General features: G+C 34.9%; 3 protein-coding genes across 3 annotated transcripts; all 3 read left to right on the top strand.

Annotated features, from left to right (window-relative positions):
• Positions 1–11354: 11354 nt before the first annotated feature.
• On the top strand, positions 11355–12365 carry LOC140038531 (polygalacturonase non-catalytic subunit AroGP3-like). The gene is made up of 2 exons (XM_072083914.1): positions 11355–12003; positions 12169–12365. Exons 1-2 carry the CDS (start codon positions 11355–11357, stop codon positions 12363–12365), a joined length of 846 nt encoding a protein of 281 aa, XP_071940015.1.
• Positions 12366–48509: 36144 nt separating this feature from the next.
• LOC140038530 (uncharacterized) lies at positions 48510–50462 on the top strand. Its single transcript, XM_072083913.1, has 2 exons — positions 48510–49733; positions 50082–50462. The coding sequence occupies exons 1-2, from the start codon at positions 48510–48512 to the stop codon at positions 50460–50462; spliced, it is 1605 nt and encodes a 534-aa protein (XP_071940014.1).
• Positions 50463–67014: 16552 nt separating this feature from the next.
• Positions 67015–68025, top strand: LOC113737670 (BURP domain-containing protein 16-like). Its single transcript, XM_027264864.1, has one exon. The coding sequence runs from the start codon at positions 67015–67017 to the stop codon at positions 68023–68025; it is 1011 nt and encodes a 336-aa protein (XP_027120665.1).
• The last annotated feature ends 4064 nt before the right edge of the window (positions 68026–72089 follow it).

The raw sequence follows: 72089 nt of genomic DNA, 5'->3' as shown, positions 1-72089 counted from the left end.
AAACAATATCAAAATCACGATATGACCAAGAGATAGATACAAATATAAAACTCCTAAATATTAAGAAATGGGCCATCTTTTAACTGTTGTATATGTTGCATGTTATTTGGTATAGAATTTTCCTTTGTTAAATTCCCACATTTACCCCTACGTTTGTAACAGTTGAAATTTTTGTGCTAAAATTCCCTTTGCTACCAATACAAGCAATTGACCACATTTGGAATCCTTTTTTCACAAATCTATTTTAAAATCTATTTTCTCTGTCTCATTCTATCTTAGCTGTAGCAATTGATATCTCTTAAACTTTCTATTTCCCTTTTGTTAATGAAAAAGTTTCAATCCAAGTCTTTAAAGAAGATAAATTCTTTTTTCATGTCTCAAATTTCAGCAGCATCTCTTTCTCTCACTTAAGTTGTTCCTTTTCAAATAAAAAAAGTGTGGTGCAAATGCAATAGAATAGTACCCATATGCTACACGTGGACATTTGAAAATGTCTAAATGGAATTTCTGTGTTGTCATACTATGAAATATGTATTGTTGGTATGGCAATGTTTATCTTTTTGACTATATGAACCTATCTTTTCGTTTTCAACAGACTTTTATAGCATGTGGCCCTTTTGATTTTCATTTTGTTTTTTTTCCAATCATATTTAGAAGGAGCGATAAGTGCCTAATTTGTACTATATTTTGTGACTGTTTAAGGATTTTTAAGTTTTTTTTACTTGAAATCAAGAAGAGAAATGTTTGCTTATTATTAAAAGTTGATGTTTGACTATTGTTGATTAAGGATGAAACTTTTGTTCCTTTTTACTTATTTAATTTGGTTGTTTTTATAAGAAAAAGGGCAAAAGATTTGAAAGAACTTAGTCGCCAAATCAAGTGATGAAGCCAAAAAATTGTGACAAAACAGGACAATGTAAGCTTAGTAACCCATGGAGGTAGGACCCATTAACGGACCAGTTATAAGGCAGAAAATTTGTCATGAAATTCACAAGAGGAACCAGCCCTGCAACCCATGCAGATTTGAGCAAGTTCCAAAGCTGATTATGTAGCTGAAGTTTTGACCAACTTACACAACTTGTTGATTCTGTTTGAAGTCATTCTTTCTTGCTTTGCTTTGGAGCATTGACAAGACACTTTGATGACTAGAAGCAAAACTCAAACATCAACTAGAACCACTTTACGTCATTTCAAAACTTCTTGATTTCATGGAAGTCACAAATATTGACTTATTGGAGTTATGTTCACATTGAAGATATAAGAAGAAGGTTTGAAGTTTTTTCTATAAATAGGAACTTGTGTCTTCTCATTTAAAGCTAAGCTTTAGGGGTGGAGGTGAAGATATTTCTTCATTTCAAGATGTAGTTCTTATATTTCTTAGTTTAGGTAGTGTAGAATTGCTTAGGTTAGTTAGTTTATCTTTTCTTGTATATAAGATAGATGAAGATGAAATTAGAGGATAAAGAAGGCAAGAAGAGAGATCATATGACAAAGGTTACTCTATCTTTCTAACTTTTTATCTTTTGTGATTGATTCTAAATTTAGTTAATATACAAATTTGGATTTTATTTTCATTATGTTTTTCGAAAGTTTCATGTCTAGAGGTATGGACGAACTGGCTATATCTTTTTGTGATATTTACTTGGTTAATTGATGCTATTATTTTGAACACGTTATTTGGCACTTTCACTTTTATAACGATGATTAACTGGTCATTAATTGCAATAATTTTAAAGTGTTAAGTTTGTAATGAAAATTGGGATTTTACACAAGTTTAAAGAAGTGCTAAACCTGAGTACACTTCACGAAAGCAGAGGTGCACCTTTGTAGCTTTGGTGGCTTGTTGCATGTAATTTTTTTTGAAAAATAAACTTATAATTAGTTTCATAACCACGAGAGTAGGTATGATTTAGTTACAAGTATAGTTGACTCACAATAAGAATAGGTTTCTCACGTATTAAGAAATTACGCCATAACTAGTTAAGATGGTAATATTTAATTAACTAGTAATTTCATTTGCAAAAGTAATGAGGAATTCCATAACCTTAAGAGCTTTTTATTATTATTTTTACTACTTTTGTTTTATGTGTGTAGTGTAGGTTAAATTTTTTGCAGTTGTGGTAATCTAAATAGTAAAGGAGTTCTAAAATCATCGATAATTGACAATCTTTTTTGTTGGATCAACACCTAATACCCCCTATGCTCGATAATGATCTGTATATTTGCAGAAAACAGAGTATTTAGACTTAGAAAATTTAGTGCATAATAGAGACTCATCAAGTTTTTGACACCGTTGTTGGAAATGATTTGATTCAATCTGTGCTAAGAATAATTTTATTAATTTAGATGTTTTACTTTTTTCTTGTGTTTGTTGTGTCTAAATTTCTTATGTATTTGTCAAGTCTTATGTGTTTAGTGTTTGTTTTTGTGTATGTGCTAAGTCATCTATTCTTCTTAACTAAGTTTTCTTTTGAAAGTATTTTAGGCATTGAGAAGGATAGCTCAATTGGGCAATCAATGCTTGAGGGGAGAAAGGTTGGAAATGAATCCTCCATACTTTCAAAGCTTCAACATTAGAAGAAACCAAGGAACTACTGCAGGTATGTCTTTTGATGACGGCAATAGAGCGTTAAATGCTAAATTGGAAAATGTAATATATGCATGTAATTGAGCAAAATAGGATGGCTAATGTTTGTAATTCTAATCTTGTAAATCGTGTTTTGCCTAGTAGATACTATGCAAATTATCAATGTGTGCAAGTATGAAATATAGATCATTTTGGTGAATTTCAGTATTGCAATCCGTCTTTTGATTAATATGACCCTAGTTGGAGTAACTATTATGCTTGTGGTTGGGGGAATCAATGTACTTATAGTGAATTCAATCATTTTTCTGATTTCCAACTCCAACATGTCCAACATCAATTCAAGCCATCATAGGAGTTAGTTATAGAAAGACTAATAGGCAATTCTAATCCAGTCATAAAAAAATTAGCTTATATATCTAAACCACCTTGGGAGAAAGCTATACAAAGATTTGCTAATAAAGTGAATTTAGATATAGAAAGGTTAGCTAATGCAAGTTCCAATTGTTTTGATAGGGTAGAGGAAAGAATAGATGAATTAGCTTTGCATTTTGAAAGAATACAAGATCAATTGCATGTTTTTGTGTAAAGTTATTTCTTTTAAGGGCAAAAAACCACGGTGGTTCTCAAACTTTCAACTTTGCACACTTTTAGTCCTCCAACTAATAAGTGCATAAATGTAGTCCTTTAATTAATAAAAATGTGTAGTCATAGTCCTTCCGTCTAATTTGACTGTTAAGATGGACAGGAAGATACAAAAATGATACAAAAAATAAAGGGATAATTTCAAAAACCTCCCTTGAGGTTTTTAACAATTTCATTTAGCTCCCTTGATGTTTTAAAAATTATACATACCTCTCTTATCGTTTAAAATGACAATACTACCCTTGAATATTTAATGAAATTTCCTTGTTTGGTATGTTTATATTTAGAATGACTTTTAAAATTACTTTTTATTCTTTTTCCTTCTTATTCCTTTTTTTAAAATTTTGCCAATAAAACTGTAAAACTATCACTATTATCTCTAGTTTCTATTGTAATCAAATGTCCAATTAGTGATTTTTTTGACGAGTTAACTTTATATGCAATCCAATGTTTTTGCTGATCTTTATTTTCTACTTTTTGGTATTAAAATTAACAATAAATCAAAAGAAAATAGTCCAAAATCACTATTAAATTTGATAATCCAACTATTCGAAAAATTCATTAACACTAAATGAATTATTTCAACATTTCCTTTTCTATCTTATAAATTTAAATCCATAATAAAATACCATCAAAAGTATCCTATCATAATGATAAAATAATTATTATTGCCATTTATCAATAGTAGGTACGAATATAAAAAATTTGGCACATTTTTATTATAATTATACTAGATAATCTTATAATTGTATAGTGAAGCAAATTAAAACTCATTGCACAAGGGTATTTTTGGAAATTCATTTAAAAATTTGACCAAATCAATATTATTTTAAGATTTTGTTATTAAAACTATCAAATCAAGGGAGGTAGGTGTAATTTTCCAAACATCAAGGGAGCTGAGTGAAATTTTTAGAAACCTCTAGGGAGTTTTTTGTAATTATCCCAAAAATAAATGTCATATGAGCAATGTGTGATGTGTTTCCCGTCTGTCTTAACAGTCAAATTGGACGGAAGGACTACAACTACACATTTTTATTAATTAGAGGACTACATTTACGTACTTATTAGTTGGAGGACTAAAAGTGCGCAAAGTAGAAAGTTTGAGGATCACCGCGGTTTTTTGCCCTTCTTTTAATGATATGCAAATTGATCCTATTATAAATTGTGGGAATGTTGCATATGAAAGTGGATATCTTTTTGATGAAAATGATGACAGTTTTGTTTTAACGAGAAAATGTCTATTTCACATGATAATGTCTCTGGAATGAATTGTGAATCTCAAGAGGAAACCATGAACGATTCATATATAACACTTTTTGAGAATTGATCCTATTATGAATAGTGGGAATGTTGCATGTGAAAGTGGATATCTTTTTGACGAAAATGATGACCTTACTTCTTGTTTTAATGAAAAAATGTCCATTTCACATGATAACATCTTTGGAATGAATTGTGAACCTCAAGAGGAAGCCATGAACGATTCATATATAACCCTTCTTGAGAAATATATTGAAAGTGTAGGTTTCAAAGTCATAATCTTCCAAGAAAGTCATGCAGATGTTTCTTTAATAAGTTCTCAAGTTTTATAAATGCAAGGTAATATTTATAAAGCACTTGAGATAGGTAAGCTACTTTTGAATCTCAAATCATTTGGAGATAAGGCTTATGAGATGGAGCAGCCTTTTGTTGATCCACCATGGGTTAAAATGGTAGATTGTTCATTAACAAAACCTCCTTGAAAAATGAGGTGAAATAGTCAAACCAATGACTATAAAGAAGCGTTTGCTGGGAGGCCACCCAACATTTTTTTGCATTTGATATTATTCTAACTTTTTTTGGTTGATTTTTGTAAGGTAAGTTCATGAAATATGGAGAAGGTTATGAATAAGCTTGAAACTTGCATTAGAGTAGGAGAAAAGGGAAGTTTATGCTCATTTTATGCATTCTCTAATTTCTCATGTTTACTTGAATGAACATGAATTCTTTGTAAACAAATATGTTTTTAAGTATGTAAAAGAGTTTTGAGGAGATTTTTATCGTTTGTTTCACATTTGGAATATAGCATGGTGTGCAAAATGAACCTAATGTAGAAACAGGGGAGAGAAACTGGCTTAAGAACCGGTTCACTCATAACCAATTACAGAGCCAGTTCTATTGTGAAAATTTGTTAAAATTGCTAAAGAAAGCCTCTAACCAGCAATTGATTCTGGAATGGGTCTTGTTAGAGTCGGTTATATAGCCGATTAGATGTGATGAAAGCTTTAAAAGCATTTGTTCCATTTATAAATTCATTTTGCACCATTTTTCTCCTACACTTTTCTCTTCTTCTTCTTCGTCCAAACTGAATCACTACCAACCCTTTTAGCAAATTTCTCAAATCTTCATTTGAGCTTATTTTCCTTACCAGATCTTGCTCTTAAATCACTCTAGGAGCATCATAGATCTTTTCTAACCTAACAACAAGAATAAAAAACACTTCAAATTTTCATTTTAAGCTCAAGATCCCTTGTTCTTCAATTTTCAATCCGCACAACTTGGGCTTGTTTTCGGGTGAAATTTTTGGGCGGTTTCAATTCATTTGCATCTCTAATCCATCTAACACAAGTTTGAGGTATGACTTCTTCACCAACTTCTTTTTGTTCTAAGTGGGTTTTCTTGAGTTTTCTTAATTTTGAATTTTATGAAAAATTCTTGCATGGGTTTTACTTCTAAATTATTTTAGTAACTAGTTGAGCTTGTAGTGATGCTTAAAGTAGGGGCTTGATGAATATTTGATAAATTTGAGAATTTTTGGGTGTTTTATTGAATTATTTTCATTATGAATTTGAAGAATGTCTCTTGATGCAAATGATGGTACATGAATGATTTGATGAGTTGGATTGTTTCATTTAAGCATGCCAAAGTTCAGAGTTTAGGAAAATATGGAGAATTTGCAGTGTTAACTTGCTAATATCTCAATCTTAACTAATTTGGATTATGAGTTTTGTTGAGTTGTTAATATATTTGAACTTCGTTGTTAGCTTCATATGATATAGTTATCATGTTTTAATGTTTTTGTGACACATATGGAGTGGACTTTGAATGAATTTACACCTTAACTAATTATTTTAGTTTAACTTGGGAAAATGATAATTTAGTGAATTTTTTGGAGAGATGGATAACAAGTATTTGGTGGTAAGGTTTTTCTTGTGTGCTTAATAAGTGATAGAGTTGTGGTGATTCATTTGTTGAATAGAGTCATATAAATGCATAAAGGACTATATATTGCATATAGGGCTCTAATTTAATTTTCTTCTTTTGTTCTTGTTCATTTGGGAAACAATATAAAGAATTCCTTTTACCCTTATTTCTTACCACTTTCTAGGAGATGGTGCAATGTAAGCAAGTCAATGGCAAGAGAAAGGGTGAAGTTTCTTCCTATTGAGCGTCTAAATGACTTGTGGTTGAAGAATCATCAAGTGAAAAGGAAATGCAACAACAAGAACAAGAACAAGAGCAAGAAGAGCCACCATCACTAGCATCACCACCACCGCCACCACTAATCTTTCTTATCTTTCTCCACACTTTATTGTTCACTAGCTTTATGTACTATTAGTTTTGTATTTAGTGAAGTATTAAGTGTGTTCGTCTTCATTTTGATGTGAACAGCAATACAATTGACTTTGATGAGGATAGAGGATCAGTTTCCACAGAGTTGCTTTGCCGCTATCACAAAAGGAAGTTTTTTCCCTAACTTTCTTTTCTTTTCTGTAGCATTGAGGACAATGTGATACTTAAGTATGGAGGAGGGGAATTGATATGTTGGGATACTTTAAATGTGATATGTGCATTTATATTGACATGAAAATGGGTTGTGATGTGAAAATTTGTATATTTGGACTTGTGCTGATAAGATATTGTACAAATTTTGGGTTGTTGACAGGGAGATTGGTCCTTTTATAAGGGAAAATTCTGTCAAAAGTTTTTCAAAATTCTCCAATAGTTTTCAAAATTATGTCCAAATATGTGAAATTTGATTGTTACGAAGTCAACTACTTGGATTATCTCCCCAATTTTGGTGAATTGCACATTTACGTTGAAAAAAATCATGATTTTAATGATGGGAAATGCCTTTGATATGTGTATGATTGTGTTAAGTTAGGAAATTATATCTTGTTAAGCGGAGGAGATTGTGCCTAAAAGTGCATGTTTGATAATTTTCTTCATCTTCGTTTGGAAATGTGAGTTGTTAGATAAATATAACTTATATGTAAGCAATTTATCCTTTAATTATTTTCCTTGGTTCTTGTTAGTTTTGTGGTAAGAGAGGATTTTATCGTCGCTTTGTTGAAAAAATGAGAAAAATAAAAAAAGGAAAAAAGGAAAAAAAAGAAGAAAAAAATTAAAAATAAGAGAGTGAATAAATGTGACTTTCTAGCTTCCAGAACTCTTCTACTAAGTAACCGAGAGGTCTTCGCTAGAAATGTTGACCTTCGCATCTAAAGGTACTTTTGTTTGTCAATCGATAACATCTACTCTACTCTTAATATCTGCTCTACTCTTACTGCTCCTTAGTCTATTCTGGGAGAGGGGAAGGGAGGGGAAGCCCAACTAAATCAATTGGCCAAAATTGACAAGGGCTGAACTGCCATCAGATCAAACAAGTGCACCACGCACCTATATGAATTTGGAGAAGGCACATAGAGTGGCAAAGTGATGGAAAGCAAAGTTTGAACCCTTGACCTCCTATCCCACAAAAACCTAAGTCTTTTGTGGTGGCGAACAACCCAAGAGGTTGTTGGTTGTGTCAAAAAGTATTTGAGTTAGGCAATTGTTGAGTAATCGATAGTTTTCATCTAAAAATGTTAGTTGCCACATCAAAAGACAATTTTCCAAAGGAGTTGTGAGTCTATATATATAGTTAGAAACCCCTCTACTAGTACTATTTACTATTATGATAGTGAGAGCATGGAGAATGACTTTAGGGAAGTTGTATTATGCATATGTTACACGGGTCGGGTCGCATGCTTAGTCAAGTTGGAGATAAAGAATTGAGTCGATTGTGTTATCTTTAACGCATGATAATAATGACAAGTTTTATTATAAGCACTTGTGATAATAATGACAATTTTATTTGGGCCTTACTTCTTATTAAAAGAGTGAATTTCAATGAGTAAATGTGTTTATTTCAAATTGTTTGAACCTTTGTTTGTGATGATTGTTTTGATTTGCTCGAAGACAAGTAAAGGTTCAAGTGTGGGGGAGTTGATAAGTGCCTAATTTGTATTATATTTTGTTGGTATTTTAAGGATTCTTAAGCTCTTGTTACTTGAAATCAAGAAGGGAAGTGTTTGTATATTATTAAAAGTTGATGTTTGACTATTGTTGATTAAGGATAAAATCATTGTCCCTTTTTACTTGTTTAATTTGGTTGTTTTTATAGGGAGAAGGACAAAAGGGCTTAAAAGAACTTAGTTGCTAAGTCAAGTGAAGAAGCGAGAAGGTAGTTGTGAAATAGGGTAACGTAACTGGAGGTAGGATCGGTATTTTTTTTTGTCGGATATGATAGATTCTATTCTACATCTACTCCTCCTCTATACGAGAGGGAATAGGGATTTAAAGAAGTCAAGGGAGAACCCGGCGGGCACTGAAGCACCAATGACTCTGACGGGTACCTACGCAGCTGCTAGCAGAACATTCTGAAGAATCTTGGATTTTTAGAATGTAGGCCAAGTGATTTGATCCCTTAACCTACACCCAAGTAAAGTCTTAAGATTCTCTTGGTAGCCAACCACTCTAGGAGTAGTTGATTTGGAGATAGGACCAGTTACTAAACCAATTATAGGGTAGGAAGTTTGTCACGAAATTCATAAGAGGAACCGGCCTTGTAAACCATAGAGACTTGAGCCGGTTCCAAGGCTAGTTATGCAACAGAGATTTTGAGCAAATTGTACAACTTGTGCAAGTTTAGTCTTTTTGAAGTCATTCTTTCTTGCTTTTGTTTAGAGCATTGAGAAGACATTTTGGTGGTTAGAAGCAAAGCTCAAACATCATCTAGAACCACTTTTTGTCACTTCAAATCTTCTTGATTCCATGGAAGCCACAAATATTGACTTATTAGAGTTATGGTCATATTGAAGATACAAGAAGAAGGTTTGAAGATTTCTCTATAAATAGGAGCTAGTATCTTCTCATTTAAAGCTAAGCTTGGGAGGAAGGGGTGGTTGAATACACTTCTTCACTTTAAGATGTAGTTCTTATATTTCTTAGTTTAGGTAGTACATGATGGTTTAGATTAGTTAGTTTATCCTTTCTTGTGTATTAACTAGATGAAAATGAGGTTGAAGAAGGTAAAGAAGGAGGCCATGTGACAAGGGTTATTCTATCTTCCCAACTCTTTTTCTTTTGTAATTGATTTTAAATTTAGTTAATATACAAGTTTGGATTTTATTTTCATTATGTTTTTCTAAAATTTCATACCTAGAGTGAGGAATTTCATTACCCTGGGAGATTTCTATTATTATTTTTGTTACTTTTATTTCATACATGTAGTGTAGATTTAATTTCTTGTATTTGTGGTAGTCTAAATAATAAAGAAATTCAAAAATCACTAGTAATTGATAATCTTCTTTGTAGGATAGACACCTGATATCATCTATATTCAATAAACGATTTATATACTTGTAGAAAATTGGATATATAGGTTTTTAAAATTTAGTGTGTGGTAGAATCTTGTCGAGGAGCATGCATTTTTTACCCAACTTTCTAGGGCTTTATTGGAAAAAAAAAAGTTTGAACCCACAGCCGAGATGCTTTAGTCTAATTCAAGGGTATTAATGTCTTTTGACTAAGATGTCTCGGTCAATTTGAACTATTAACATCGACTGCCATTGTATAGACTAAACGTGAATACTGCAAGGCCCGCTACATGTGAGAGACTACATTGTCAATCACACTCGAGATTACAAGTGACTTTTTAACTATCAAATATCTCAGGTGTTATGACCGCTAGTTGAGAGATTTAAGTGGGGCTCAACTAATGTTCTGGACTATGTTGCCAAATTCTGTGGATGTTTGGTATACTTAACCCATTCAAATGCAGACGTGAAACAAGTTGCAAAATGTCAATTCATATAAATTTATTTTTCAATTTTCTCTTTTTTTTTTGGATTATTGAACATATACGTGCATTTGGAGTTTTTTGAATTAATTGAACATTATGCAGAGGCGGAGCAAGAAAGGAAATTCAGTGGAGGCAATGTTCATATATGAAATTTTACTAATTATAATATGAAAAAATTGTTTAACTCACAATCTACGTCAAAAGTTATTATGTGCATAATTAATCTACAATTTAGTCAACATAACAAAATCTCTCAAATCACAAATTCCTAATAAAGGATTCATCCACTTCTCCTCTCACAATCCTAATAATTTTTTTTTTAGATTTTTGTTATGATGAAATAAAAAATGAGAAATGTTTGTGAGTTCCAATTTGTAGTGCAAAAAGTTTTTTTTTCGAAAAAAAAAAGCTTTTCAAATAGGTTTGTGTACTAAAAGAACATTAGACTAGATGAATAGATGAAAAAGAAGAATTAATGCAAATTGAGTCTCTTTCTTTGTTTAGATAAGGTAGTGTCATTAATTTTAAATGTTTTAAATTATTTGGATATAGATACATACAAACAAAGTGTGCACTACTACTTTAGATGTTGTAGTATAATTTCATTTAATTGTACGCGCAAAATTATAATTTTATATATAGATATGGAGTTTTGGTAGGATCATGGGGCAATTGCCCCGCTACCCCCACTCTATCTCTGACCCTGACATTATGTACATTCAGAGATTATAGTGTGAGCAAACTCAAGGCTAGAGGGGGATGGGGGCTCACAAGTTCCATTTCGGACCAATTTAGCCTAGGGTGCAAATAAGTTGGAGTCTGATGTAAATAAATTTAGATAAAAATATAAACAAAGCAAAGTATGGTGTAAAAAAATTTACAATAACCATTTTATCCTGAAATGGACCGGTGAGGCGAGTGTCCAGGCTCGAGAACTAGTATAAATTTGAAGCCCCACTATCAAAGTCCTCACCACTTCATCCACTGAAGCAAATTAGTACAATACTAGTTTCGGTGAAACCAATGGCCTCTTCAGGGTATGCTAGAGTTCTCTTTTTCATTGCCCTCACGTTTCCTACGTCCCTTTTTGGTGCACACACTCCACCTTCCTCTTTTACTGCATTGAATCAGCTCAAATATTGGTCAGAAAATGTCCAAGGCACCATGCCTGGAAATCTTCTGTCGAAATTATCTCCATTGAATAAGGAACAAGCTGAACGTTTGACTTCATTAGTGTCCAAGAAAAATCTTCCTTTGGATTCAAATTATTGTTCTGTTGCAAACCTAGCTTGTTCACCCAGATCACTCGTTGTAAATATGCGGGCTTTTGGTGCTTACGGCTATGGCAGAATTAGCCCATCGCTGGTTCAACATGTTGATCCTTCTTCTTTCTTCGAAATCTCACTTCTCAAACAAGGAAGCATGATGCATCTCTCAAACTTGGAAAACCAATTACCTCAACATTCATTTCTTCCTTCTCAAATTGCATCAAAGTTCTCTGTTGTGGAAAATGACCTACAAAAGTTATTTCCTCAATCCTTTAAAAACCCACGAACAAAAGATGCCATTCGATCCACTCTTATTTATTGCAATACTCCTCCTCTTAAGGAAGAGATTCAGAGCTGTTTAAAATCCCTTGAAGATATGGTTGAATTTGCAAAGACTGCGATAGGTACAAACCATGTGGTCCCATTGACTACAAAAAATACACAGGGCTCTGGAAAAGAATTTATAGTTGGAAATGTGGAAAAGCTTAAATTCAAAAAAATTGTCTCATGTCATGAATTTTTTCTTCCTTTTGCGACGTATTTCTGCCATTTGCTGTCCAAAACTGAAGCCTACGCAGTAGATGTTCTTGAACCTAAGACAAAACTTCCAATCAACACAGTCATGGTGATATGTCACATGGATACTTCAAACTGGTCCCCTAATCATGTGGCCTTTAAGTTGCTGAAATCCTCTCCTGGGAAAGTTGTAGCATGCCATTGGGTGTTTCAGAATGATCTCCTTTTCGTTTCTGCAGAAGAGGATTAGCCAGACTATCAAGCACTTATGCACGGATATGCAGTAGTCGTTACTCTGTACTTAATTAGAGTGTTGATAAATTTGTATTTAGTTTTGCGAGCGCTTTGCCAATTAAGATGGTGGGAATAAAAGTGTGACTTATAGTTAAGTTTTGAGTGTGAGTGGCTTTGTCAACCAAGATGTGTAATTTATGAAATACTCTGTGATTATTATAATACTATTGAATCAGGATTAAGTTTGGATTCGTTTCTTTTGCTTCTTTTGTTTCTTATTTCGGTTCTACGCATCATCGAGAATCAACAATAATTAAAGGGTTAATTGCTGAAACCTCCCCTGCAGTTTTGACAATTTCGTTGAGCTTTCTTGAGGTTTCAAAAATTACACGTACCTTTCCTAATTTTACACTTTCAGCAACCAAATCTTAAAGTAATATTGGCTTGGTCAAAAATTTAAATGAATACGCTAAAGTGTGCTCATTGAGTAAAGTTTAATCTACTTTTCTAAACAATTTGTAAAATAATTTAGCACAATTATACGAAACGGAAATCAAAACTCCTCAAAAACTTACGTTTTTGTTTGATAGCAACTACAACAAAAAATTGTTTATTATGATACAATAGTTTTGATGGGACTTTACCAGAGATTTAAATTTATCTTAAGAAAGAGAAGAAAGTGTTGCCAGGATCTTTTAGAGTTTGTGGATTTTTGCAGTGTTAGAACTACCATAAGTTGGTAGTGGTTCTAGGCCAGTTTTTTTGTGAACTATTGTTGTTTTTGATACCAAAGAAAAAAAAAGATAAGCTAAAAAGTTGGATCACATTCACAGTTATCGAAAAATATCACTAATTTGACATTGATTAAGATAGAGACTAAAAAAATATTGATAGTTCTGTAGTTTTTCTAACAAAATGTATGAGAGGTGTTAGTTCCAGAACCCCACAGGAAGAAACAACTATTTGTGAGGTGTCTTAGTCCAATAACTTCTACACAGAATACAAATGAAACAGATGATGCTCTATCCTTAGAGCCACTTGAATATAAGGCAATTAGTGCCAATTGCCAACTTCACGTGCCAATGTTTTCTTTTCATTAAAAAATAGCAGGAACTGTGCCAATTTTGAAGCAGAAAGGGAAAAAAGAGCACAAGCAAAATTGAAATCAAAGGAGGTTGAGTTTCACAATGAAAAGAAGCAAAATGATTTTTTTTTTTAGTGTAAGTGGGAGGAAAATGAAAATATATAAAATGAGAAATGGCCTCTCTCTGTCTGATAAATTTACGCCCTTTTTTTGTAGTAAAGAAGTATCGCAATTTTTACTTGCATTGGCTGGCAATATTGGTGAGGAGAATGAGGGGCAAATTGGACAACAACGTAATTTTGTAGGGTTTACTAACATATTTGATCTGCTTGCACACAAATTTGTGTTTGGCTCGATTGGCAAACAAATTCAATCTTGTTTTTGAATTTCATTTGTTTTTTCGATGATCAATTATATATTTTTTTGTTTTTCATATTCAAATGAGTTGAACATGAGCAATAGAATTGCTGTTGCTAATTCTTCATTTTTTTAATTTACTAGACATGAATATACTTAGCTCAGTTTTTCCAGAAAAAATAACATAAATCTGTAGGTGAAAAACTTGTTGAAGCAAAGAGAAAAGTGAAAGACCGAAATGCATTAATTTAGATAGATTTGAAACAATTTGTTGTGTCCACTGTGAGATTGAAAAGAATGGAGAAAATGGAAAAAAGTACTTCATTTTCCTAAAGTTAAAAAAAATGATAAATCTCTTATGCATTGACAGTATATGCATTAGCAGATTTAGATGCGTGTTACATATATAAAATTTGGTATTCATATTCAAATCAGGTTAATGTGGCAATCATCGAAACCCAGCGATGATGTATACATTGACAGTGTAAGAAAGATTATTCTTAGAAGAAAAAAAAATGGAGCTGAAGAGTGGAACAGATACTTTACTTCAAAAGAAGAATGTGGTTATGCTGTATTGGAACTGTCAAAAGAGTTGCGATTTTTTTTTAAAATTTTAAAAAACAGGGTACGAGGTCATTGTTTAGATAAAAGGGTTGTGGAGATCTTTTTAATAAATTTGCAGACAATGGGTATTTTTGTCCAAAAATTTTGAACCGATATATTTTAGGAAATTTTCGGGAAAATTCATTACTATTTAGCAGTCAAATACTGAGGTTGACTAACGAAAGGATTAAAGTAACAAAATAAACGGTAGGAACTACAGTACAAAGTATCCCAACGTTTAGTGAACTTACTTTTAACCCTAGTAAAAATTCATTAAATCATTTAGAGTTGTCCAAATTGTCCATAGGTCAAAATGAAATACTGTAAAAGTTTTGAGTATCAAACTTGGGTTAATCACAAAAACTCCATGCCCTAAGTAAGGGCAATGTTTTAAAACTCAAACCGTTAATTGAATCGATGAAGTGTTCGGACCGGACCAGTTCAATCCTGATTCAATGAATTTTTAAAAAATAATTTATATAAATATATATGCACAAAATTAGACATGCATTGGACTAATTTAAAACTTTATATGATGAAAAATTTAATATTTTCAAAGAAGTTGGATTTTCTCAAATAAAATTTTTAAATTATAAATTGAAACAAATAAATTTCATCTCAATCTTAATTGGATTTACCAAAAAAATAATGTTAAATCCAACTCAAAAATACCACAATATTTTGAAATTATACAAAATTCACATCTATGAGAATTAGACATTGTGAGTTTAAATTTTAATTCAAGTTATTAATATTTAGATATTGCAACTTAAAAAAAAAAAAGAAGTTTTGAGTTTGGAAGAGGTCAAGAAAATAGAAATTAAAAATACAAACTTGATAAGAGGTAAAAAATGAGAAGAAAGTGAGTGAATGTGACATTTAATAATTAGCTTTTAGGGTTAAGGAAAGCATATTCTTTTTAAATTTTTTTTTTCAATTTAATAGATAAAAACAAAAAAAACTCCAGTTCAACGGTTCAATCCGGTTCGTATAGTTCAATCCGGTTTTTAAGTATAATCAACCCAAGCATGAATCGGATCGGAACCAAGGCCGGTTCGTGGTCCGACCAGTCGAACCGGCAAGTCCGATTCGGTTTTTAAAACACTGGGTAAGGGTGGTAATGGGGCAAGGTTGCTTTCCTTATTCGTGTGTTTTATATTTTAAAGTCTCCCATAAAATATGTTTGCCATGGTTTGATGGGTTAATTGCAAAACTCCACCTTAGGTATAGATAGTTTTGCAAATCTTGTCCTTGTCCTAAAAGAAAATTTCATGGGTACTGTACTGCTTCTTCGGCTTGAGTGCAAGGGAGATTGCGAAAAGGAAGAAAAGGGGGATAGAGCAGGACAATAGAGCTTGATTTGTGGCTAAGTTGTGGATTGGCTTTGTAAAATGAAGCGAGGAGTAAAGTTGATGCTGTGGTGGTGAGAATGAGAAGAGAGGAGGATGAGAAAGCAATGTCGGACGGTCATTTCATAATTAGGGTTAAAATCGTATTCTAAAACCTGCCATGCCAGCCCGGCTTTTCCTGGCGACAATAGTCCACTTCTGGTTTGGATAACGAAAGGATGGTTTTGATTTGAAATTCTTGTGGATATATTTAAAAATTATTTTTAATTTTAAAATAACTTTAAAAAGTAATTAATCTTATCTTAATATATTTGCTTGCTGCCAAATTATCACATAGAACTATAGTAAATTTTTTTTTTCAAATCACAATTATTGAAATCTTATAAATCCTATAAATTATTTTCTTTCACCACCATATCGTTGATTAGTATTCACATTGTTCATCATTTCTTTCCTTAATTTTGAATTAATTTAGTGTAAAAAGGAGAATTAACAGTTACACCAACATATTTCAATATTGTTGGAAATTGAATATTTATTGATGAAGAAAAATGGATTATTAGATCTTTTCCGCTTAATTAAATATGAATATATAGTTCTAGGTTTATGGTCATTATAAAAATCTAAATTATCTAAAAGAATATTTATAAGAAAAAAAGAATATATACCAAGTTTTTGAAATGTGGTACATTATTTGGTGTATACTATCATATTATAGTGAACATATATAACAAATTTTAAAAATTAGTAAATAATTGAACATTTAGAATACATTAATTTTTTAAAATTGATATGAATGAACATGTAAGATTATTGTTAATTTTTGAATTTCAATTATTCATCTTTGTGTAAATTCACAATAAATAAAGAAAGATAGTGCTAAGGCACAAATAAATTTCTAGTTTTTGTGTTAAAATAAAGAGTAAATCTTATATACACTGACAGTGTATACATTATCATGGTTGGATGCACAACATATATGCAAAATTTGGGTTTCAAATTTAAATTCAGATTAGATGTCATACATCCAATGGTAAAAATGTATACACTATCAATGTATAAAAGATTTGAAATTCAAATTCAATTGAAATTCCTCCTCTGACATCTCTTCTTTGATGTCTTCCCTCTCCTACAATATCGATTCAACATTTTAGATTGTACCAACCAAAAAATTGATTTTTTCCCCTGAAACATTTAATGATTTTATGTTTTACTCCATTGCTTTTGTTAATTACAAACTATCTCCATTCCAAGATAAATGCTATCCAAACAATATATTTTGAATTGGAGTGAATTTCAAATCTATTCATTTCAAATCCATTCACATCAAATCCTTCGTTCAATCCAAATAGATCCAATGTCTCTGCAATTGGCAATGACAATTACAAAGCATAAATACCAATTCAAATTGAGCCGAACTAATGTTGACCAAAGATGGGCTATCAACTTTAAAAATAATTTTTTTAAGAAAACTTAAATTTTGAATGGTTCAGATCAACTCATGACAATCAATTGGGCTCCATAATTGCTAAAGGCCTTTGATCCATTTTTGTCCTAATTGATCTAGCAGAATATCGTTTTGCATTCTTCTTATTATTACTAGGGATTTTCCAAATTGAGGGTGGCGGCCACCACCAGTCCCAAATCTCATCGACTCATGATGAGTCATGACTTATGAGTAGGAACTATTTCCCCGTGTGGATTTAATAATCCCTGTAAAATTATTGACCAACTGGTCCTATGAATGTTTACTAATGTTCATCCTATACAATTTGCACGGACGAGGCTTTGGTTTGGTATCAAGCTTGAGCACCTAGCAATCATGGGCACTTAATTAGTTCAAGTCTCATTAAATGTGAGTCTATCCTATTTACGGGATATCTAGTTGTAATTTTAGTCAATTATACTCTGTATATATCGATCCCAACAATGTTTTATTTTTCAATAGATGAGAGGTTTTGAATTCAAAATTTTTTACTTATCATACGTCCCACTTTATCATTCAATCCAACTCTCCACTCTCTTTCTCCCCAAATTCCACCAATATTGCTTACTTGTTAATCAACAAATGTATCCCTTCCACTTTATTATCCAATCCAACCATCCCCAATTCCACCAATGTCTCTTACTTGTCAATCAACATAATTATAGTTGTTGTCTCCTTTGCTTTCAGATTCCCAAACCACACTACAACAAAAATGACCTTTAACGGCATTTAAAGGTGTTAATATAGATAATCTAATCTGACACTTTACCTTTCCTCACACCTCAGACGAGTGTCGTCCCTTCCAATGTGGGGATAGGCTTGTAGTTTCAAATGTGTCAGGAAAACTATGATGTTATAACATCCCATCTGCCAACAAAAATCCCTTTTCTTGATAATTGAAAGTGTCAGGATAGCTATAGTATAACATTAGGATATCGAATTCTATGCTGACACTTTTAATTGTCAGGAGTTTTTTTTTTCTTTTTTCTTTTGATATAGAAGCAACCTGCAAGTAGTGCTCCCTGCTATACATTCCGTCAATCAGAAACCCAAAAGACTTGTAAAATTATCCCAAAGAACAGAATGCATATAGTAATCTAAAAGCAAAGGTCAAAGCTCAAATATAATTTGTTGAACTAAAAGTCAGTAACAAGTACTAACATAGCAAATCCCTAACAAGTACAAAAAGATTCTCTTGTAGACAAACTAAAAGATCCTCATGTGCACAAACTAAAAGATTATCTTCCCTAACAAGTAGAAAGAACTTGCAGCTTTAAGAAAGCGCCTCATGAAGACATAAGGAATAGGCACTGAAAGATTAAACTGCAAGGTGTTGATCATTAAGCTCTCCTGCAGCGATACTGATGAGAAGGAGGAAAATTGTTGGACTTGCTCCATCCCCAAGAAAGATGTCTCATTGTCATTCAGGCAGAGTTCATATATTCTGCAAGTGGAGAAAAAGAAGATCAGGATAACAAAACCCAAAGTAGAAAGTTTTACATGATGAGTAACAACAAATCTATAACAGTAGAAAGTTTCACATCATGAAAAGTCACTAGAAACTTTGACCAGTGACATGGAAAATCATTATATAAAAAGGTCAGAAACAATCTCCAACAGAGCTAGACAATTATTTTCTTCATGTATAATGTGTAGGCAATAGTGAACATGAACTCTCAAAAAATGATGAAATTGCTAAGAGGAAACCATACATGACTAAGACACGTGAAGTATTCCCATACAATTTAAGTTCAAAACAAGATTACAGGATGTTGTAAACATGTAATACATCAACTTCATAACTCAACTTTAGTACAGCTCCAATTAAATAATATGTGGCAAATTGGCATTCAAACACATTAGCAAGTCTCCCAAAATAGAGGTCCAAAACAAAATCTAGACAAGCAGAAAAAATATTGACCTTCATGTATCACATTCCAGAAGCTGAAGACTTTTCAAGCATAATATACTATATAGAGGGCATTGTAATTAAACTTTAACAAGGCAACAAGATTGATGAAATATTTAAATCCAAACATACAAGTAGCAGCAAGAGATCGGTAAGCTTTCACCACTTAAAGGACCAAACACATACAAAACAAATACAATATAGCTATTACCTCAGAAATCTGGCTCTATATGACCTCATTGAATGTGATTGAAATCTTTCCCTCACTTCAGCAATCACAGATCTGACCTGAAAATGTCTTGGCCATAAGAAAGCAAAAATAAGAGCTACTAAAACCAGTAAAAGAAAAATCATTCTCAGAAATCGTGAACTGTCTTCCAAAGACAAATTCCGCAATAAGGATAGGTACCAGAGTTTCAAAAACTAAAGGTGAAATGAATAAGGAAGTGAAGGCCATACTGATGTCAGCTTAGTGTATTCTCGCTAGATAGTGATTCCACTGATGCATTCCCCAATAGATAGAGCTGTCACAGTTACATTATCAGCTAAGTATGTCAAGCAATGCACTATAAGCATCTGATAAGTGTAAAGATTTAGAAATCCAACATATTCTTTTCATTCATCACTCAACTTAAGAGCAGGCTGGCACTACACAGGCATCATGAGACCGAAACTAGAGTTGAAATTAAAAAAGTAAAATCAATAAAATAGGACTCACACTGCACAAACTCGCGTTTGAATTTATTCCTTAAAAGAGTACCTTAGACACAAAATTAAATTCAAGCATTCATCAAGATTCAACAATGATTATGCAATTAACATCCGACATAAAGTCTACATACAAGGTCAACGGGTCACATGAAAAAACTGGCAGAAGTTTATTATGATTTCCACCAGTTCATCCTATCAATTTTGTAAATCTTAGTCATGAATCTCGCTGTTGAGAAAGTCTTAAACATTGTTGTGACTCACTCTTCTTTTAATAATGTCAAGAACAAATAACTCTTTCAGATCAATGACTATCTAAAACTTAAAACTGAGTTTGGACTTAACATTAGGTGTAAAAAGAAAATGAAGCCAAAGGGCTGAAGCATTAGAAAGCTTGGAGTGACACAATGCTATGTGAGTATTATAAAGCTTTCTCTGTACTGAAAAGAAAATAAAAGAAAAAAAAAATATGCAGTGAGAGGAACTCCTAAATATGAAAGTTTTTAAATTCTTTCATGACCCCTCAGGACCAAGACCACTCCCATTACCCTTACCATTCTCCTCCTTCTCATCAGTATCGGTATGCCAAATGCTCTTAACGGCTTGGCGAGCCATCTCGATTGTGATTCCAGAGCCTAAAAACCCACCGGAAGCACGATCTTCTGTGATAAGTCTTAGCAAAAGATGCTGGGTATACACCATTTCTACCTCCAAAGCTTTCGCCACCCTCTAGGAAAACATAACCGCTTTAATTGCTCTCTTAGTAAATTTCTCAAACACCCCAGCTACAATATACAATGATCGGTTTGACTTAGCTTTTCTAGATGAAACAGAAATCATGGTTTTGTCAGAAATCGAAATCCCAAAATAGGAAGAAGAAGAAGAAGAGGAAGAACAGCTGGTGCTGGTGCTGGTACTGGTACAGCTGCTGGTGATTGTAGAAGGAGGGTAGCTAGGGAAAAGAGAAATAACATTCCGGCAGCGGTGGTGGTGGCGGTTGTGGGGAGAAAGACGGCGGTGAGCTTGAGGAATGGAATGAACTGAAAGCGGAGATGATGAATCCTGTGGCTGATTCTTCCTTACTTTAACTGGTCACGGGAGCCAGAAAGAGCGAAGGGAAAGAAAGTGGAAGAAAGTCTCATTTAGTACATCGGTGGTCTATTATTTTCCAGGCTTCCTTTACCCATCTGCAATCGTCTTGCGCCATCTAAAAAAAGCTCCGGTCTTAACACCCCTACTTGGCCGAGAGATAATTTGCCGAGAGTTTAGTTTGCGGAGAGAGTGTTTTTTGTGAGAGAGATCAGAAGAAGCAAAATTTGACCGAGTGTTTTGGCCGGCAAATTGAAAATTTTGAATATTTCATAGCAAATAAATCTTCCGTCAATTCACTATGATGTTGTTTTGTGCCTTTCCTTTTTTTTTGGTATATCTCACATTTTCTCAAATGTCATGATTAGGGGTGCAAACGAGCCGAGCCGAGTCGAGTTTTAAAATTATCGAGTCGAGTTAGACTAATTTATATGCAAGCTCGAGTTCGAGCTCGAGCTCGTCGAGCTCGTAAAATGAAGCTCGAGCTCGGCTCGATTTAAGAAAAGGCAAGTTCGAGATCGACTCGCTTATGACTCGCGAGCTTAGCTCGAATTATGGCTCGCGAGCAGCTCGATTTTCTGGCTCGCATTTTGCTCGAATTTAGCTCGATTTCTAGTTCGAACTCGAGCTCGAAATTAGCTCGAGTTTTTGGAAATTTAGGCAAGAAAATAGCATTTTTATCCGTGTGGAGTTTTAGTCCTTAAAATATCAACAAACGCAATTCTAATCCCCAAATATCCAATTTGAAACAATTTAGGATAATTGAAGGATTTTTTTCCAATTTTTTTTTATGGAATTTAGTCATCAACAATTAGAAATGGCAATTTGAATCCATATCCACTTATCCATCCTAATAAACAAGTTTAAATAGATATGGATGACCATTTAAATAAATTATATTTATAGATTTGAGTTGTTTATCTATATCCATATAAATCAATTTATCAGAAATGGAATGCAACCAACCAAGGTGGAAGAGAGACTCGTCTTGATTTGACACAAATGATCACAATTTTCGGCCATTTCACCTTTGCACCATAGTTTAAAAAGCTCAAGTCTAATGTTTGTTTCTGGATTTAAAAAATAAATAAATAAAACTTACATACTCCGTTCTCACTAGAACCCCCAAATTAAGCACATTCCAATCAAGAACGGCTCTCTCTTTCAGTTAAATCATGATTAGAAATATAATCCAAAGTCCTTTATTAACATTACACTACTGCAAATAACACACAAATTTTAGTACAAAATCCACGAAAAGAAAGCAGAATTTGCGCTAACAAGGAATTCACACTTTACCGTCACTGTGATATCATTAATGCTGTTCTCTGTGGCAGATCTAGCACTGATTGTGCTGAAAGATGAAGACTTTAACAGAATCCCTGAAAGAATAGGAGATAGAAGAGAAAATCCATATCGGAAAAATGCTGATTTTGATGATCCAAAGTTGGTTCAGAGTTTGAAGTGCATTTCAGCTTATTAGCTTGAGAAAGAAAGTCTCTGTAAAAGGGCCGAATAAAGCTCAAACTTTGCTGGAAAAAAACACTAACCAGGTAAGCTCTGAAAGCCGACTGAATCCTAATAGCCGCCACTTCTTGCCGCCAGTCTCTGCCACTGCTGCCCGGAGGAGTAAAGGAAACAGTTCCAGCCTGATGACCTCTGCAGCTGCCTGAGCGGCAGCAAGAGCAGCCTCGGCGACGGCGGCGGTGGCAGCCGCACGGCTATGGCGTGTTCGTCGTAGGACCATCTAAGGCCACCGCCACCAGCATTTAAGGTCTTGTTGTCATAGTTGGAGGAAATGGAAGATTTGATGAGACACGGCGGCGGAGGAGGAAGTTCAATTGGAGGAAGTGAGGAAGGAAAATTATGTAACCTAATAGAAGAAGTGAGAAACAGAATAAGTTGTAAATTTTAATTGATTCAGGGGTATTTTTATAATTTCACATTTATTCGAGCCTAACGAGCAGCTCGTCGAGCTATCGAGCCTAAGAAACGAAGGCTCGAGCTCGCCTCGTTTGTATTAATAAACGGCTCGAGCTCGGCTCGAGCTCGTGTTGACCGAGCTCGAGCCGAGCTTTGACTCGAGCTGCTCGCGAGCTGCTTGCGAGCAGCTCGAGTCGTCAGCAGGCCTAGTCATGATAGGTAATCTAAAAACACATTATTATTTTTATATCAGATAAAATAAAAAAAATTAGAGTGTATATTATTGAGTTAATAATAAGTGTCATAATAGTAGTGCTATAACGATACAAACTAGCAAGGGTCCTTATAAATATGTCACGAAAAGCCATTTTTGTTGTAGTGCCAATGGTTCAGCTGATCAAACAGGAGCAGCCTTGCCTTCGTTTTCTATCTCATTCACTTTCATTGGCTGCCTGTATTGTAAGAGCAACCATGACAAGAAGGGAAATAGGCCATCAAAAACCCCACAGGAGAAAACAACTTATTTATGAGTGGTCATAGTCCAAAAACTTTTACCCAGAAAACAAAAGAAACAAATGGCGTGCCCACCTTCAGAGCCACTTGTATGCTAGGTGCCAATTGCCAACTTGACATGCCAATGTTTTGAAAAAAGAAAAGAAAAGAAAAGAAAAAGTAGTGAAAAATGTGCCATATGTAAAGAACAAAGAACAAAATTAAAAGAAACTTCGAACAAAATTGAAATTAAAGGAGTTGAGTGTTGTAAGTAAAAGAAAGAAACATAAATAACTATGATACGCCGTTGAAGCGTGAATAGAAGATAAATCTGATGCTCCAAAGTTATATCTCGCAATCTTTGTTTAGCAGTATTGTAAGAGAATAGGGGGACAAAGTGGGTAGAAATATAAGTTTGTGGGGAGAAAGGAAAAAAGAATACGCAAACGAAGTTGAGGATAAGAAGATGTCCAATTGAGTGGCTAACCAATCATCCACAGATATTTTGGTAAGTTTAAAAGTAAAGCATATAATTGGGAACTTTTGGTATCTCACTGCAGTTTTCTTTTAAAGTAATTTATGCACCATTAAAAAGAAATTAGTTACCGTTTCAATTGAAGGAAAGGAAAGGAAAAGAATGGATATTAGTGGAAAAGAAACAAGTTGAGAGTAGAACGACAAAAAGTTTAAAGAAACAATATTGCTGGGATTACTATCTTATCCATTCACATCGTAGTCGCCCAATTCACCATTTTTTCTTAAAGTGAAAGAAAAAGTATTTTATGCTTTTTCTGATCTGAAATAAATTTTAGTTTATTATACATAAAAAAGAATAGTTGTCGCGTAGATGCTTCGTGAATGTGCAAAATTTCAAGATACTTAATTCTGTTACCCAATTTGCCATGTTAATGTAGATTTTGTAGCATAATTAATTCTAATTGAAGATGGCTTTTGTTTAATTCTTCCTATACCATGTCCATAGTGGCTAAATTTATTTGCTCAATATTAATTCTAATCTTAAATCCTTTTTCTTTTCGTATCCATGATTCATTCATGGTATAGGATGAGGAGATGCTTATATCAGGTTAATAGCTAGGATAAATATTTTTTTTTATGACATCTCGGCACACTGCAGCATAAAAGCAGTTCAACCTAACAATCAAGATTTGGTCTAGAAAATGAATACTCAAAACCGTGTTTCATATAATTTTTCTAGAGATTTGAGTTAAAGTATGCACCTATTTCTCTCTCTCATTGTTGTCTTAACCTGAAAATTGATATCTCTTGCACTTTTTTTTCTTTTTTTCTTTTTATGAAAAGTTTCAATTCTAGCTTCTAAAAGAAAATTTCATGTCTCAATTTCAGCAGCATCTCTCTCTTGCTCAAGATGTTCCTCTTTAAACTAAATTAGGTGAGATACAAATGCAGTAGAATAGTGTTATCATACGCAAATCTTGAAAGGAAATTTCTTGGTTGTTGATATCCCGAAGTATGTTTTATTAATCATATGATGTATGTTTCTTTCCTTTACAAAAGCCTTTGATAGCATGTGGCTTTTTCATTTTCATTTTCATATGATGATGCTAGCTATGTAGCTTTAAAGAAATGCATCGATCTTCATCTCTCCCTTTAACTTTTTCCTCTAAAAGGTCTCAACGCATCCACACAAAGCCCATTCATTAGTTCTGGGGTGCTGCCAATAAAGATGCACGAAGAGTTGGGACGGTGTGATGTAGATTGCAAAATCTAGCAGAAACCAGAAAGATCACCTTTTTCTTTTCTACTTCTACGTGCATTCATTTTACAGTCCATGCATGCACTTGATACCTTGCCAAGGAATTCCACTTGTAGCAGCCCCAAAGACCGACAATTTGTTGCAAGGGGATTTACTTTACCTTCTCTCTCTCTCTATCTATTCAACATGTACTTGAGAAAATATCGTCTGATGCTTTTCATTTGTTACAGATATTGCTACATTCTGGAGCTCAAGATAGTCCCGCTAGTAAGTCGTACCAGTACATCTTACTGTGACAACAACAAATGGCACTGAATGATTAAAAGAGAAGAGGGAGGGCCAGTTTGAACTCAGCTGTTAACGAGTTCAGGTCCACTCCTTCAGCAAACTTATTGTAGAAGAAAATGGGCAGGAAGGGATGGTTATAACAGGAATTCACTAATGACATTTTGGCTTCAACAGCATGCACCATCCCTCATGCATTTGTGACACTAATTTCATGGGCTTTTGGAAAAACAAAAAAGAAAGAAAAAAAGTTCAAATCGCACTCAAGTTACCTTCGTCTAATGCAAGGATGTTAATGTCTTTTGACTAACAAAATCTCTGTCATTTTGAACGCTTAGCATTTACCACCATTTTATAGATTAACCTACTGCAACAATTATGTTTGCGATTATATTGCAAGACGCACCAAATGTGAGGGACTATATTGCAAATCACACTCTCAGACTACAAATGTCTTTTAGCTAACAAATATCTTAGGTGTTACGGCCGCCAGTTGAGAGAGTAAAGTGGAATAAAAATAATGTTCTAGGCCATATCACCAAACACGCCAAATGCTATGGTATTTATTATGTTTAATCCATTCTGATGCCAAAGGGTAAAAGTTGCAAAATGTCAATCCGGATGAATCTTTTTCTTTTTTTTTTCAATTATTTACTTTCATTTTTCTGGATTAATTCGTGAACATTACATGCATTTGGAAACTACAGCATTTGCAAACATGAGGCTTGACTACTAGTATAAATAAGCAGCTCCACTAGCTAAGTCCTCATCATCACTTCATCCACTGAAGCAAATTAGTACCAATACTATAGTAGTCACAATACTATAGTAGTCTCGTTTGAAACCAATGGCCTCTTCAGGGTTTGCCATCGTTCTCTTTGTCATTGCCCTCACGTTTCCTACATCCCTTTTTGGTGCACACACTCCATCTTCTTCATTTACTGCGTTGAATCAGCTCAAATATTGGTCAGAATATGTCCAAGGTACCATGCCTGGAAATCTTCTGTCCAAACTATCTCCATTGAATAAGGAGCAAGCTGAACATTTCACTTCATTAGTGTCCAAGAAAAATCTTCCATTCAATGCAAATCATTGTTCTCTTGCAAACCTAGCTTGTTCGCCCAAATCATTCGTTAATAATTTGATACACAATATTTTTTATGGCTATGGCAGAATTAGCCCATCTCATGTGCAGCATGTTGATCCCTCTTCTTTCCTCAGAATCTCGCTTCTCAAACAAGGAAGCATGGTACATCTCCCAGACTTGGAAAACCAATTACCTCAACATTCATTTCTTCCTTCTCAAATTGCATCAAAGATCTCTATTGCAGAAAATGACCTACAAAAACTATTTCCTCAATCCTTGAAAAACCCACAAACAAAAGATGCAATTCAATCTACCATTGTTTATTGCAACACTCCTGCTCTTAAGGATGAGATTCAGAGCTGTGTAAAATCCCTTGAAGATATGGTTGAATTTGCAAAGACTGCAACAGGTAACAACCATTTGGTCGCATTGACTTCAAAAAACACGAAGGGTTCTGGAAAAGATTTGATAGTTGGACAGATGAAAAAGCTTAAATTTGGGAAAACTGTGTCATGTCATGAATTATTTCTTCCTTTTTCAACATATTTCTGCCATTTGCTGTCCAAAACTGAAGTTTATGCAGTGGATGTTCTTGAACCTAAGACTAAAATTCCAATTAATACAGTCACTGTGATATGTCATATGGATACTTCAGACTGGTCCCCTAATCACGTGGCCTTTAAGGTATTGAAAACCTCTCCTGGCCAAAGTGAAGCATGCCATTGGATATCTCAAAATGATCTCATTTTCATTTCTCAAGAAGATAACTAATCAGACTATCAAGCGCTGCTATACATGGATTTGTAGTAAGTAGCTGTTATTCTCTACTTAATCAAGTGTTCATATGTATCTATTTGCTTTGTGAGTGCTTTTTCAACCAAGATAGTGGGAGTAAAATTCTGATGTCTTGTAATTAAGTTTGAGTTTGAGTGGATTTGTAAACCAAGATGTGTAATATATGACATCATCTCTGTGACCGTATTATACTATGGATTAAGTTTGGGTTTGTTTCTTTTGCTTTTTTAATTAATTTTATCTTTGGTTCTACGCATCAGTGAGCATGAAAAATAAATTAATATCAACTCCAATATGAATCTGATCTTGGAAAAGGACAATAACAAAATCTCAAACATGTGATTTGGAAGCTATAATATAACTTAATTGACATTGTTTTCTTCCCTGCTTAACCTCCCAACCATGATGAAGGATTAAAATGTGACCAATATTACGGACTATGAAGAAGTAACGCAGATGGCGGTGGAGTATTATATAAATCTATTTAGTCAAAGAAATGTTCCTGCTCCAGACATTAAGGACAGGTTGTTACAAGTGGTGGATAAGACTTTGTCATCCAAACAACAATGTTTTTTAAGGTATCGTATTACTTCACATTGGTGGTAGTTACCTTCGCCAGTTTTTATAAGTGTAAAAAACAGAAAAAACCCCTTGTGGTAAATCTAATATACAGAAAAGTCCTCCATGGTATCAAAATGAACAAAACGACAACTCATGCTTTAAACTAAATTGTAAAGGTGACGGAATCTGTTAAATTTAACGGGGATGGATGAAATGACAAAAATGCCTTAATATAACTAAGCAAAAGATAGTTCAACAAAATCATTCGTTTCATTCTCTAGAGAGAGAGAATTGCGGGTTAAGAGATAGAACAAGTATATTTGTTAAAAATTAGATATAAATTTTTTTTTTAGGTTCTAATAAGCCATTTTTGTTAATTTTAACGGATTTCGTCACCTTTACAATTTAGTTCAAAGCATGAGGTGTCGTTTTGTACATTTTGAAATCACGATGAGCTTTTCTATATATTAGATTTACCACAAAGGATTTTTTTTGTTTTTTACCCTTTTTATAAATACAATGGCTAAAACTGCGTTTCTCTCTTAAAAAAAAAAAGGCAAATTCCATCTCTAAGATGTTAGGCAATAGATTAAATGCAATTCTTGTTGGGAAAGTAGTACCAGTTCAGGCACACAATATCAGAGTTAATTCAAGACAAATTACTCTTTCTCCAAGTACCAATTAAAAGAGAAATAAACCAAATCACCAAGCAACGATTTCAACAATAATAATAAAATACAAAGTAAAAGGCATAGAACACCAAGATTTTTAATATGGAAAACCCAAATTGAGAAAAACTATAGGATCTAGTCCAATCAAAATCTCCACTATCATAATAATGGGCATACACGGGTGGAGTATCTAGATGACAACAACATCATCAATGTCAACCAATTGAAATTGTTACAAATTCATCTCTCAAAAACTGCAGTTGCCATAGAAATGGGTTTGAAAGGATGTTACCAAGTGAAGAGGAAATCCAAAATCGGAGTAGATAGATGGATAGAGCTTGACGAGAGGATCGCCTGCCTAAAAATTGATTTCAGTTAGGTTTCAAATTACCATCCGATCAAGGTCTTGAAGTTGCAGTGCTTCTCTCTTTCTCTAGCTTCTTTCTCCCCAATTTACTCTTTCTCTCTTCTCAAAACTTACAAGATTGACGGCTGGAATAATTAAATGTGTTGTTAGATTCGGACTAGACCGATCGATTCGACCGGTCTGACTATGAATCGACCATCTTTCCGAGCTAGTTTGTAGTACAAAATCGCTTTGGTTAAAACCATCAAAAATTAACTAAACCAGTGACCCGGTTCAACTGGTTGACCCAATTTTCAAACTTTGCTTTCTTCTTTTTCCCAAACATAATTTGAGTCTTATTTATTAATAGGAATAAGAAAACGCCTTCCATTTAGTGTAAATACCAAAATCATTCGCTTTCCTGAATGATCTCTAAATCAAAATATTTTCATCCATATGATCTTATCATTTTAGCATCAGTGATTCCAACTTGCATTAATTTGTTTTAATTTAGTTTTCAAGTAGTTTTGGAGAATGGACATATTTTAGCCATGAATTTACATTTTTTTATATAATTATTAGGTGTATATTTGATTGCAAGTCTAATATTTTTGGAACATTTTTTATGATTGGTCGAATATAACTAAGAACTTAATTTCAATATTTCTGTAATTTATAAAAAAATATATAAAATAACTATGACGTCATGTTGACAAGAGCGGGTTTTTAAAAACAGTCCAACCGATCTGACTAGTTGACCCTTGATTCAATAGTTTAGCCAAATCGCTCCGGTTCGAGTTTAATAACATTGCAATTAATCTCACAGGTTGATATTTATTCCCTTTTGTGCGACTTCAAGTTTCAGTTAATTGACTAGTCACTTGCTATAATCTCAAGTCAAAAACTGACTCGGAAACCAAATGAACACGGGCTTTGGGCTCTAATTGTGACTTGGCCCAACAAATGGGTTGGACTCACAAACCCAACAATTCTCCCATAAATTATCTTTCTATCCCCATTGCAGACGGCATTTACGCTGGGAAGACGAATTAATGATTTCATGTTGATAGTTCAAGAGCTTGTGGCTGAGATTGATAAGAAACTCCGGGAACTGAATGTGTTAAGAGAAAGCATGTGATTAGGTGAATTGGTCTTTCATTATGCAAATATTGAGATTTTTGGTTTAGCGAATACTAGAATGATCTTGTGTTTCGCATTGTCTCCAACAATTGGATTTCAATTAGTTTAAATAGTGGAGCTGTGGGATTCTTAAAGTCCTTTCGTGGTGTTCGTCGTCAAGGAGATCCATTATCACCAACTTTATTTGTGATAGCTGCTGAATATCTTGGTCATGGATTGATTTATTTATTTGAAAATGGGAGGAGGATGTTTTTTGCATTATCAGGAGGTCAAGTTTTGCATCTTGCTTTTGCTGATGATACAATCATTTTTACACATTGCTTGAAGAGGTGTTTGAAGGTGATAAAGTGTGACGCCCCCACTTCTCCCTAAGGCGAACCAAAGGATATCCGCAGGACGCCTGCCCAACTCTCGCCAGGACTCACTACAATCCAAATTCAAAAGTTCGGAATGCTTCAAATAACTTCAATACATAATTAAAGTACTCCAAAATATCTCATACTTACAATTAGTTAGCTTTCAAACTTAAATACAATCCAACGGAATATGTACTATAGCCATCAGCTATAATACAAATTAAAGTTTTCAAAAGAAAACAATCAAGTACTATTCACGAGCACTCTTGGTCTCGAACCCTATTAAGGAAAACAAAAACGTGGAATGAGCTACACAACCCAGTGAGATTCCAAGACACTCTAGCAGTTCTAATAAATCAAACAAGTTAGGCATGATACATATATGGTTCACGATTGCACATTGGCACATTAACATGAGACAGTTATCATGTTACGAGTAATTTGAACATATCACATGTATGGCTTATGGGTTGCACATTGGCACATTAGCATGAAACAGTTATCATTATGTAAAAGAAACACGCATTGAAGGATACGGTGTTCCGGTGGAACCATTTCGGTCAACTGCACCTTATAACTTCAGAATCCCCTCGGTTTGTCTGGCCATCACCTTATCCCTCCAGTGGTAGTACTCGAGTATACCAAAATGGTGTCCCAGGGTTCCAACCTACCCGACCGAGTCTAGTCTTGGCTTGAGTAGGTCAGTAACCAAGGGCAGGGCCCAGTTCAGTTTAGAGCTTACAACATGCACAAGTAACAAGTAAATCGGTAAACGGTAAAAATTTCTCAATTTTGTAGGTCGAGTGAGATGAAGTACACACTCGCCGTAAAACTGTGGAAAAGTTCATGTGAATATGTAATTTACGGTAATCACACAATCAAGTAGTCCAGTAATCAGGTAAGCAGGTAATCAAGTAAATAATCAGGTAAACGGTGAACGGTAAACGGTAAATAATCTCGGTTAACGGTAAGATTTATCATTTTAGTAGGTCGAGTGAGATAAAGTACACACTCGCCTTAAAACGGTGGAAAAGTCCATTGAAACAATTATCGGTAGCATTTAACAATTAAACACATAATGACCATGGAGTAAACATGTCATAAAACTATTCGAATCACGTATTCCTATATGGAACACTCACCAATCAAAATAAGTGAGTAAAGAAAGCCGTCAATGATCCACTTCGGGATTTTCTTCGAGACCTTCTTGATCGCCTGAAGAAAAGTGACCAATAATCACCCTCACAATTTCACAAATTCCTTATCAAACAGGAAAGAATGCATACTTGTTTTAGAATTCAAGTCAATGTCTTTATAAGGGTTTTATTTTATCGCAGGCTAAGATTCAAAAGTGTGGATTTTAAAGTTACTGAGCAAACTCATATCCTCCATGAAATTGGGTTCAAAACAATAGATTAATATCAAGATAAGAAGTCAAGTTTCCAAAATTTCATTTTTTTAAGAAATCGGCAAATTTCGGCTTTGTGCGTCAAATTTAGAAAAATCATATCTTGCACTCAGTAGGTCAAAAAATGGAAAATATTATACCGTTGGAATCTAATTTCAAAGTACTAAAAGTTCCTAGAAGACACTTTTCTAAGATTCAAATCGGAAAACAATCATTTTTCAGCTCAAAGAGGCTGATCTGAACAGGCAAGACAGTTTTAGTAATGTTTTTTGGCAAACTTTGGAAATTCGGAAAAATTCACAAGAAGTGAACTGGCCTCCGAAATTTGTACCTCAATTAGAATTCCAATCAAGGTTTAAAACACAACAAACAGAACTGAAATTAGAGTTTTGAGTGTCAAAATATAGCAGCTCAAATTTGGTCGCTATTTATAAACTGTTCTGTCATTTTCCAGGATTGAAAGGCTATATTTGAAGTATCGATTTGGCATTGGAAATACACCAAAATTGATACACTAAGTCTTCCATATGTGTACAACATTTCTACCAAGTTTCATGTAAAAACTCCCACGGGAAGGCAATCATTAAAACAACTAAAGTTCAAGAAATGTTCCAAGGCTAATCTGCCTTCTCACGTTTCCTTCCTTTTTAAAAGCTTTGATCCACACCATCAACCTCAATTAATTCAAATGTCATAACCAATGTTCTATAAACATCCAATAAGCAATTTAGAGATAATTGACATCAAGTTTTCGAAATATAACTTCCCAAATCAGATTTGACCATCTGGCCAAGAGAAAAGGAAAAGTTTTTCAGATTCGAAGGGCAAATTTGGGACATCGTTTGGGTATCAAAATGGTCTTAGAATAACACCAATTTTGATACACCAAAACTTCCATATATGAACTATATCTTTACCAAATTTCACGGAAAAAATCACGTGGAAAGGCAATTAACAAAATGACTGAAGTTTGTGAAATTTTCAAAGCAAATCTGCCAACTCAAGCTTCTCTTTCCTTTTCAGACACTTTGTATCATGAAATCAGTCCAATTTGATTCATTTGTGAAACCAGTGTTCTAGAAACATTTGATAAGTACTTGACAAAAAATGGACATCAAGAATTTCGAAACAAAACCTCCCACATCAAGCTAAACCTGTCGGCCAACATGAAGGAAGGGATTTTTTTCAGATTTCTAGCTTTATCACATTTTCAAAATCAGGCCATAACTCACTCAATTCAAATTGGAATCGAGCGTGGTCAGTGGCGTTGAAAACTAGATTCATAAAGCTACAATTTATTAGAGGAAGTCGTTTTCAAAATCTATCCACAGCTAACTCATATTTGAGCATCAATTCGCTGCTCAAAACAGAGCTCCTAGTGTAGACGCGAAACAGGACAGTCATGTTCAAACGATTGGTATGGACTACTCAGGTGGAATCAGAATGTTCATTTTATACCGTTGGAAAGTTGGGAATTTCTAGTTTCCAGTGCCATAAACAGCACTCGATTTTGACGTCGGACCAAAAAGTTATAACCAAAACAAAAAACACTGCCAGAGCAGTTACGGGAAAATTTCCAGTTTTTGCTGACTTCCGAAAACACATCATTTGGCCAACCAAATCATGAAATTTTTTGATGAAACTTTCTACACCACCCACACAACATGTACACATCATAAACAAGTCAATAGAACCACAAAATGTTGCTCTAAGGGTCACGGACATTCACAGGGACGGAAACGAAAAGTTTTCCATCTTCACTCCCTCTGAGCTTTCATCCATAATATCACTCATTTCTACTAATTTAAGCGCTAAACCAACATTAATAACATCAAAACGCCACAAATCAGTCCATCAAACCATAGTGTGAGTTCATAGAGCCCACACAACAACTTTCCAACATCAATAAAGCTACCCACAAGAAGATATGAACTTATAAGTGCTATATTACTTCCATAAATCAAGATTTGAAGGTTTGATCGTCACTTACTTTGCTAGATGTTTCAAGGCAGAATTTTTGGTCCTCCTTAGCCCAAGAAAAGCCGTGGAAAGCAAGCTCTTTTGTAGCTTAAGATGATCACCAAGTGCTTAGCAAAGTGTGGTTGAAGTTTGAGGTGAGTTGGTGAAGGATTGAAGCAAGATTTGATGAAGAAAAATGAAGAACTTTAGTTGTTCTTCAAGCTTAGGATGGCCGGCTGTCTTGGAGCAAAAGAAAGAGAGAGTGTGATGCAAATAAAGCTTCCAAGAGAAGCTAAAATATGTGGCTCTAAATTGGTTCAAAAGTCAACTCTCTCTTCCGCGCGTACGCGCGCGTTACGTGCTCGATTCCTCTCGAGTTTATTTCACTTGTGTACTAAATCTCTAATGCACTTTCATTCCTATTATTATTATTCACTCTTAATAGTCCCAAAATAAAGGTCTTAAGCCCCTCCATTAATTGCGCGAGTAAAAACGCGTACTTCTGATTTGTGCACGATAAAGTGAAATTTCTAAGAATGTCTTATGACGATAGTATAACTAACTAATATTTGAATACTTAAACATAAAAAATACCTATTTTAAGACTAATATATAAGTCTTCAAATCTCCAAGCCACTGTACTCTCAAATCGAATATTATCTCCAAACGCTTATTCACTAAATCTCACTAAACGAGCTTCCGAAAATTAAATTTATTAACGGGATATTTTAAGAATATATAGAAGTCATAGTTCCATATAAATGGTTCAAAAAGGGTTGAAATAAATTATTCGGAGAAAATGGGTGAATGAATAATTAATTAAGTAATTAAAATGGAATTATAAGTGAGTAAAATTCGGGTCCTCACATAAAGTACTTTCTTTCTCACTGCTAATCTGATCAGTGGATCAAGGTTGCAAATAGCTTATTTATTTGTTCCGATAAGATCTTGACTGCTAGATGTGCATGTATCTTCTATTTGGGATTTCAACGCCAATGTCTCCCCTTTTCCTATTTGGTAGTTTCTTTATATTAGAGTAGATCAAAGAGAGTAATGTTTGACAGCATTGTATCGAAAATCAGAGGGAGAATTGTGGTTGGCATTCTAAATTCTTATCGGCTGGTGGGAAAATAATTATACTGAAACATGTCCCTTCTTAAATTCTTATGTACTTGTTGCAAGTGCTATCTCCTCCGAAAGTGGTGGTTAGAACTATTGAGTGTACGTATAATAGCTTTCTGTCAGATGTTAAAGATAATTCGAGGCATATTCACTGGTCTTCTTGGGAAAACATACGTTTTCTAGTAGAGGAGGTCTAGGGTTTAGATCCATGCTTTCAGTATTAAGCCACGATAGAATTTTAGAAAAAAAAAATCAGTTTAGGCAAAGTTGACGTAGCAGAAATATCTTCATGCTCTTCATCCAACGCAAGTTCAATCTTGCGTGGGTTAAGTTGTTTGAAAACATTTGTTTTACATTAAAGAAGTTGCTGAAGTGAATATCGATTGGTGCGTAGAGTAGAGAATGATAGATTTTTGGTTTGATAAATGGGTCTTGGATGAACCCTCTGCTGTTGTTTGTGATATGGATTATTCACCATATTGTCTAGTAGCTGAGTTTTTCTTATGAATTTCGATTGGAATGTTGCTCGGCTGAATGACCGGCTTCCTCTTCGTATAGTGGCTGCAATTTTGAAGTTAGGGTTTGATCAGATCAAGAAGATATGTTGGTGTGGCAGCTGTTTACTTTTGGTTGTTTTACTCTAGCTTCGGCTTGGGAGGGGGGAGGTGAGAAAGAAGAAGAATTCTTCCATTGTTTTGAAGATCACATGGAATTCCCTCTAGCCGTTGAGATGAGGATATTCAGGTCCGTGGTATTATTTTGGTTTCAAAATAAAGCTCTTCTTGTTGTTCAGATAATTTGGTTTCAAAATCTTGCTGCATATTTTAACAGAAAGGCTCGATTCCAGTTCAAGTTTGCCGGGCATTACTTCCCAATTTTTAGAATTTCCTTCTGGCTTCGTACATGTATCTCTTCTTTGCTGATGTCTTCTTGTTAATTTGTTTCTAGAAAAAGCACCTATTAGATGTATTGTACCTATATTAGTTTTGTGATATTGCTTCGTACATGTATGTTTTCTTTGCTTAAGTACATGTTAGAAGCAGGTTCCTTTGGTGATAGGATTTTATGTAATAAGTGATTAGAATACTTATACTGCAAAGTTTTTTAGGCTAGAAACTTCCATGAAGACATCGGTAATGGCTGTCTCATGGTTTCCACCATGGAAAAGCATTATATACTCAATACTATTACCAGTACTAAAAGGTTAGATTCATCTCGAGAGAGTCTTCTGCAAGACCATCATGGTTTTTTTTTTTTTTTGCTTTTTTTTTTAATAGTTTAGACGGGAAGATTCGAACCCGAAATTTCTCATTTTGCATCATGATATTGATAGGATTGTCTTTGTATTTTATGAAGAATTTGATGAGGCAAATTTTTTGCTGGTAGAAAATAATGCACTATAATTGGTTTACAATTGTGTTATGAAAGTGGCTTTGATGATGTACTGGTACAGGTGAATGCTAAGCTACCTGTGCACCTTTATCAACCAATGCTTTCGCTAATTGGCCAATGTGTAGTGCTCTAGTTCAAACTCGTCATTTGCTTCAAGGTGTTATTGGGTTCTGTTCATCACATTTATCGTGGAGCAAATGTTTCAGTTTACTTTCTTGTTTCTTTAACTCTCTCTGGGCAGCAGATTTGCACTTCTACGTCGGAATTGCCTTCACAGTGAAAGCTATTATTTCTGTTGATAGTATTAGTTTGCCAAATATTAGTTTCCATTTCATTAGCTTCTTTTTCTTGTATTAGAGTTTAGATTAATGCCTGGCCCTTTCTTTCTCTATTAGTAATAAATTTGGGACAGGCATCCCTCTCCATTAGTATGGGCTTTGCCCAAAAAGAAACAAAATGATAACTCCTACCACAAATCCGACAAGTAATAATTATTGTGGATCCCAGTCCATTTACCTAATGAGTCTTAATATGTATTCCTGGATCCAGTTTCTGTTGGATTCAAATCTATTTCGGATACATCCAATCGATAAAATCAATTTAGGATAACAAAATTTTTGATAATATTTGTATTCATTTGGGATACAAATATCAAGGTAGCGGGGGCGGAGGGGTGATTAGGGATTCGTGTGGGAGGTTTATTGTTGCTTTTGTGGATTCATTTGGTGGTGTGGACTCTTTGCAGGCGTAGGCTCGCGCACTCCTCTTAGGGCTTCAATTGGGGCGCCAAGTTGGGGTCTCTCGGTTAACCGTAGAATCTGACTGCCTGGTTCTGATTAAGTGTTTAAGGGGGGAATGGGGAGTCCCCACGGGGATTCGGCCTATAGTTCGTGCTATTCGGCTGGGTGAGCCAAGCTCTCACCACTTCTGCCATTGCTACCGGGAGGGGAATACAGTGGCGGATTCGCTAGCGGCATATGGGGCCATGTCAGGTACTCGAGTTATTTTCACTAAGGGCTCACAGTTGCCGACTCGTACTAGGGGATTTTTGGCTTTGGATCTGCAAAATTTTTGTAACTTCCGTTTTGCTTTTAGGGGCTAAGGCTTTTGCTTTATCCCAGGCTATGTTTTCAGTCTTTCATTAATAAAATTTCCTTTTAAAAAAAAATATAATATTTGTATTCTATTATTACACAAATTTTGTTAATAAAATAGTAACTACACAATGAGGAAAATTCCAAAGATTATTTGGTTCTTAGAGTGCCTTTTGTTTTTTTCAAAGAGAAAACATGTGGGTTAGTGACAATTTATCATGAATATTATAGTTTATTACTTATATATGTCCAATTAATTGGACCGGATCCACACGAATTGGAACATGTAATTCCATACCCGATCCATTTAGAATGCATATAATTTGAATTTGGTCAGGTTCGAACAAACGAGCATATTGGATCAGATTTGGGTCCGGACCCATTGATAGCCCTAAAGTCACCCTTTTGAACATATTCCTCCCCCAAAACAATATTTCATCATGGTTTTGCTTCTTCAATATGGGAGAAGATAGCGTGAAAGGAAGAATAAGGGGATATAGCAAGATAATCAAGATTGACATGTAGGCAAAAATTGTTGACTGGGTTTGTGAATGAAGGGTGGAGTAAGCTGCGGTGGTGGTCTTTTGATGTGGAAGGAGGATGACTGTTTTATAATTCAGGGATTAAGATGGTCTTTTAAAACCTTCCATGGCAATTGGCTTCTTTTAAAACTAGAGTACACAATTGCTTGGCATACGTACAATTAATGGTTCAAATCAAGTTTAGCTGATGTGGTCCAAATCTGGGCCATTAACTTTGACAACAACAAAAAAAAAGAAATTTTCTTTAGAAAAGAGATGGATGACCTAGATTAGCTCGAGCTAAAATGGCCAAGATCTAGAATATTAATTGGACCTTACAATTATCAAGGCTTTGATCCAATTTTTTTCTCCAAATTGTCATTTTCCATTCTCTTAATTCTGATATAAATAAGAATGAACTGTATAAGACATAAAAAAAGCCTCCCACCAATTCTTGAGAGAAGAAAGAGAGAATTAGTTTCTCTTTAGGAAAATTCTCTAACCAAAACTTCATTCAATTCTTTCGGGTGAGAAATCACATTTTTTTAATCTTTCTCCATAGGAGGAGCTTTATCTATAGTTTTTTTTTCATTTGTACAAATAAAATTTCTTACAATTTTCTAGTGAGAATTTTTTCCTCTCTTAGTGTTGCCTAGTGAGAGTTCTAGTGAAAGCTTTAGGTAGTTTTTTTTTTATTTTCTTTTATTCGATCAAACTTTTTTTTTAGATTTTATTTATCAAATTTGGAATTTCTTGAGTTTATTGGGTAAATCTCACCATAATATTCAGAATTGAAAAAATTAATCAATAGATTTGACGATCACAAGCATGCATAGATATTCGTGAGGTTACAATTATTTTATCTTATTTTTTAAACTATTTTTTAGAATTTTATAGAGTAATTTTTATCTATTTTTCATGTCTATAGTATCCACTTTTCAGATGATGTAACTTATGCTATTAATACAAAATTTAATAAAATTATAATGTTTTACAAAAAAAAATTCTGATATAAATAAAATTTTAAGCTTTGTTTGAATTGCATTTTTCTGAATTTTTTGTAAAAGAAATACTGTAGTGATTTAATATCTGTGAAATAAAAAAGTGATTGAAAAATATACCCAATGTAGTAATTTTTCTTTAAAAAATTACAATCCACGCACAAACTTAAATTTTCGAAGGGCGGCGGCCGCCAGCACTCCACTGTCTCATCGGCTCATGAGCAGGAAAGCATTTCCCTTTGCGAATTTCATAATTTCGCACTGTAAAATAATTGACAAACGACCAGCTGGTCCTGTGGATGTGACATTGCATTATTGCCCTTTCTAATATAATAGAGAGTTCTTGAATTGATCCAAAAAAATTCAGATCTCTTCCGATTCGCATAATTGCATGCATTTGTTATCTCCTTCGCTTTTAGATTTCCCAAACAATTGGGACCGATGATATATCAAAAGGAGCCGCCGGCCCTTCGTCTCCATGCGCCCATTTCTCTTTCTCATCCTATTTCTTTGGCCGGCTGCATCGTCGGAACAAACATGATAAGGAGGAGATAAGCCACCAAAAACCCCACTGGTGCAATCAACTTAATTATCCATGAGTTGTCTTAGTCCAATAACTTGTACCCAGCAAACAAATGATACAAGCTATAAGTGCCGACAACCAGCTTCAAGTGCCATGTTTTATGCTTTTTTTTTTCCTTAAAAAAATTGTAGGAAATTAATATGCCAATTTTGAAGAACTAAGATCAAAATTAAAATAACATTCAAATGAAATTGTAAATTAAAAGAGGTTGAGTTTTACAATTTAAAAGAAGAAAAATGATTAACTATTTTACTAAAGTGCAAATATAAAATGAGAAAATGGTCTCACTCCTTGTTTTTCCTTTTTTTTTTTGGAAAAATACACTTTACCCCCTATGGTTTAATGTTTTTTAACATAATTCTCCTATAGTTTCAAAAGATACACATACCCCTCTCATGATTTGAATTAAAGTCTTAAAATGACTGAATTTGTATTCCATAATGGAGTCAACTAAAATGCTAAAAATACTCTTATGTAAAGTTAAAAATTATTTATTAACCATAAGAGATTATGTATATATTTTAAAAATCATAAGGGGATTATATGGTAAAACACTAAACTATAAGGGGGTTATATAGTAAAATATAAAACTATACGATGTTAGAGTGTCATGCATATTATATTTATATTTTTTGATCAGTTCAGTCATTTTAGGTTTTAAACAAGGGCAATTTCAATATTTTCACGGGTTTCATTACAAATAATCACTTCTGTCACTTTGAAACTTTAATGCAAATTATGAGGGGGTTATATATAGTATTTGAAACTATAGGGAGTTTATGTAAAAAATCACTAAATCACAAGAGAGTTAAGTGTATTTTGCCCTTTTTTTTCTCTCCATTTTCTATCTGATAAATTCACGTCCTTATGTTGTAGTAAAGAAGTATCGCAATTTTTACTTGCATTGGTTGCAATTATAGGTGGCAAATAAATCCATTTAACTAAATTTACTCATACCCGCCCATGAACACATGGATATGGGTATCTTAAATTTTTGCATATGGGTATAAATGGATTATCCAATAATACCCATTTAAATAAATGGGTATTATTGATAATCCATCAAATCCAATTAACCCATTTAGAATTATCTTCCCCCAAGCCTTCTCTCTTCTCCCACCCATTTTTTTTTCAGATTCTTCATTTTGTTATGATGTTAACTATTTTTGTTTCATTATTATTATTATTGGTTGGTTTTATCTTATCATTTTATTTTCTCTTAGTTTGTTAACTTACTCTTCAGTGTTACCAATTTATGACAAGTTTTAGCCTATTTTCCTACTTTTTCAAAATGAAATTTTAAATTTATACATGAAAAAAATGCTAGGAGTTTAAAATTTTTGGATTAAATTTTTATGTTAACTTTTATAATACTTAGTTGAAATTTTTATATTCTGATTGTTCAATTATTAAATAGCATGTAATTTTACGACATAGAGTACGGATGGAAAAAAATTTGGTAATTAGGCTTATTGAGCATTATAAGTAAATATTTAAAACTAATGATGGGTGTAAATGGTGGTATAAATTGATAACTTAGTTTGCAAAATGAATTTAAATGAGTTTATAAAAAGGTAAAATAAATGGGTTATAAATGAGTAATTGGGTTATCCAATTCATTTTTGGCTTGGCTATTTATACCCATTTAATTAAATAGGTATAAATGGGTTGACTCACTTATACCTATTATCCATTTTAACCAACCCAAACCCGTCCAAATAACCCATTTTGACACCTCTAGTTGCAATACTGATAAGGAGAATAAGGGGGCAAAGTGGGGCAACAATATAATTTTTTGTGGGGTTCAATAACATATTCAATCCGCTTGCACCCAAATTTGTGTGTTGGCTCCAAATCAATCTTGTTTTCGAGTTTTATTTGTTTATTCCGTGATTAAACCTTTTCCAAATTCAAACGAGTTGAACATATGAATAATAGCATTGCTGTTTCTAATTGTCTATTCTGGAAATGAATGTACTTAGCACATAATTTTGCGGGGAAAAAAAACATAAATGTTTAGGTACAAAACCTGTTAAAGCAAAAAGATAAGTGAAAGACGGAACTGCTAGTTTAGATAGATTTGAAAATTTTTGTTTTGTCAGCTGTGAGATTGATAAAAAGGAGAAAAAGGACAAAAGTACTTCGCTCTCCTACGGTTAATCCAAAAAAAAAAAAAAGATTATGGAGTAGAACATTGGAAGAAATACTTCGCTCCATTTAAGTTAATTAAAGGAAGATTGTGGTTTTGTTGTATTGGCACTGTCAAAATGCTTGCGGTGTTTTTTTAAACTTTTTTATATTAAACAAAAGGATTGCAGGGTTTTGTGGAGATCTTTTTATTATATTTAGGACAACAGGCATTTTTGTCATTGTCATAGAAATCAGGGTAATTTTAGAAATTAGTACCATTTAACGGCAAATGTTGAGGTTGACTAACACAAGTAGTAAAATTGGAGTTTGGGGTGGAGGGTATGGTTAAGTGGTGAGGTGGAAGGAATTGTAAGTATGAAGTTTTGAATTTAAGACATCTCATTTAAAAAAACAAAAGTACTAAATGGCACAAAATCAACGTTAGAGACTGTAGTGCAAGTGCAAAGCATCCCAAAAGTTTTGGGGGCTTATTGCTTTTAACCCTAGAAAACTTTTATTAGATCATCACAGTTTCCAAATTATCCATGGGCGCACTATAAAAGTTTAGGTTATGTTTGGATTGCAATTTTTTGAAATTTTTGTAAAAAATAAACGGTAGCGATTTGATATATGTGAGGTAAAAAGGTGATTAAAAAATGTGTTTACGGAAAACGTGTAGATTTTTTGATAAAAAATCTCTTTCTAAACAAGGCATTAGTTTTTTTAGTATCAAACTCGGGTTATTTATAAGAATTCCCACATAGAATTCCAAATTTATTATCTTTTTCTCACTTTGTTCCCTCATTAGTTAAATTCACCAATATCTATACTACATATAAAGTCTAAGGAAAGGGTTAACTTTGGGATTAACATTTATGATCACTTTATGAACTTCCTTTTGCACCCTTATAAAAACTACTTTAATTTTAACTACCTATACCTACTCATGATTATTTTTACTTTCAACTATTTAAATATATGTTTTCAACATAACTACCCCTAAACATTATAACTACCAATATAAAATTATTTTATGAAAATCATTTAGAAGATTAAAGTTTGCTTCAATAATAAAAACTTTATTTAATATATATTGTAGACAATGAAATTTTAATCAATTCCTAAAATTACCATTGGTCTATAATTTATTTTTATGGCTTATTTTTATCTAATTGGATATTGACATATGTCATGTACACTTGAAAATTTTGGTTATTAAATGGCCAATTATATTTCTCCACGTGTTAAGTTGAGGTGTTCCAAATCAATTCAAATTGCTGGGATATCTCTACCAACCAAATCATATCATATCACATGCCTATTGGATAAATATCTAAGTATTTATTTCTTATTAAAGGGATAATATTTAGAGTTGTTTAATCCAAGTATATTTCTTATATACTGCAATATCTTGTCCAGTCAAATGACGCTACGTCACGTGTCCCCATGAGTTTGGCCAATCGATAAATTATTTATCTCTTTATTAATAAATATAAAACGAAGAGATAATATTTGACTGGTACAGTCCTAATATGACTGCACGTCTTGTAAGACAAGTAAAGTAGTACACAGGTCTTCAACCTCTACCTCTTGCTACAACTATAAATAGGGGTCTCTCAACCAAATCAAAGACACAGACACAGACACAGACACAGAGGCACACACCAGGAGGCATCTCATACTCTCAAGTGGTGAAGTTCCAAGCTACGAATGTCCGGGTCTTCAATCTCTTCAAGTCTTCCATATATCAGGGATTGAACCTTCAAATATTTTGAAATCCTTCAAATCTTCCATATCAAGATTTGAAGGAATCGGTGGTGGATCCAAGAACAAGCCATGAAATCCTTGGATTGGCGTTCGAGGAGAAGAATCGAGGGAAACTCTTCACAAGTTCGAGAAAACCCCAGAGATTGTACCTACATATTTTCCTAAATTTATATATCATATATTTGCCGTGTATTTTTCTTGTCGTTTTGCAGACTTGAAATTTTATCGCGTACAAATTTTTGGCACGCCCGGTGGGACCATCTCTGCCTTCCATCTCTTCTCCTCGAATGTTCAGCTACGTATATCACCAATGGCACCAAAGAGCAACAAATCATAATTGCACGTTCCAAGGCTATTGATGCTAAGCCTATTCAGGAAGTTGCACATGTTGCCACCAATACCCGCGCTATTGGTCCTGTGACAAGGAGTATGACGAGAGCCTCCACCCAAAGTAGCATGGAAGCTCCATCGGCGCCAACTCCCGTCTTCGGTTCAACATCACCAATGAGCTATTCTTCCACGATGGGAATCCAAGACGTTCCTGTCTCGATTGAGAAGGCTCTTGCTATGCTCGAATTTGGATCCGAATCCAAGTTTTCTAAGCATGAAGATGATTCATCAAGCACTGGATCAGCCTCTTCACATGAAACTTTTCATTCAAGATTTTCTATTGAAGATTCTGCTGTTTCTTCTGCTGCAATGCCTGCTATGATGACAAATACTTTAAGTCTCGAAGAACAAGTTTCGAACATGTCCAAGATGATGGAGACCATGATGAAACACATCAAGGACCAAGATGCTCTTATTGCCCAACTGCTCACCCAAAAAGATCACGCTCCTGAAGGAAACCATGCGAACCCTAAGGAGCACCAAGAGCGTGAAATTCCCTCATCTAAAGGCAAGGATAATGTGAAGGAAGTATATGTGACCGTCGAGGGAACTATCCCTGTAGAACAACTAAAGGAACTTGTTGAAGGCGTGATCAAAGATAAAAAGGAGGGTGGTTCAAAGTCAAGATTTACCTACTGCAAGCCTTACACTGCTAGAATTGATAATCTAGCAATGCCTGCCGAATATCAACCGCCTAAATTTCAACAGTTCGATGGGAAAGGTAGCCCAAAACAACATGTGGCCCATTTTGTCGAAACTTGCAATAACGCTGGAACCTATGGTGACCTGCTAGTCAAACAGTTCGTCCGATCCTTGAAGGGCAACGCGTTTGATTAGTATACTGATCTCACTCCGGGGTCCATTGACAGTTGGGAACAGTTGGAACAAGAGTTCTTGAATCGCTTCTACAGCACTAGAAGAACCGTCAGTATGCTGGAGTTGACTAACACTCGTCAATGAAAGGATAAACCTGTGGTCAACTACATTGATAGGTGGAGAAGTCTGAGTTTTAACTGCAAGGACAGACTGTCTGAACCCTCTGCCATAGAAATGTGCATCCGATGAATGCATTGGAGCCTAAGCTACATTTTACAGGGTATACGCCCAAACACATTTAAAGAGTTAGCTACTCGTGCTCATGATATGGAGTTAAGCATCACGGCCAATGCAACTGATGGGCTTCCTATTCAAGCTCCGCGAGTGCAGCCGTCTCGTCAAAGCAATGAAAGGCAAAAAAATAAAAAAGGGGGCAAGCCTCCTTCAAGACTCAGTAATAAGGAGTCCATGGCAATAAATACAGCTCCCATGAAAATTGCTACCAAAGTGAGCCGAAAGGTCACTGAGAAGTTGGATCCATCCCAAAATAGGTCAGTAAGAAGACCCACGTTAAAGGAGATGCAAGAAAAAGAATACCCATTTCTTGAATCAGATTTACAATGGATGTTTGATGATCTTTTCAAGGAGAAACTCCTTGAACTTCCCGAAATGAAGGGCCCAGAGGAAGCCGGTCAAGTCAATGATCCAAACTATTGCTGTTATCATCGTTTGATTGGCCACCCTCTCACCAAATGCTTTGTCTTTAAAGACAAAATTATGGAATTGGCCCGTCAATGAAAAATCCTTCTCGAGGAAGATAAAGTATCGACAAACCAAACGACAATAATGTTTGGGTCTATGTGTTGTCCGATAGAAGTTTTATCTATATCGAGTAGTACTTTGTCTAAGGAGCTTGAAAAATCCTCAATTGAAAACGTTATTGAAGATGACAATGAAGGATAGACTTTAGTCACTCGAAAGAGGACTTGCAAGCCAAAAATAAAGAAGTAATCTTTTCGAAAAGCATTCGTTCGACAAAGTCTAAAGTGACAATGAAACAACGAAATGCAACAAAGAAACAAAAAGGAGTGGTCACAATGCCAATTCCTTCAGATTTTCAGCCCCTTCAAGAGATTCGACAGCCCGTGACACTGAGAGAATTTATATCCAAGGGGTATTTAAGTGACGATGCTGATGATTCCACTTCTTGTAATGTCGTCAAAGCTGAAAATCCTCAAATCACACAAATTGGCACTAAATTTGAGAAAAACTCAAAATCGATGATAAACCGTCAGTGGATTGTGCAACGACTATTATTTTTGATGATGACGATTTAACTGTTGAGTTCAAAACCCACAATCGACCTTTGTTTGTTAGTGCGTATGTCCGAGAACAGAAGATGAATCGGATACTCATTGATGGGGGATCTGCTGTTAATATTATGTCCGTACGTGCTATGAAAGAACTAGGAATCTCAAGCGATGAACTCTCCCAGAGCCGCCTCATGATCCAAGGATTTAACCAAGGGGGGCAAAGAGCAATTGGTCTCATAAGACTTGAATTGGTCATTGGTGAATTGTCTTCAAGTGCGTTATTTCATATCATTGAAGCGAAAACCTCTTATAATATGCTCTTGGGACAACCCTGGATTCACGAAAATGAAATTATGCCATCTACTCTGCATCAATGTTTCAAATATTGTCGAGACGGTATAGTTAAGAAGGTTGTTGCCGATGATAAACCTTTCACTGAGGCCGAGGTTCACTTTGCCGACGTCAAATTTTACCTTCAGAAAGAGACAAAAAGAAAAGAATCAGTAAAGGAAGAAAGTCAAGATTTTAAAGTACCCATTTTACGGTATATTCCAAGATCAAGGAGAGAAGAAGGTCAGTCTTCTTTTATCAGGAAGGATACATTAAATGTTCCGCTCACTAAAATAGAGCCTGTTAAAAGTGAGAAAGCGAGCTTGCAAGGATTTGTTCGTCCCAAAGAAGAACCGGCAGTAGAACATTACTCACTACCAACTAATCGGACTCAAGAAGGTTTTGATCCAAATGCATATAAATTTTTTGCTAAGGTCGGTTATAACCCAAATGAGAAACATGCATTAGGCAAACTCCCTCCTGAGGTGACTGGCGAGAAGACTCATGGGTTAACACCTACGCAGAAAATGTTGAAAGAAAAAGGTTATAATGTTGAAAGTTCATCGATGGGTTTTGGTTATCAACCGCCTTCTCCAGTGCGTATAGTGATCAAAAGGGCAAGTTGTAACTACGTGAACGAGAAAATGGAGGTCACAAGCCGAAAGAGATCTGTGTTCGATAGGTTGGGAAATAAGTCAAAGCGTACTTCTGTGTTTGACAGACTTGGCCCGCAGTCGAAAACTTTGAAACCACCCGTTTATGAAAGATTAGGCAGTAAAAAGCAAGAGTACCAAGTTGCCAAGAAAGAAAGTCTTACTCCAATAAAGAAGAACGGACCAAGAAAGCGAGTTTTCAATTTCTTCATGCACTATGAAGACTTATTCAATGTAAGAATTGAAACCATTTTTGAAGAACAGGGTCAAGAAAGTATGGCTTCCTGTCATCATATTACGATCAGTGGTCCCGAAAAAGAAGAAGAAGATGCGGATGACGCTCCCCCTGAACCTGAATAAGGGGTAAAAAATACAGTCGATGCGCTAAAAGAGATTAATCTTGGCACAAGCGATGATCCTCGCCCAATTTACGTAAGCTCTTGTATGACTCCCGAAGAAGAAAAAGAGTATGTTGATTTGCTGCTCGAGTTCAGGGACGTCTTTGCCTGGAATTACTCAGAAATGCCTGGTTTGGATCCAAGGGTCGCCGTTCATAATTTGTTTGTCAAGCGAGGAACAAAACCTGTCAAGCAAACTCAAAGGCGCTTTCGGCCCGAATTGATTCCTCTGATAGAAAATGAGATAAATCGATTGATTGAAGCCGGATTCATACGATAAGTAAAATATCCAACATGGATTTCAAGCATCGTCCCTGTAAGGAAGAAGAATGGGCAAATTCGAGTTTGTGTTGACTTTCGAGACTTAAATGAGGCTTGCCCCAAAGATGATTTTCCCCTCCCCATCACAGAATTGACTACAACCGGGCATGAAGCACTATCTTTTCTAGATGGATCGTCTGGCTACAATCAAATACGCATGGCGCCCGAGGATAAAGGAGCTCACTGCCTTCCGCACCCCTAAGGGAATTTGTTGCTATAAAGTGATGCCGTTTGGCTTGAAGAACGCTGGAGCAACATATCAAAGGGCAATGCAAAGAATTTTCGATGATATGCTCCATAGAAATGTGGAGTGCTACGTTGATGATCTCGTGGTTAAATCAAAGAAACGAGAGGATCATATTCAAGACCTTCGAAGAGTTTTCCAACGCCTTCGGAGATACTAATTGAAGATGAATCCTTTGAAGTGTGCATTCGGAGTCACTTCTAGCAAGTTTCTCGGTTTCATCATTCATCAACGGGGAATAGAGGTCGATCGATCTAAAATTGATGCCATTGTGAACATGCCTGAACCGTGAAATATTCATGAATTGAAGAGCCTTCAAGGGAAGTTGGCATATATCCGGAGGTTTATCTCTAATTTGACCGGACGATGCCAACCCTTTAGTCGGCTGATGAAGAAAGGAGTACCCTTCAAGTGGGATGAATCGTGTAAGAATGCTTTTACAAGCATCAAAACGTACCTCATGAATCTCCCAGTGCTGGCTACGCCCATTCCAGGAAAACCATTGATTCTCTATATTTTCGCACAAGAACGGTCGGTTGGGGCCTTACCTGCTCAAGAAAATGATGAAGGTAAGGAGAATGCGCTGTATTACTTGAGTCGGATGATGACATCTAATGAGTTGAATTACTCACCCATCGAGAAGTTGTGTTTGGCACTTACATTTGTCATTCAGAAGCTAAAACATTATTTTCAAGCACACACTATTTGATTCATATCTAAGTCTAATCCCATCAAATATGTCATGGCAAAACCTGTACTGTCTGATCGACTCGCGAGATGGTACCTTCAGTTTCAACAATTCAAAATTATTTATGTACCTGCGAAGGCTGTCAAAGGACAAATATTGGCAGACTTTTTAGGCGATCATCCCGTACTTGCCGAGTGGGAGTTGACTGATGAACTTCCCGATGAAGAAGTGTTTATGGTCGAATCGCTGTGGTCGATGTATTTCGATGGAGCTGCTCACCGTGATGGAGCTGGTGCAGGAGTTATTTTTTATACTCTTGAAGCAGATATATTGCCATACTCTTTCACTTTAACACGCAGGTGTTCAAACAATGTGGCCGAATATCAGGCGTTGATTCTCGGTCTTGAAACGGCTGTAGACATGAAACAGTTGCATCTTAGAGTCTATGGTGATTCAAAATTGGTGATAAATCAACTTCTTGGTGTTTATGATGTCAAGAAAACTGAATTGATCCCATATTATAAGTATGCAAGACAACTCATGGGATATTTAGATAATGTCACTATAAAACATATCCCTAGAAATTTCAACCAACAAGCTGACTCTTTGGCAAGGGTGGCGTCCATGATCACTCTACCTTCTCATCGAAATCAAATTTCAATATGTCAAAATTGGGTCATACCTCCGATGTTTGATGAAGAAGATGATGGTGAGGAAGAAAATGTTTATCATATTTTTGTCCATAAGATCGAAAAGGAAGATTGGCGTCACCTCATCATTGATTACCTTAATCGTGGGAAGTTACCAGAAGATCCCAGGAAAAGGGTTGATATACGTCGTCGAGCGTCACGTTTCATTTACTACAAAGGGACGCTTTACCGAAAATCATTCGATGGGGTGTTTCTACGATGTCTTGGAGAAGATGAGGCCATGCAAGCAATGGAGGAGGCTCACTCTGGGATATGTGGTGCTCACCAATCTGGCCCGAAATTACACTTTCGCATTAAAAGAATGGGATACTATTGGCCAACGATGGTAAATGACTGTATCGATTTTGCTAGAAGATGTCAAGCTTGTCAATTCTATGGCAATTTCATCCGCCAACCTCCTGAACCATTGCATCCAACTGTGGCTTCTTGGCCGTTCGATACTTGGGGTTTAGATATAGTTGGACCGCTCCCAAAGTTTTCTGGAGGGCACATTTTCATTTTGGCAGCAACAGATTATTTCTCAAAGTGGGCCGAAGCGGTTCCTCTAAGAGAGGTCAAAAAGGAGAATGTAGTAGATTTCTTTCGCTCGCACATCATTTATTGATATGGGGTCCCGCGTTATATCATCACCGAAAATGGTAAGCCTTTTTGCAATGTAGCAATGACCAAACTTTGCGAAAAATTTCATTTCAAACAATACAATTCGTCCATGTATTACGCTGCCGCAAATGGACTCGCTGAAACATTCAACAAGATCTTATGTAATCTGTTGAAGAAAATCATGGATAAATCAAAAAGGAATTGGCATCTTCGAATTGGAGAAGCACTTTGGGCATACAGAACTACTTTTCGAACTCCCACACAAGCAACCCCATACGCGCTTGTTTAAGGTGTTGAAGCTGTTCTTTCACTTGAGTGTCAAATACCTTCGCTAAAAATTGCAATTCAAGAAGGGCTCAATGAAGAAGATAATGTTCGTCTTCGCCTTGAGGAGCTAGAAGCACTCGACGAAAAGAGATTGAAAGCTCAGCAACGGATTGAGTGCTATCAGGCTCGCCTTTCAAAAGCATTCAATAAGCACGTTCGACCTCGCTCTTTCCAAATTGGAGAGTTAGTGCTCGCCGTTCCGAGACCAATCATTGTCACTCATGGCGGACAAAGAAAGTTTACTCCTAAGTGGGATGGTCCATATGTCGTTCGAGAAGTATATACAAATGGCTCATACAAATTGGTTGCTGAAGATGGATTGAGGGTTGGCCCCATCAATGGCAAGTACCTAAAAAGGTACTATGCGTAATCGAAACCGCACGATACTCCTGGCCCGCATGAGCTAAAACTGTGGATGACAACCACCAATAGTGTAGTATGTGGTTAAACTGCTGAAACACTCCACCAAGTCTAAGGTGGTAAACAAATAGATACTCCTGACCCGCATGAGGTTAAAATGTGAACGGCAGGAACTACGTGTGACTTGATTCCCTTGTTGGGATACGTAGGCAGCTTGGAGGGCAACTTCTAAGTTCAGTTACACCACTCCAAATCAAATCCTTGTTCCTTGCAACAAAAAAAAAATTCTTCTCTTTCCAAAAAAATATATATAAAATAAATAAAATGCTCCATTTGAGTCCTTGTATCTTAAAAAAAAAAGAGATAAGGAACGGAAAGCATTTTATTATTCAAAAAAAGGGAAAAATTCATTACATGAAAAAAAAAATGTAACAAATTCAGAAAAAAAGACATGGTGAAAAGTCTAAATGTCAAACTTGTAATCCACTACAGCTATTTTGCATGATTCAAGTACAGACTTCATGTCTTCAAGTTCCTTCACTGCGTCATCAGTCAAGATACCGGTACTTTCAATAGAAGAGAGCTCATCATGTGCCCGGGTTACTTCAGTCCGGATCTCCTCAAAAGTTTCATGCTTTTGATCGATAGTTGAACTGATTTCCAGGCTTTGTTTCTCCAAATTAATAAGTTCCTGTTGCAACACTTTCTTCCTGTTTTCAATGGATTGCAACTTTTCTTCAAGACTTTGCAGATGACAAGTTAAGTCTTCTTCCTTCGCCTTGGCTCTCTCGAGTTAGGTGGTCACTTTGGAAAGGAGTTCTGTATGTGCTTTTTTACTTATCTTTTTCCATGATGAAGATGCCAAAACATCATATGTCTCTGCCTTGGCAAATAATTCTAACAAATAATCTTTTAAAGGGAGACCATTGGTAGGATCCGTTCTGGTGATTTCTGCAATAATCTCCTTCGCACACTCTTTTAAAGAAGATATCTGCTCAATAGGAGTGTCAAGAATCTGCCCGCGAAAATTCATCCACAAACTCTGCAAATATCTCATTCGATGCGTTTGGATCAATTTTTGCCCATGAAATTCTGAAACCAGTGCTGGTTTAGGCCTCTTTCGGGTCTCGTGCGAACCAGTTAACTCTTTCTTACACATTGATGAGGTACCTCCACTGGGAGCAAATTGTTTTGGAGTACTGACAGCTACTTCGTCACTTTTGTTGTTTGAAATTATATCACCAGCTTCGAGTTCGGGTGGTGAATTGTTACCAACACCTTCTTGACGGAATTAAGAAACGGGGGGTGGAGGAAAAAAAAAAGAAGTTACAAAAAAAAAAAATTTACAAAAAAGAAAAAAAAAATGGAGTGATGATTACCTTAAGTGGCGACACTCCAACTGACGGTGGTGTAAAGGAAACCTCCTCTAAATCAGAGGATGTCCTCTTCTTTGATCGGTTCCAATGACGATCTTGACTACTACTACCGCTCGCCAACGAATGGGTTCCTTCTCGGGTAGATCCGATGTCCTGAACTTGAGTCCCTTCCTTTTCTATAGCCTCAATAGAATCACGATCGTCCACCGTTTCAATTTCGACATTTTCTTCTATGTGAGTCACGGATACGGATTTTGAAATTTTGGACGGCGTCTTCTTTGTTGGAATCACTGGTTGCGCCTCTTTGATGGCCTGTTGAGAGTCCTTGGAAAACTTATTTTTTGCGGCAATGTTTTTCGAGAGACTGCTAATAATTTTGTTCTTCCGCAAGGTGGATGAGGTAAGACTCGTTACAATCTCTATAGCTCCATTATGATGCACTGAGTCTTTGGCGGGGGTGACCCTACCCTTCTTCGATGATTGTTGAGGGATCTTAACGGTGAATTTAAAGGAAGTTAAAGAGACACTATTTGACCGAGTCGACCACCAGGTGTCATAGTCTTTTGTGATCAATGAATGCTTCCTGTGCGTGGGTATAGTCATCTGAGACCGCGTCTGCGTGCGAACTGAGGAATCCCATAGTTGAATAGCCTCACCCAAGGTATAAGTGTGAGTAATCTCTTTCAAGTTGTTGGGGATGTCCTGACAGAAGTCGAATTGTCTGCTAAACCTGCAAGGATTATATTTTTCAATAATGAAAGTATTGTCCTTACGTAGAGTTAAATGGCAAGAGCGTTGACTAATGAAGTAGCTCGTGAGTCTTGATGATAAGGATCCATCATCGGTCAACACCTTTTCTTCATTCTCAGTCCAGTGCAATTTAGGAAGCATCAAAGGATTAACTTCTTTGAAGATTTTCTCAGCTTCTGATTTACCATGGAATATTGCCATTTTCTTACCGCTAAATCTCCTTATGCGCGCGTGGTGGCTACTCACTTGATTATTCTCATAATATACGTCAAAGTATTGGCCAATCCAAGCATAGACGTAATGGATTGGGAAAGTTACCCCGCATTCTCCAAGATTAGGGGCATGGACGATCTCCCTCAACCCATGATATATGCTGGCAAGAACGGGAATTGCAAGGCAAAATCTTTTCCCTGTGGCCATTAAGCATGCAACCTTGAAGACACTTGGGCGAATACGATCGACCGTTTTGCTTGGCAAAAGGAACTTGCAAATCCAACACGCTATGAATGCCGCAATATAGGTTTCCTTTCTTAGAGACCCTGGGATACCCAGGGTGTCAAAAGGGACATTGAAGTCATTCGTATCGGCAAGGTTGTAAGGCTCCACGCTTCCAGAAGGGTTGTAAGTCAGTTTTGGTTTAAATGTGGTCTTCCTTCTATTCGTTCTACTCGGAGGAGCCCTATACCTAGCCTCACCTTTGAACCAGAAGCAAATCCAATCCGTCATCCATACCCCTTGGTCATTCGTCCAAAGGTGGTAGTAAGTGGAAAAGAGATGCCTGCAACTCTCGGCGAGAAGTGGCTTCCCTTCTTTGTCACGAGTGAGGAGCTCCTGCGCCGAAGGAACAACTTCATCGAAGAACGAGCTATCGATCGAAAGGCCACCAAGTCGATAAAGGTCCCAAAGTGTGATGGACAACTCCCCAACGGGCGTATGGAGTGTGTTCGTCGAGGGGCATCAATATTTGAAGAAGACTCGCAAGATATTTTCACAGCGGTCGTAGGAGTATCTCAACGCGTAGACGGCTTCAAATATGCCAGCGCGTGTGAGTATGTCTTTATACCTTCCGAGGATGTCCTCGGCCCATTCCCAATAATGAGAAGTGAAGCACGCCTCGCCAAAGAAGGACGAAGGGATCTTCCATGTAGTTTTGTCAATATTGAATCCCACGAACGGAAGCGTGAATTTGGCTATTTCTAGATCTCCATTGTGAAGTGACGAGTTTAATACGACCACTTCTTCTTCCCTCGACGTAGTGGAGAAGGTCGACGGTGTCACCACTTCCTTGGTCCACTTGTTAGTCCAATCCTCAAGATGAAAGCATCCTTCAAGGGGTATAAAAGATTCAGTGAACGTGCCGATTGCTGGTTTATGAACATGTAGTGACAAACTCTTTGATTGAGGTCCTCCCCGTTCATCCGTCAATGAAATATGTGGCAATGGCGTGGCGTAATCCTTAATTTGCATGCTTGCTGAAATTTTACAAAATGTTAGAGGATAAAGGGAAATTCTTACAAATTTTTGGTAATTGGAATTTCCTTGCCTTTTCTCAAGTCCCCAAAATTGCTTAAACCTATTCTTCAAGCACGATTTTGGTTCCCTACAAAGAAGCAAGTCAATAAAGCTAAGATCGAAATCATGTATGATAGAAATATTTGGGATGCAAAAATAATAATAAGTGGTATGGAAGTTGAGATAAAATTTCCAGCCCTAAGGAATAGCTCAAATAATATTTTGAGCCAATCTTCATTGTCAAATAATATTTAAAGGGCATACATGATTTCGAATAATATTCAAAAGGCACCTCAAATAATATTTTGAGCTAATCGTCATTTGGTTAATTTCAATCTTCCAGTCGAGACCCAAGCTTCATTCTCAAATAATATTTTGAGAATTTATTAGGTAAGGACGTGAGGCTCTAAGTTTCTCAATTGACCGAAGCTTCTCGTAACAATTAAATATTGCGAGTAAAGAAAAAAGGGGGGGCTTCAAGTACCTGGTGAGCGAAAAGAAAATTATTGGAGTGCAACCGATGGATAATGATTGATGCTTGCGGCTCGGCAAAGGCGATAACCAGCTTCAAATTGTCTCTATTGATCAAAGGACAGCAAAACCGACAATAAAGACAAGTAAAAGTAACATGGTATGGCGACGACTGATTGATAAAAAGGTTAAAATTTTGGCAAGGCAGTCGTACGTCAAGCTGTGGTTGAATGGTAGACTTCGGATGCCAAGAAGAGCAGTAACATGAATCAGTGGAGTCACAATTGTAAGGAGTCATGTATGCAATTACGGTGACTAATGTGTTATTCAATTTTGTGGTGAGACTCTTTAAAAAAAAAAGAACCGCTTTGATCTATTAGACAATTATAGAGTGCCAGGATTCCAATGCAAGGTGGCAAAAATACTCGTGGTTTATCAACAGTGCATTGACCACAAACTTCAGGAAGCCAGAAACCATGTTATCTTTTTCCCAAGGTCAAGACATGGCGGACTGGTATGCAAAACTTTTAATCACTCGCAAAGTGCCAAAACAAATTAAAGTATGCATGCAAATCTATGGTACAGAAGCTTCTACACCTTGCGTACGAGGGGACTACCAGGCCAAAAGTATGAATACTTATGAAAAGTGGAAGAAGAGTCAAGATAATCACCTCCAAGTCGGCGCGACGTTAGTGGAAAATTTCGCACTGGTAACGACAAAGCTGGCACTAGCAACCGCAGCAATTCTAGATAGCAATTGTTGAATCACCAGTTGCAAGAAAGAGTTGGTAGCAACGACAAGGCATTTCGGCAATAGCAGAAAGTTATTATTGCTGTCTCTAGCTTCTCACAAGTGAATGTACAACTCTAGTCTTGATTATTTATACTAGTGGCATTGTGATTGGGTCCGAGGAAAATCTGGGTGGAAGGTGGTTCCAATTTGGATACAAGTAAACTTCTAATTCCATATGGATTGTTGTTAGGATATTGAAAGGAAGTAACTTCTTGTACAGTTGAGAAGGGAGTCGTGCGAGCTTTATTGTTTGAAGTCAATTGGGAACTTGAGTTCAAGGTCAATTATGATTCTAACATCAGTTTGGCTTCAGAACATCACGCTTGATTAATTAGATTTTGTTATGCGTGGCTAGCAGAATCCTAGCGAATTTCAAATTCCACTTGGAGTTCCTCGATGGCAATTGGTTTCTGGTTCGGCTTGGGAATGATAAGCGCATGGCTGGGGTGGTTGATATGAGGCTAAAGAAAGTGAATTGATCTTTTGGAAATTGAAGGTACTAATGCATCCAATTATCTTGGAAAGTTTGAATGACTATTCCACGGCATCCTATTTTAAAACCTATACAACTCTATCTATGGATTTTAAAAGCTATCGTGAATGCTAAAAAAATTTGGAGCGGGTCTCAACAAATGTTAACGCAATTTGTATTGGACTTCCTTTTGAGCTTTCGGATTCAATTCGGCAACGAGATTGTGTAGTTCACCAAGAATGCAAATGCTAACTTTGGTAGATTGTCCGAATCTTACAAGAGAAAGAATTCATGCGCATATGACCAAGGCGGAGGACTTTGACTTGAAACCATTGTATGATATGATCTTGGAAATTGAGATCATTAAGGGATGCGTTGGTGGTATTTCACGTGGAGTCTAAGATCACTAAGCCATTGGACTTTATTTGAGATCACTAAGTCATTGCCATGAAGTAGGGAGTGATGCGCCTTGTCAATATGAAATTCATATGAAGTCAGTTGGTCTTGGAAATTGATACCACCGAAATGTGTCTGATGTTGCATGCGTAGCGGTGGACTTGAAGCTATTGATATGTTTTGACCGTGGAGATTGATATTACTAAGTTATGTATAAATTGGTGGCATCCCACATGGTCATCTTATGATCAATTCAAAAGCCACTACATTGCAAAACTTCAAGTAAATACCATTCACAGACTTTATTGTAAAGCTTTAGTTTGGAGCAATCCGGCCTCGGGAATTCAAAGTGATAATATTTTCAATCACCGCTCCGCACCATTAATTAAAGGCTTATGCAAATTCACCTACGGACTTTGGTTGGAAATCAATATTGTTTTGATCTTATTCAAATTAAGGATGTCAAAAACTTGTTCGTTCAAATACTCCGTATTCACAAACAAGTTTTGAGGGGGCATTTGTAGACAATGAAATTTTAATCAATTCCTAAAATTATCATTGGTCTATAATTTATTTTTATGGCTTATTTTTATCCAATTGGATATTGCCATATGTCATGTACACTTGAAAATTTTGGTTATTAAATGGCCAATTATATTTCTCCACGTGTCAAGTTGAGGTGTTCCAAATCAATTCAAATTGCTGGGATATCTCTACCAACAAAATCATATCATATCACATGCCTATTGGATAAATATCTAAGTATTTATTTCTTATTAAAGGGATAATATTTAGAATTGTTTAATCCAAGTATATTTCTTATATACTGCAATAGCTTGTCCAGTCAAATGACGCCACGTCACGTGTCCCCATGAGTTTGGCCAATCGACAAATTATTTATCTCTTTATTAATAAATATAAAATGAAGAGATAATATTTGACTGGTACAGTCCTAATATGACTGCACGTCTTGCAAGACAAGTAAAGTAGTACACAGGTCTTCAACCTCTACCTCTTGCTACAACTATAAATAGGGGTCTCTCAACCAAATCAAAGACACAGACACAGACACAGACACAGAGGCACACACCAGGAGGCATCTCATACTCTCAAGTGGTGAAGTTCCAAGCTACGAATGTCTGGGTCTTCAATCTCTTCAAGTCTTCCATATATCAGGGCTTGAACTTCCAAATATTTTCAAATCCTTCAAATCTTCCATATCAAGATTTGAAAAAATCGGTGGTGGATCCAAGAACAAGCTACGAAGCCCTTGGATTGGCGTTCGAGGAGAAAAATCGAGGGAAACTCTCCACAAGTTCGAGAAAACCCCAGAGATTGTACCTACATATTTTCCTAAATTTATATATCATATATTTGTCATGTATTTTTCTTGTCGTTTTGCAGACTTGAAATTTTATCGCGTACATATATGACCATGAAAATTATGTATTTTTTGATTGCACACACATTGGGTGTGTATTGAGCACTTGTAAAAAAAATGCCTCCGTAGTAAACCGTTGAAGTTTGAGAAAAGTGCCTTTAAGCCTTACAAAATCTATATCTTTAAAATAATAAAACATGTGTAGGTAGTTAACTTGGTGTTAGTTTTGCGTGTTTTCAAATTTACCCTTATTTACTCTAGGAAATGAAAGGGTGGGGTAAACACCTTTTGTCGCTTTTTAAACTTCCATTTTTATCCTCACAAAATTAAATTTTATCCTAACTATCCAATTATATATAACCAACATAATTTTTGTTGCAACTACCAAAAAGTTTAAAATTTAAACATCCAAACTTTTTATTATGAAAAAAGGTTTAATTACCAAGATAACTACCAATTGACATAACTACCAAAATAAATATCAATTCATTAAAGAAAATTTCATAAAAATTAATTTATTCTTAAATTGCATACATGTGGGTGTGCCTTTGGCACTAGTTATATGTATAGCTTGACAAAGAGATTTGGGGTTAACATTAGGGTTAACATTTATCATCACTTTATGAACTTTCTTTTTTGCCCTTATAAAAATTAGTTTTACTTTAACTATCTATAACCACCCATGACTATTTTTACTTTTAAGTATATGCATTCAACATAACTACCAATATAAAATTATTTTATGAAAAATATTTAAAAGATTAAAATTTTCTTTAGTAATAAAAATTTTATTTAAAATATATGACTATTAATATTATATATTTTTTGATTGTACACACGTCGGGTGCGCACTGAGCGCTAGTGACAATAAAGCTTTGGAAGCCAAATCCATCATGTTTTTGCCCTTTTGTAGTGTTACTAAATATTTTTTATGCAAAGCAAAAATGTAGCCATTAAATGAAAAGCAAACCTATATGCACATTTGAAAAGAGAGATTGACAGTTTTTAAGCGGTTTTTACAAATTTAGTAATATTTTCAGTTTTCATATTTTAATTTTTAAATAATATTTTGTTTATTGTTCCTCCTTAAGGCATAAAATGACCAAGAAATTTCCCTCTATCTTAAAAAAGTGTAATTACGAGATGAAATTTAACTAGACTCATATCCATAAAAATATTATTCAGTTCACTATCCTGTCAAGGGTATAAATGTCTCTTAGATATTGTTTTTTCTTGGCTGTTACAGAACATTGGAGTTAACTAATGGTCTTGGGGACAAACCTACAAATTGAGAAAAGATGATTTTATAGAATAAAGTATAAAACATGCAATATCTTGAGGGGATTTACTGTAATTAACCCTCAGGATGAATTTTTTTTCACGTTATGGGTATATAATGTTTAAGTTGACTAATAGTGGAGTAAAGTCAAAATAAGATAATTGTAAGGAGTAAAGTGCAAAATTTGTTATAATTAAGAGGTAAGTTTTGCAACTAACCCATCAAACTATGGTAAACATATTTTATGGAAGACTTTAACAAAATAGAAAAAAGAAAAAGGTTCACCAAAAAATGAAAAACTTTTCTATTTTTTTCCTTGTTTTTCATGATCAAAATCGATTTTTGACTAGGTCTTTGCAATTCAAAATATTTAGTAAAACTCAAGCTGAGCAGCTGAAGGATTTTTTGATTCAGTGATTTGAGCCATTCAATCTAGTTTAAGTTTCAAAGCAGTTCCCTCAACAACGCCGCTTCTTATTTCTCCCTTTCCTACTTAGGCTGTCTCCTTCATCTTCCAACATCTTTCTTCTCCAACAAACTAGCCCTTCTATAGACCCGCAGGCACAAAAAAAAAACCAGAAATATAAGCCAAGTCTCTGACTTCCAAAAACTTCCTACATCAAATTTACTTTAAAGATAAGTAAATTTGAGATTTTATTTCTTAGAAGCAATTAATATCATTTTATTCTCTTATGTAATAATGTTTGAATAGTAATAAATATGCAACCCAATTATGGATCTCTAATCACTCTGATGCAATTTTATTAGCTGTAAACTTTACAAAAAGCAGATTAATCAAAATCAACAAAATTACTCTTGGGTAGATTTTAGATTTTGACTTTTTACCTTTAAAAAAAAATCTAAATTTTAGAAGCAAAAGCAAATGATAAATTTAAAAAAATTGACTTTGTTTCAAAACCAAAATCTAAAATTAGGTGATATTATATATTGAGGACACCTCATATATGATATAAACTTGCTCTTATCCCAAAAGAATATTTCATGGGTATTCTTTGATTTGAGTGGAAGGAGATTGTAGGAAGAAAAGAAAAAAAAGGATAGAACTAGACAATTTAGCTTGATTTGTTGGCAAAGTTGTGGATTGGAAATGGAGAAGTAAGGGATGATTCTACATTGGTGGTCTTCTGATGCAGAATGAGTAACAGGCAAGCAGTGGCAAGAACTATGGGATGGGTTGCTTCTTTTGAATAGATAAGGGCGGGCAATTACAGTTAGGATTGAAACATGAATCAAATCACTCGATATTCGAGGAGGGTTGGATTAAGTGGTAAGAGAGAAGAGATTATACTTAAGACACCCTACTTAAAAATAATAAATAAATAAAAACTATTTAATACTTGAATCGAATTTGCCTTGATAAAAGTTTGTTCGACTTTGGTTTGCCAACTAGTTAAACTAAACTTAAATTATATTTTATGTTCGATAACTTTTAAATTCAATAAAAAAAACTCGTTTAAACTCAATTTGACAAATAAACAAGTCAAATTTAAACAAAATTTTAAACTCGTTATAACAATCAAACAACCTTGAATATTAAGATATTTGACTTGATTACTGTCATTGACACTCCTAGTTGCCAAAATTGAGCCGAATTTATGTGGACCAGATATGGGCCTTCAACTATAAAAGAAAAATTTTTGTAAAGCAAAATTAAATTTGAATGGCCCAGATCAACTTGAGATAATCAATTGGATTGTGTAGATGCCAGAGGCCTTGATCCATTCTTGTGACCTTGTCCAAATTGATTGAGCAGAACATTATTTTTAATATTCTTCGAAAGCAACTTATGGTGTTGAAACATGTCTTGTCGTATGATAATTTCTAGGGGTGGCAATCGAGTTCGAAACGGGTTTGACGGGTCGGGTTGAAATCCGGATATAATTGAAAACTCGTTGATCTAAACCTGACCCGTTAACCCGAAACGGGGCAGGATACCTGACCCGAACCAAAAAATTTCGAGTTGGCGGGTTGGTGGGTCGACCCAAATGACCCGAAACTGAATTTTAATTTATTAATTTACCACTATAATTTCTAATAAAATCAATTTTGCACAAGACTAATTACATAATTAAGTAATAAAATTTAAATAAAATAATCCCAAACCAAATCTAAAATAAATTAAAACAGTATAAAAGTAAAAAATAATGTAATACATTATTTGTCCAAATATAATAATTTCAACTTCACACAAATTAAATAAATGCATTTAGGATTAAGTGATTAATGCCTTTGGAAAAAAGAATAACTTAGTTTAGTTAGATAAAATAATTTTTATGTTTATTAAATTATTTTTAATTCGTAAACGGGTTATCGGGTCACCCACCGGTAGACCCGAATTCGACCCTTTTTTTTTCGGGTTCATCGGGATTGACTCGATTCTGACCCGAGCCCACGAAACCTCAACCCAAATCCATTAATTTCGTGTTAGGTTCATGTCGTGTTTTCAGATCGTATCGAAAATTGCCACCCCTAATAATTTCTGAGATGGCGGCCGCCACCAGTCTCACATCTCATCGATTCATGACTCGTGTAGGAAGTATTTCTTCATGTCAATTTCATAATTATCTCACCTTGTCGAATAATAGACTAGCTGATCCTATGATGTGATATTGAATTTTCGTCCTTCCTAATTTAGGGGTGCTCCAATAATTCAAAAACCTTTGCTTCCATTACTCTTTTCTTTAGATAATTTTTTATATTTTTCATAAACAAATTTTTCAATCATCTTTTTATCTCATATATATCAAATCATTATAATATATTTTTCTACAAAAACTTCTAAAAATAGCAATTCAAATAATTTGTACAGTGAGATCTTCGTCTAGAAAATCACGGTTGAGATTCAACAATCATAACCATTGAGTCAAGTCTTATTAAATGTGAGTTTATCTTGTTTGTGCATGTTATCAGTTGTAATGTACACATTTATGCATTGATTACACCAATACTGGTTACTTGTAAATTTGCACATTTACATTTGTTTTCTCCTTTGCTTTTAGATTTTTTGAATTCCCAAAGTATTGGATCATACGATGGAACACGAACAGCCTTGTCTTTGTCTCCGTGCGTATATCTCTCTATCACATTCACTTTCATTGGCTGGCTGTATTGTAAGAGCAACCATGATAAGAAATACCGCACAGGAGAAAACAACTTTATTTATGAGTGGTCCAAGTCCAAGAACTCTTACCCAGGAAAGAAAAGAAACAAACGATACCGCACATCCAGGGCCACTTGTATGATAAGTGCCAATTGCCAACTTCACGTGCCAATGTTTTTTCTTTTTTTAAGAAAAAGTAGTAGGGAATGTGTCATGTTTAAAGCACCAAGAAAAAAATTAAAAGAAACTTTGAAGGAAATTGAAGTTGAAGGAGATTGAGTATTGCAAGCTGAAAGAAAGAAAAATGATCAATTAAAGTGTAAACAAAAGACAATATAGATTTCTTGTTCTCCCATTTGTTTTCTACGCCCTCTATTTAATAAATCTCATGTCCCTAATTTGTATTTAGTAACCTTCATCCGTGTTGTATAGTGGGGTAAAGTGGGTAGCAATATAATTTTGTAGGTGTACCGTACAGTAACATAAAAACAAAAGAAGAAAAAAAAGGAAAGAAAGGCAAAAGAAGTTGAGGATAAGAAGATGTCGAAGTAAGTGGCCACTAATAATGCATAGGTATTTTGCAGCATGGCTGCATTTAAGGACAATAGTAAGATTGAGGACAAGTTAGCGTTCAATTTTGTTTAATTATTTTAGTAAATTTGAAATTATATTTAATGTTGACTTATTTATTTATTGAACTAAACTCAAATGAGCTTTAGTCAAGCCAGATTTGAGTTGAGTTCGAGTAGCTTGAATTTTTACTTATAAAATCAAGTTTTATGCTAATTGTACCAAGATTAAATAGAGTTTAAAAGTTAATTGAACACAAAATGATGTTCAAACTTTGTTTGATTAATTCGTAAATCAAGTTAGAACAAGTTTTTACTAAACCAAACTTATTTCAAATATCAAATAGTTTGGTTCGACTTTTAACCTACCTAAATAATACAAATTTAAAACAAGTGGAACTACCGGTAAGTTTCAAAGTAAAGCATATAATTGATTGGAAATTTTTGGCATCTCACTAGTTATCTTTGCTTTTAAAGTAATTTAGGCGCCATTTGAGGAAAAAAATTTAGTTACCTTTTGAATTGAAGGAAAGGAAATGAAAAGAAAGTATATTACCAGAAAAGCAAAAGGTTGAGAGTATTACAACAAAATGTTTAAAGAAACAATATTGGTGGGATTACTATATTATCTGTTTTCATTGTAATTGAGAATTTAACCATTCTTCTTGCAGAAAAAAAAAGTATTTCATGCATCTCAATAATTATAAATTTGCTAAACAAAGTAACTAACGCATTCAATATGATGCGGAAAGACATCTTTTACGTGGTTGACAGCCTAAGGAACTGTAGCATACAAAGTTGTCGATCTAAAACTGAATAGTTTTGGTGTAATTGCTTTATGAAAGTGCAAAATGTGAAGATTATCTAATATACCATTTGTTGGGAAAGGGGTATGGGTACAGACACACAATATCAGAGTTAATCCAAAACAAATTTCTCTTTCTCTATGTACCGGTTAAAAATAGGAATAAATCAAATCACCAAGTAATAATACCAGTAGTGATAATAAAATGCAAGAAAAATAAAAGGCACAGGACACCAAGATTTTTACGTGAAAAATCCAAATTGGGAAAAACCACGGGATCTAGTCCAGTCAAAAATCTTCACTATCACAACAATAGGAATACACAGGTCTACCCAAAATATTCGGATGACAATAATATCACCAATACCAACCAAGCGAAATTACTACAAAATCACCCCCAAAAATTACAACTGTCAAAGAAGTGAGTTTAGAAAGGTGTCACCAAACGAAAAGGAAATCTAAAATCTAGACCAGTAGATGAGTAGAGATTGATGAGAGGATCGCGTATGTAAAATTTTATCTCAATCGGGATTCGAATCACCTTCCAATCAAGATCTCCCAGTTATTTTTCTCGTTTCCTTCTTCAACAAGCCAGCAAGAGCGGCGGCTGAAATCTTTTTTCTCGCACAAGGACCGAAGAATCATACTTCATGCGGCTGCTCGCCTTTTTTATTTAAGTCAAAATTTTGACTTAAACCTAAAAATATTTGATTTTCTAGTTTGGCTCACAAATGAGCTGGCCCACACCCAACATTCTGCAACCTAATTTGCCGTGTTAATCTAGATGTTGTACCTCAATTATCTTGAATTGAACAAGGCATTTGCTCAATTGCTTTTATACCATGTTCAAGTTGGCTACATTTATTTGGTCACAACTCATTTTACTTTTAATCCTTTTTCTTTTTGTTTCCTTGCTTTGGTATAGGATTAGACTATCTTTCCGTTGCTGCCCCTGTTTAACATCCATATATATTTTCAGTCTCAAATGCTCTGCTGCTAGATCCACAAGTCAAATATGTCCTTTTAAATCCTATGTTTTAAAATTTGGATTAGACTAATCAGTCTGACCGGGCAAATCAAGACCGATCAAGCATTCGGTCCAAGTCACCTTAAAAAATCGAGTGTTAAACTGGGAATCAATAAAATCGGGAAAAACCTCATTATACCTGAATTTCTTCATTGCTGATTTGTGAATTTTTTTCAAAAATTTTCTTCATTTCTAAAGCCTAATTTTATCTCTCCAAAAAAAGGTGGTAAGATATTTGACAAATCATAATAAAAAGTTTCAATTACTGCAAGAGAAGAAAAAAGGAAAAGAGAAAATAGATCTATAAATCTATCATTGTCATCTCTCAAAGATTTATAGATCTAAATAAAAAGAGAAGAAAACAGGAGAGAACGAAAATAAAGAATAAGGGGAAGATTCTTACCCAGTTGAAGAAAAGGGACAAAAAAACAATGAAATCATTACAAAAAGAAACCAAAAAAAAGGGGAATGCAGATGAAGGTTGAAACCTCCCGATTCCTGGCTGATGAAGATGCATGGTGGAGAAGAAATTGCCAATTAAATATAAAACTTTTCTAGTATTTTGTTTTGACCCTCCACTTTTTTATAATCATAAATATACTCCCAAACTTCTTTTATAATTACTCTACGCAACTCTAACTTTTGTATTTTTACATACAAACCTCAATTTTGTTGAAGAATTGTCCTATTAAAAAGTTTTAGGCACATCAATGTGTATTTGGACTTTAAGTTCAAGAATTGACACTGAATTGTTTCAAAAAAATTATATATTAAACCACAAATACTTATCAAATTATATTTCCAGCCTAAATTTGTACAACTATTTGAATGAGTTCTTCATATTTGTTATAAACTCACCAAATATGTCAAGCTAATGTGTAATTTATATATAATTTTTACTTTATAGATAATTAAAATATATTTATGACATCATTCAGCTAGATCCCGAACTAATCGATCGAACTCATTGACTCTTAATACCTAAACTCGATCAGGTCACTATCCAGCCCAAGCTGAAGAACATAGAAAAGATTTTTGGCTAGTGTAGGAGGAATTACTTCAAAATTTTCTTCTTTTAAATTGTAGGAGAGGATATTCTCCGACAAACTTCTGTCAAAAAATTGCCCAATAAAAGACCAGTCAACCAAAGTTGCCAATTGATTAATAATTTCATGAATTTCAAAAGGACAGCAATTTTGAGCAATCTTTCTCCATCCATAATCAGTAGTACTTGAGAACTCAAATAATGTAGCTAGGGATTTTTACTTTCTTTCTTTTTGTCAAAGAATGTAAGGCTATTCCTTCCTATTGTTCATGAAATTTTCGTATTTGGAGATGTAATTCCTTGCCGCGGAATCAATCATGGTTGTCCATGTATACCTACAAGACGCACTAAATGTGCGGGACCGTATTGTCCATCACTTTCGAGATTACTAATGTCTTTTTAACTACCACATATCTCAGGTTATGGACCGCAAGCTGAGAGCATAAAATGGGACAAATAATGTCCTGGACCATGTCCAAATGCTATGAATGATTAGTGTATTTAACCCATTCAAATGCGAACGTGGAGCCCCCACGTCAATGGGCTGGTGGTTGGCGCCTCTTCCTCGGGACCGTTAGGTCCTGGGGTCGAACCTCCGCAGCAACATCAGCTCTCCGTGCAAATACCGTGCTAGGTCTGGTTGGAGCGTTGGGCCGGGCCGGAGTGGGATTAGTCGGGCCGCCTTTACGGACTTGACCCGGACACCCACTCCGTCAGAAAAAAAAAAAAAAAAAAATGCGAACGTGGAACAAGTTGCAAATTGTCTATTCAAATAAATTTATTTTTCAATTTTGTTTCTTTTTTTCTGGATTAGTAAACACAGGTACATTTGGAGTTTTGTTTTGGATTAATTGTACAATATATACATGTGAAGATGAGAAAATCATTCAAAACATGCCACACATTTTATCAAATGAATTTTTTCGTTCGTCACTTTTAAAATATAAACTTCAAGTCATTTAAAAATTCAAATTAGCAAAATTTAGTTCCAACCTAAATATCTGACTAGTTTGAAATCACCATGTGACCTATATATAGTTATTTTTTATGTCCAAAAAGGGTAGATCCCATTTTTTGTGGCAAAAATAAATATGGATTAGATCATATTCCACTTTTTTATGGAGAAAAATGAACATGGTATGGATTAGATTCTACTTATTTAGGGAAAATAATGATTGAGGATTGATAATTTTTAGGGACAACAAGAAGGAAAAAATTTATATGACAAAATGTAAGGAACATTTTGAACGGTTTCCCTTTAGAGATTATAGCGGGAGCAAACACAAGGCTAGAGTGGGGATGAGGCCTCACAAGTTCCATTTCCAACCAGTTTAGACTAAGGTACAAATAAGTTGGAGTGGGATGTAAATAAATTGAAGTAAAGATATATACCAACTAAAACAAGATGTAAAAAAAATTTAGAGTAACCATTTTATCCTGAAATGGGCAGGTGAGGCCCTGTGTCCAGGCTCGAGCACTAGTATAAATTAGAAGCTGCACTAGCAAAGTCATCAGCACTTCATCCACTGAAGAAAATTAGCTCAATATTAGTGTTGATGAAACCAATGGCCTCTTCAACGTTTGCTATCGTTCTCTTTGTCATTGCCCTCACGTTTCCTACGTCCCATTTTGCTGCACACATTTCATCTTCTTCATTCACTGCATTGAATCAGCTCAAATATTGGTCAGAAAATGTCCAAGGCACCATGCCTGGAAATCTTCTGTCCAAACTATCTCCACTGAGCAAGGAACAAGCTGAACATTTCACTTCATTAGCGTCCGAGAAAAATCTTCCATTTGATGCAAATCTTTGCTCTCTTGCAAACCTAGCTTGTTTATCCAAAGCACGTGTTGATAGTTTCTTGGACAAGAATAATTACGGCTATGGCAGAATTAGCCCAAATGTTGTCCTACATGTTGATCCTTTTTCTTTCTTCAGACTCTCACTTCTCAAACAAGGAAACATGGTGCATCTCTCAAGCTTGGAAAACCAATTGCCCCAACAGTCATTTCTTCCTTCTCAAACGGCATCAAAGATCTCTGTTACGGAAAATGACCTACGAAAATTATTTCCTCAATCCTTTGAAAGCCCGCAAACAAAAGATGCCATTCAATACACCCTTATTTATTGCAATACTCCTGCTCTTAAGGAAGAGCCTCAGAGCTGTGCAAAATCCCTTGAGGAAATGATTGAATTTTCAAAAACTGCCATAGGTGACAAGAATTTGGTGGCATTGGCATCGAAAAACACAGAGGGTTCTAGAAAAGAATTGATGGTTGGACGCGTGGAAAAGCTTAAATATGGAAAAACTGTGGCATGTCATCAATTATTTCTTCCTTTTGCAACATATTTCTGCCATTTGCTGTCCAATATTGAAGTCTATGCAGTAGATGTTGTTGAACCTAGGACCAAAGTTCCAGTTAATACAGTCACGGTGGTATGTCATATGGATACTTCAGGCTGGTCCCCTGATCATGTGGCCTTGAAGATATTGAAAACTTCTCCTGGCCAAAGTGAAGCATGCCATTGGATGTCTCAAAGTGATCTCATTTTCATTTCTCAAGGAAAGAACTAATCAGACTATCAAGCTGCGATACGCAGATTGCAGAAGCTGTTATTCTCTGCTTAATTAAGTGTTCATGTGTTTCTATTTGGTTTGTGTGTGCTTTTATCAACCAAGATGGTGGGAATAAAAGTCTGATGTATTGTAATTATGCTTGAGTTTGAGTGGATCTGTAAACCAAGATGTGTAATCTATGACATCCTATCTATGAACGTATTGTACTATGGATTAAGTTTGAGTTTGTTTCTTTTGCTATTTTTGTTAATTTCTTCTTTGGTTCCACGCATCAGCATGCATGAACAATAATTTAAACATCGCACCGGAAAAATGATATATCAATTCCAATATGAATTTCATGTAGGAAAAGAGGGGCAATAACATATTCTCAAACATGTGATTTGGAAGTACTTCCAACCTCCCAAACTAAATGCTTTTTTCGTTCCTTTTCTTACAATTTAGACATATCCACAAGTTATTTTTTAGACACTTGGGCTATTATATATATGAAAATCTTTTGCATTTGAGAGTAACACTTTTTGTTTATACTTGCAAGTTCCAAAATCATGCATAAAGTATGTGATCCTAGAAGAGTCCAAAAAATAATGGAACTTGGAACCAATGAACCAATGAATTTGGAACTCCAAATTGACTTTGAGACACTCAATTCGTACTTTGCCTTCACCAAAATAACTAAGATACATAATCTATGTTTTCTCATAATTTATATGCCAAACCTGGCCAAAGAGACGAGGAAGAAAAAAACTTGAATAAACTATTTCCATTAAAAATAATCTTGAACAACAAGTGATAACAGATATGTAAGAAATATATATATTTTAAACCAATAAAATTGTATTTTATCACATTGCTTAAAGAATTTAAAACGCCAAGATAATTTAACTTAGAAAATCATGACATGTGCATTAGTTCATATATTTCTTTGCCAAGGCAGTAAACCATATACTTAACAAATACATAAACATATGTGTCAAGTTGAGAGTTCGAATTTTGGCCCTGATAGTTGGGGGTGGGAAGAGCGTGGAGAGGGGTGGGAGGTTAAAAAAAACACAAATGTCTATCATTAAAGTCATTTTCATGGAGTAAAAAATAGTGGAGGATTGGCTGAAACCTTATTGTTGAGTGCCAAAATTATTAGTATTTGAAGTATTATGGGTATTAATAATTATTTTGTGACGGTTCATATTTATATTTTCAAAAAGCTTCATTAATATTTGAAACTTCATGTTTTTGGATTTCTTTATTTGTTATGGTCAACTTAAAATTGCACGTGATGCATCTACATTTACCCATGAGTGACAGCGTCTAAACTCAGCCAACAAAATGAGCGAAATGACAAAAAATGCCTTTTGAAAAACCAACATTTTCTTGTCTTGACGTTTGTCTATATTACAAGAGTTACCATATAGTTTGGCCATATAAATTTAATCATTTGAATAGCAAACAATTCATAAGAAAACTCATGATATCATCCAAGAAAAATTGAATCCCAAATTAAAAGAAAATAATTAATTGCTCAATACTAAGAAATGACAAATAAAAGATAAAATTTTTTTTTTAAAAAAAACCTCTTCCCCTTTTTCTTTGCTACAGCTCATTGTGGCCGCTACGAAGCTCACCTAACCCAATTTCTCCATATGACAAGTGTCCGCTACATTTTAGATATATAATTTGGTTTCAAAAAAATAAATTTATTTAGATTAAGGGTGTGTTTGATAAAACTAAAATTTGAAAACTGAAATCTGAAATCTAAAGTCTGAATCCATTAAATTATTGAATTGTTAAGTATGAAATTAAATACATTGTAGTGTATATCACGTTCAATGATAAGTGAATACCTTATCACTTATTCTTAAAAGCAAGTTTTGCTTAGAAAATTCAATGCCACTTAATTAATTCAAATGTTCAATATTTTGTTATCAAATGCATTTGAACATATTAAGATCTGAATCAATTAATATTAAGTACTGAATTAGTTATTAAACAGGGCCTAAGTGAATAGTATAACCTAGCACTTGGGGATGGGAAGGGTGTGAGAAGGGTTGGGCAAGTAAGAAAAATAAAGAAGAATATTATATATATTTTTAGGCAAAATAACTCTTTTCATTAGATAAGCAAGGAATGGTTCCAACAACAAGAAAAGCTGCCCTATACAAGCTTAACGGAACAAGACACCATACTATAATGAAAACAAATATTATAACCATGAAATATTAATCTAAGAAAAAAAACTGCTATTCAAAATTCCAGCCAATGCCAAACTCCCAGCTGCTATGTGTCCTTTGCACCCTTCGCCAGCCTATTATAGTTTGCCTAACAGTAGTAATTATATGCTGTATCACATAATCAGCATTCGACACCTTACTATTGAACTGCCTTTGATTGCGCTCATGCCAAAGGAAATAAATAAAAACCCCCAAGAGCCAATCTTTTGACTGAGGTAACAAATTCATCATTCTACAGGAAACCAACCCACAATGCCAATCCTACAGACCAACCATATACGCCTCCATAAAGCAAATAGCACTGTTGTATCCTACTCCAAACATAAGCTGGCATACCCCATTTAAGTAACCTATCTTTTGTAGCCAAACTATTTTTACAAACAATATGTTGCTTGTTTGTAAATGCATGTCTAGGAATATGTTGCCAAGCGATAAATGTATGTCTAGGATATGTTGCTTAAACCACCCCAGTTTATACCACTCGACATTCATACAATGTTCTCTCAAAGAAGCAATAACAGACTTTGTAGTAACATTCCAGTTTTATCTCATAACCATGAGAAGGTATCATCTTCCCTGGGTAGAGAGGTACACAAGCAGAGGGAAGTTTATGGATCAAATCCTCCGCTTGAGAGGTTCTTCTTCTACCATGTGGCCAACACCAAGCACTTGTGTTCACAATTGAAGCCAGTCTTGCATTCTCAAACCTATTAAATTGTTTAACAATAGGGTAAAAAACAAAAGAGCCCCCGTGGTAAATCTAATTTATAGAAAAATCCCCGTAATTTCAAAATGTACAACACAACACTCCATACTTTGAACTAAATTGTAAAAGTGACGGAATCCGTTAAACTTAACAGAAATGGATGAAGTGACCAAAATGCCTTCATATAATTAAGTAAAAAACAGTTCAAAAAAAATCATTCGTTTTATTTTCTATATAAAGAGAATTGAGGGTTAAGAGGGAGAACATGTATATTTGTTAAAAATTAGGTATAAAATTTTTTTTAGGTTCCAATAAGGCATTCACCTTTACAATTTAGTTCAAAACATGAGGTGTCATGTTGTACGTTTTAAAATTACGGAGAGCTTTTCTATGTATTAGGTTTGCTACAGGAGAATTTTTTTTTTTTGTTTTTTACCCTTAACAATATCATACCCATAGTATTGTAACAGAGGTCCATGTGGATGCCATGAATCCTGCCACATATGTATAGCGCGCCCACTGCCTACTACAGCCTGAATATATCATCTTGCCAGGTCTCGCATTTGGAGCAATTTCCTCCAAAATCATGAACCATCAGCAAGGATTGACTTAGCTTAGACGGAACTTTCTTTTTAGATTGTCTTCTTTTTATCCATATTAAGATGTTAAGCTTTTATTCTAAAATTTCTAGATAATTTTTTCTTGGACTTTTACTAATGAATTCCAAAATATCGTTTATATAGAAACCTTAAATTTTAGTGCTAAGGTGGATTTAAGTTTATACTGTCTTTTATTTGAAAAATGGATTTTGATAATTTGCATGCTAACAAGGAGAAAAGTTTCAATTTTGTACATAGCAGTTGCGACTAAAGAATCAATTGCCGAAAATACTGTTGATATTTGACATCATGCAAGGCCCAACGATGTGCGAAAATCGAATTCAAGTTTTTAGGTGGAGTAACACTATAACCTACGAGGAGAAAAAATGGTAAAAGAAAAAGGTAGTAACTAATCGGTATTTGAGAATTGTTTTAGAAGTTTGTTGCAACTAATTAAGTTGACTATGGTGTATTTGAAAAGTATTGGGTTATTTATAGCTTTGAATTGATTTGGACAATAATAGGCTT

Source organism: Coffea arabica, chromosome 3e, assembly GCF_036785885.1.
Source record: "Coffea arabica cultivar ET-39 chromosome 3e, Coffea Arabica ET-39 HiFi, whole genome shotgun sequence".
In the NCBI taxonomy this organism is placed as follows: Eukaryota; Viridiplantae; Streptophyta; class Magnoliopsida; order Gentianales; family Rubiaceae; genus Coffea; species Coffea arabica.
The sequence above is the reverse complement of the archived record's forward strand: the minus strand, read 5'-3'. Positions and strand labels throughout refer to the sequence as shown.

What these genes read in the sequence shown, in the direction of transcription:
- LOC113737670 (XM_027264864.1), top strand. Translation starts at nt 67,015, where the DNA reads ATGGCCTCTTCAACGTTTGCTATCGTTCTCTTTGTCATTGCCCTCACG.
- LOC140038530 (XM_072083913.1), top strand. Translation starts at nt 48,510, where the DNA reads ATGGCAAAACCTGTACTGTCTGATCGACTCGCGAGATGGTACCTTCAG. An exon ending in GAGAGGTCAAAAAGGAGAAT is followed by an intron (nt 49,734 to 50,081) that starts GTAGTAGATTTC and finishes CTTTCACTTGAG; the next exon opens with TGTCAAATACCTTCGCTAAA.
- LOC140038531 (XM_072083914.1), top strand. Translation starts at nt 11,355, where the DNA reads ATGGCCTCTTCAGGGTATGCTAGAGTTCTCTTTTTCATTGCCCTCACG. An exon ending in ATTTGCAAAGACTGCGATAG is followed by an intron (nt 12,004 to 12,168) that starts GTACAAACCATG and finishes CCAAAACTGAAG; the next exon opens with CCTACGCAGTAGATGTTCTT.